Source organism: Ursus maritimus, unplaced genomic scaffold (assembly GCF_017311325.1).
Source record: "Ursus maritimus isolate PB19 unplaced genomic scaffold, ASM1731132v1 scaffold_17, whole genome shotgun sequence".
NCBI lineage: Eukaryota > Metazoa > Chordata > Mammalia > Carnivora > Ursidae > Ursus > Ursus maritimus.
Genome location: NW_024424119.1, coordinates 24,507,584 through 24,559,072, shown reverse-complemented (window position 1 = coordinate 24,559,072; position 51,489 = coordinate 24,507,584). Strand labels below are relative to the sequence as shown.

At 45.0% G+C, this 51,489-nt stretch overlaps 3 protein-coding genes across 4 annotated transcripts; 2 read left to right on the top strand and 1 right to left on the bottom strand.

Moving 5' to 3' along the window:
- The first annotated feature begins 2,221 nt into the window (after positions 1-2,221).
- On the top strand, positions 2,222-8,736 carry FANCG (FA complementation group G). 2 transcript variants are annotated; one of them, XM_040631555.1, is made up of 14 exons: positions 2,222-3,097; positions 3,306-3,396; positions 3,808-3,939; positions 4,068-4,372; positions 5,107-5,242; positions 5,418-5,548; positions 5,649-5,795; positions 5,922-6,073; positions 6,455-6,521; positions 6,782-7,071; positions 7,223-7,269; positions 7,466-7,621; positions 8,077-8,200; positions 8,350-8,736. In XM_040631555.1, the coding sequence occupies exons 1-14, from the start codon at positions 2,783-2,785 to the stop codon at positions 8,456-8,458; spliced, it is 2,202 nt and encodes a 733-aa protein (XP_040487489.1). In that variant the 5' UTR covers positions 2,222-2,782; the 3' UTR covers positions 8,459-8,736. The 2 variants fall into 2 exon arrangements, with proteins under 2 accessions (XP_040487489.1, XP_008693382.2); XM_008695160.2 differs by having other exon boundaries at positions 2,224-3,097; positions 4,170-4,372.
- A 2,016-nt stretch (positions 8,737-10,752) lies between these two features.
- On the top strand, positions 10,753-24,859 carry LOC103667114 (valosin containing protein). Its single transcript, XM_040631554.1, has 17 exons — positions 10,753-11,019; positions 14,396-14,507; positions 14,700-14,872; positions 15,988-16,130; positions 16,649-16,779; positions 17,691-17,822; positions 18,737-18,839; positions 19,484-19,617; positions 19,695-19,830; positions 20,183-20,295; positions 20,702-20,866; positions 20,953-21,075; positions 21,327-21,539; positions 21,729-22,037; positions 22,312-22,467; positions 23,889-24,043; positions 24,197-24,859. Exons 1-17 carry the CDS (start codon positions 11,003-11,005, stop codon positions 24,300-24,302), a joined length of 2,421 nt encoding a protein of 806 aa, XP_040487488.1. The 5' UTR covers positions 10,753-11,002; the 3' UTR covers positions 24,303-24,859.
- A 6,125-nt stretch (positions 24,860-30,984) lies between these two features.
- Positions 30,985-35,620, bottom strand: CUNH9orf131 (chromosome unknown C9orf131 homolog). The gene is made up of 3 exons (XM_008695219.2): positions 34,816-35,620; positions 33,788-34,458; positions 30,985-33,343 (listed from the first exon to the last, which is right to left on the bottom strand). The coding sequence occupies exons 1-3, from the start codon at positions 35,044-35,046 to the stop codon at positions 30,985-30,987; spliced, it is 3,261 nt and encodes a 1,086-aa protein (XP_008693441.1). The 5' UTR covers positions 35,047-35,620.
- Positions 35,621-51,489: the final 15,869 nt, after the last annotated feature.

The window sequence follows — 51,489 nt, the reverse complement described above, 5'->3', positions numbered from 1 at the left end:
CAGTTTGTTTTCCAAGGCTGCTGCACCACTTAATATTCTCAATTAGTGTCGGGTACAAATTTCTGCATATCCATGCCTTTATTTAAAATTACTTGTTTTTGATTCTAACCATCCTAGTGGGTGTGAAGTGGTATCTCATGGGTTTGGTTTGCATGTCCTTGATGACTAAAGATAACGAGCATTTTTCTTTTTTTTTTTTAAGATTTTATTTATTTATTTGACAGAGATAGAGACAGCCAGCGAGAGAGGGAACACAGCAGGGGGAGTGGGAGAGGAAGAAGCAGGCTCATAGCAGAGGAGCCTGATGTGGGGCTCGATCCCAGAACGCCGGGATCACGCCCTGAGCCGAAGGCAGACGCTTAACCGCTGTGCCACCCAGGCGCCCCTCCGAGCATTTTTCTTGTGCGTTTTGGAGAACTGTCCATTCAGAGCCTTTCTCTGTTTACTACTGGGGTTTTCTTCTAATTTTTTAGTTACAGGCATTATTTATACATTCTAGATATAAGTACCTTGTCAGGTATATGATTTGCAAATATTTTATTCATTCTGCGGGTTGTCTTTTCTTTTTTTTAAATTTATTTATTTATTTGAGAAAGCGTGTGTGCAAGTGGGGGGAGGGGTAGAGGGAGAGACATCATCTCCATCAGACACACTGAGCGTGGAACCCAAGGCAGGACTCAATCCCAGGACCCTGAGATCATGACCTGAGCTGAAACCAAGAGTTGGATGCTTAACTGACAAGCCACCCCCACCCCCACCCCTTTTTTTTTAAAGTAGGCTCCATACCCAAGGTGGGGCTTGAACTCTGGATGCTGAGGTCAAGGGACACATGCTCTACTGACTCAGCCAGCTGCCCTAGTCTTTTCATTTTCTTGATAGTGTTCTTTGTAGTACAAAATTTTAAAATTTTGATGAAGTCCAATTCATCCTATTTTTCTTTTGTTGCTTGTGCTTTTGGTGTTCATATGTAAGAAACCTTGTCTAATGCCACAATTTAGTTTTAGAAAATTTTCATCACTCCTGCAAAGTCCCTCTATTTTGTTTACAATTGATCCCCAATTTCACCGTAGGCCACTGATCTGTTTTCTGTTTTTCTAAATTTGTCTTTTCTGGACATTTCATACAAATGGGATCATCGAATATGTGGTCTTTTGGTCTGGCTTCTTTGACTTAGAATTTTTTGAGTTTCATTCATGTGGAAGCATGTATCAGTTTTTGCCTCTTTTTATTGCTGAGTCGTAGTCCATTGTATGGCTATGATCGGCTAATGGACACTTGGATTGTTTTTAGTTATTTTTAGCTATTATGAATATTTTTGGAGCTGCTATGAGCATTTGCATACCAATCTTGGTGTAGACATATGTTCTTGTTTTTCTTGAGAGGATTCCCTACGTGGAATTGCTGGGTCATACGGTAAGCTTATGATTTACTTTTTAAGAAATTGCCAAACTATTTTCCAAGGTAACTATAACATTTTACTTTCCCACTATGTATGAGCATTCTAGTTTTTTCACATCCTCACCAACATTTGGTATCATCTATGTTTTTGTTTATTTATTTTTTTTAAGTAGGCTCCACCTAATGTGGAGCTAGAGCTCACAACCCTGAGATCAAGAGTCGCACACCCTACGGACTGAGCCAGCCAGGCATCCCTGGCATTATCTGCATTTTTTAAGTTGTAGCCATTCTCTGTGTACATGTGTAATGATATCTCATGGTTTTATTATTTTTTTTAAGATTTTTTTAAAAAATATTTTATTTTTTTAAGTAATCTCTACACCCAACATGGGGCTTGAACTTATAACCCCAAGATCAAGAGTCGCACAGTCTACTAACTGAGCCAGCCAGGTTATCTCGTGGCTTTAATTTGCATTTCCCTGATGGCTAATGATCATTTTTTTATGTGTTGCTTAGCCATTCATGTATCTTTTTTCTGTAAAATGCCTATTCATATTTTCCTGTTAGTCTTTAAATGGCTTAAATTCTTTTCATTATTGAGCTTTGAGAGTTACATATCGTGGATACTGGTCTGTTGTGAGGTATATCAATCTGAAATAATTTCTCCATTTTTTACTTTAAATTTCCTTGATCTTGCCTTTGTAGCAAAAGAGTTTTTAATGTTAATGAAGTTCAACTTATCCACATTGAGTTTATTTTATCTATGGTAAGGGTCACTTTTGTTTTGTTTTTGCATATGGCTATCCCAATTCTCCTGGGTCCGTTTGTTGAAAGGGGCAGGTACCTTTGAGCAGTGCAGGCTGCACAAGCCCAGGGCCGTTCTGCCAGCAGTCAGACTGCATGGGGGTTGAGCAGAATGTGGTAGCGTGCTGGTGCTCCATGGGGAGCAAAGAAAGGATGGGCGGATTACCAAGGGCCTTGGCCTGGTCTCAGTTCCTTTTGGAGATAGTTTGTGCCAGGGCTGGGTTTTCTGTGGCGATCTGGGCCGTACTACCATTCCCAGCATGCACTGCGCGGGCCTGCCCTATGCGGAGGGGCAAAGCTAGACAGACCTGGAAGTGTGGCTGCGCGGGAAGGGCTGGGACACGGTTTCTGGTACCGAGATCGATTTCTCAAGGTTTTGGCCTGCGCGAGGGACTAGCAAGCCCAACCGTGAGAAATACCACCTCCCCACTCAGACACAGCCCCGTCCGCCGGTCCGCCGTAGCCTCCCTCTCGGAACTGGACCTGACTCGTTTCTTCCTCGAGTTTCCCGCGGGGACTAACCCTTGAAGACGACCAACCGCAGCCGAGAGTTTTGCCCGCCGGGCCAACCAGAGGCGAGATGGAAGAGGCGGGGTTGGGAGCCGCCACAGGGTCCAGGAGAGAATCCATTTCTCCTGTAAAGGGCGAGTCGCCCCTACTGGGGCCCCGAGGGGAGCAAAGGAGCTGCGGGGGGGTGCGGAAGCGCAGGGACCCTTCCCCGCTCGGATGGGGACCGCGGCGGGGCCGGGCTTACCCTGCAACAGCCCCCTCCAGGTGTCCGGGCCCAGCCTCGGCCACCATGTCTCACCAGACTCCTCTGGGCTCCTCAGTGCCACACGCCAGCTGCCTAGACCTGTGGAGGGAAAAGAATGATCAGCTAGTTCGACAGGCCAAGGTAACACGGTTGCTGGGACCCTCGCTTTGCAATCCCAAAATATCGGAAAGAGGGTTTCCGGTGGATTTACCGCAGCTGATGGGGAGGGATTGAGTTTGACTTCCCCCATCAGGAGCCAGAAATGACTGGAGAATGACATCTCTTGCCACTGTTGCAAGTGGAGAAATAAGGATTGATCCTCAGTGATACCTTATCCCACGTTTGTTAGGTGGCTCAGGACTCGCGTCTGTCTCTAAGGCGACAGCAGTTGGCCCAAGATGCACTGGAAGGGTTCAGGGGACTCCTCCATAGTCTGCGGGGTAAGCAGGATCCTCCTCAGGATGGTCAGTTACCTTCCTCCACACACAGCCAGAGACCAGTTCCTCTTCTGCATTTCTGGGGTTGAGAAAATTACTCACGGGGCAGGGGATCCTATTTAAGCCACGGACAGGACTGGAGTGGAATTCTCTTTGGTGCCGGTGAATCTTTATGCTACGCCACGCCACGCCCTCCCGCTGCCACGAGCAGCCGTGCCCCCCCCCCCCCATTTTGAAGAAGTGGTTTCGGAGATGGTCCAATCTGGAGAACTTTCTGCCCTTTCCAAACTGTGTGCAGATGGTGATTCTTTATTGAGGCCATTTTGGTGGGGGTGAGGGATCTTTGAGTTTGGATCTTATTTGGGGAATCTTTCTGGGGGGAGTGGTCTGTGAGATCTGCTTGTGTTGCTCCAGGACTCCCTGCCGCTGTTCCTGTTCTCCCGTTAGAATTGACTGTTACCTGCAATTTCATTACCCTGAGGGCAAGCCTGGCACAGGGTTTCACTGAGGACCAGGCACAGGATATCCAACAGGGTCTGGAGAGAGGTGAGGGCCAGAGATTGCTTTCCATTTCCCTGCCAGACTGTCTGGGTTTAAGTCCTTGCAAAGCGGATAAGGGGAGCAATAAAATTTGTCACCTCTGTGGAGAGAGTTGCCATTCTCTTATCCTCCAGGTGCTTCTCAGATCAGGAGCACTTTTGTGACCTTTGGGCTCCTGCAGAAAGAGAAAACCAGAGATGAGGTCCCAACGTCAGCTCTGTGTGTGTTCTCTACAGTGCTGGAGACCCAGGAGCAGCTGGGGCCCAGACTGGAATGTGGGCTCAGGGGGCTGTGGGACTCCATTCTCGGTTATTCCTCCCTTCTGCTGGAGCTACTCCCTGCCCTTCACCTCCTGGCTGGCCTGCAGGCTGCCCTCTGGCTCAGCACTGACAGTCTTGGGGACTTGACCTTCCTGCTGCAGACCTTGAATGGCAACCAGGTAATGTGGGAAGTAACCTGGACCTAAGGGTCTCTTCCTATCTCTCATCTGTCCCAGCTGCAGTAGCATCATTTTGTGCTAAAAAGGCTGATGGGTTGGTGGTCAGAAGACCTGGGTTATCTCCAGGACTCTTGGTGACCTTGCTCTGGTTGGTCCCTCATTGGGGGGTTGTTTTTGTTTTTGTTTTTTTAAGATTTATTTATTTATTTGTGAGAAAGAGAGAGGGAATGCGTGCATGGGGGGGAGGGGCGTAGGGAGAGGGAGAGAATCTCAAGGAGTCTCACGCACAGAGCTGGATGTGGGGCTCGACCTCACGACCCTGAGATCATAATCTGAGCCAAAATCAAGAATCTGTCACTTAACCAGCCCAGCCACCCTAGCACCCCTTGAGTGTTTTTTAAAATAGCTTAATGATCTTGGATAGGGTTAGGGCTGTTATTGACCTTGCTGAAGTCATCTCCCAGCTTCAGTCTTCTCATCAGTAACCCGCACATGGTCCTTGCCCTGTGTCCTCTGGGATTATACTGAATGAGGAGGCGCACTAGAATGGGTCATCAGTGCCCCCAAGTTTTTCTTCCTCCCTTTATCCTCGCCCCACAGCTATCTATATCTTAGAATTGAGGGAACAGGAATCAGGAGGACCCTTAATTTCAAGGTCCAGCCAGGACAGACTGAGATAGGAGAAGAAGAGATGGTTATTGGCTTGGAGCCTCTGATCACCCTTCTTTCCTCAGAGTGAGGCCTCCGAGAATCTGCTGCTGCTTCTGAAAACTTGGAGCCCCCCAGCTGAGGAGTCAGATGCTCCACTGACCCTGCAGGATGCCCGGGGCTTAAGGGATGTCCTTCTTACAGCTTCTGCCTATCGCCAAGGTCAGCTAACAATCTTACTTTTCACCTCCTCCCCACTCCCTTTCTTAGGGGCTCTTTTGGCTCATACTTTCCCTGTCATGTTCCATTCAGCTCAGTGGAGCTTCTCTGTACTCTTGTTCCCTATCATCCCCCTGTCCTATGGGCTTCTTTAAGTTTAAATCCTGATTGACCTCAGGCCTCCAGGAGCTGATCACAGGAAGCCTGCCCAGGGCACTGAGCAGCCTGCAAGAAGCAGCCTCAGGTCTGTGCCCACGGCCTGTGTTGGCCCAGGTGTACACGGCTCTGGGGACCTGTCTCCGTAAAATGGTAAAGACAGTCCTAGGGTGGGTTGGGGAAACCATGGGTGTTATAGACAGCTTTCTGCTTTGTGAGGGTAGCTGAGGCTTGTGTCCTCTCAACGCTGTAGGGCAATCCACAAAGAGCTCTGCTGTACTTGGTGGCAGCCCTCAAAGGGGGATCAACCTGGGGTCCCCCACTCCTGGAGGCCTCCAGGCTGTATCGGCAACTTGGGAACACAGCAGCAGAGCTGGAGAGTCTGGAGCTGTTGGTTGAGGTAAGGAACTGAAGATACAGAGATTGCTGAAGTGCTTGTGTTAGGGAGACTAATCAAATTGTAAATAGAAAGAAATAGGGCTCCCAAAGATTATAGATGTAGTTTTTTTCTTTTTGTCCCTTTTAGGCCTTGAATGTCACTCACAGTTCTGAAGCCCCCCAGCTTCTCATTGAAGTAGAGTTACTACTCCCCAGACCTCACCCGGCCTCACCCCTTCACTGTGGCACACAGAGCCAGGCCAAGTACTTGTTAGCAAGCCGATGCTTAGAGGTGGGAAGGTGAGGTTCTACTGCCTTGCTTATCTACGCTCCTCTTCCCATTTCTGATGCCTTCCCTGGGGTGTGACTCTGCTTCTGTTCTTGCAAGTCAGCTGTATGGACGAGTCAGTGGTAGGACATAGGTTTCCACTCCTCGACCTCCTGCCTTTTTGCTGGACCCGAACTTAAGACTCTTCACCCAGACACTAAGCTCTTGTACTTTAAAACTCTGAAATCTCCTCCCAGATCCATTCTGTAAGGAGGGTAGATCCATACTGAGCTAGGATTGGAGCCCCAATACTCCACTCTCCCCACTCCCCAGGGCCCTTCAGCATCCCTTTGTTAGTGATGGAGAACCCTGCTAAGGGCCTAAAGTGAAGCTCATGGGCTATGACTTCTCAGGGCAGAGGATGCTGCAGAGCATTACTTGGACCTGCTGGCTCTGATGCTGGATGGCTCAGAGCCGAAGGTGGGTATGTCTTCAAGATTCTCTATAATGGGGTGGGAGGGTTGGAGTTTCCTCTGGAGTAGAGCAGGACTGCTGTTTTCTCTTTTTTATTCTGCTATTCTGTCTGTCCAAGCTGGAAGACCAGACCAGGAAGGTTCCCAGAGCAAAGGGTCCAGGGTAGCAAGCAATGGGTGGTCTCTGTGTGGTACCAGAGCGCGGTGAAGAGGTTGGAGATGGTGGCTAATGTCTCTTTAAGACACTGCATCCTCCTCCCACCCCAGTTCTTCCCACCCCCGCCCCCCCCAGGCCCTTGTATACCCGAGGTGTTCTTAGAGGCAGCAGCAGCGCTGATCCAGGCAGGCCGAGCCCAGGATGCCTTGACTGTTTGTGAGGAGCTGCTCAGCCGCACGTCATCTCTGCTTCCCAAGATGCCCCAGCTGTGGGAAGATGCCAGAAAAGGAACCAAGGAGTCACCACACTGCCCATCCTGGGTCTCTGCCACCTACCTGCTTCAGGGTCAAGCCTGGGTGCAGCTGGGGGCCCAAAAAGAAGCAATTAGTGAATTTAGCCGGTGAGCCCAGGAAGCCAACCAGGATCCTAGGGGAAGTGTGGAGGGGTACTTTGCTGATTGGGACCTGAGTTGATAAGCTCCATTCTTACCGACTCACCCCAGAGTTTCTGAGATTGACTCCTCCTCACCCCTGTTCTGTGTCCCACTTTAGGTGCCTTGAGCTGCTGTTCCGGGCCACACCTAAGGACAAAGAACAAGGTGATCTAGACTCTCAGTTTTCCTCTTCCCTCCTGGAAGTGGGTGTGGTGAATGTGTTGCCTTTCCATGTGTCCTAGCCCACCAGGAGACTTAAAAAAAAAAAGGGACTTCAGACATAAGAAGAGAAAGAGGAATACTTGGGTTTTCGGTGAGTGTGTAGCAGGGACACACTTTTTGACTTTGGGGTGGTCCCCAGGGCCTGCGTCCAGTGGTAAGAAGGGATGTGTATCAGATGTGGCACTACAACAGCTTCGGGCAGCTGCCCTGATTAGTCGTGGACTGCAGTGGGTGGCCAGTGGCCAAGATACCAAAGCCCTACAGGACTTCCTCCTCAGTGTGCAAATGTGCCCAGGTATGTATATTTGCATGATACCAGCTATGCCCAGATGCACAAGGACAGAGAGGCCCATGGGGGAGGTACTTGGTGATCAGTGGAAGAGTGATGTTCCAGATAGAAGGGGATGAATGGGGTTGTACCATATATACCTAGGGATATACCCAGGTTTGAAGACATTTGCAAGTGTGTGTGAAGGCTCTCTGGAGTTCCTCAGTCTTCCCAATGTCCTCAGACAAAAAGACTATAACTGTGCTGGGAGTATGTTGGGGAGAAGCAGAGTTAGCTGAGCCCTTTGTCTTAGGCAGGCAGTACCCAGGGATAGGAATGGTTGGAAATGATCTACCTCCTGGTTCCATGTGTGACTGTAGAAAAGATACTTTCCTGCTCTAGTCCTCAGTTTCTCCTTTTATAAAATGATGCTTAAGGCTGTGTCAGGTTCTAAGCCTTTCTACTCTGGGGTGGGGCTGCAGGTCATCAGGATGCTTCCTTTCACCTGCTTCAGACTCTGAGGAGGATGGATCGGAGGGATGAGGCCACTGCTCTCTGGTGGAGGCTAGAGGCCCAAACTAAGTTGCCACAGGAGAATGCTGCATGGTAAGGCTGAGGCCTGTGGGCTTGCGGCTGAGGGCAGTTGGCATCCTGGAGTCCTTGAGTCTGTTGGGGGTGGTGATGAATGAAAGGGAATGGCTGCCCAACCTTCTGCCTGTCCTTCACCCTTAGATGTCACTCTTTTTGCTCTCCAGGTCTCTCCCCCTGTACCTAGAAACCTATTTGGGCTGGATTTGTTTCCCTGACCGTGAAACCCTTCTTGAGGAGTTTCAGACATCTCTGCCGGAGCCTTGTGATCTGTAGCTGCCACATTTTAAGGAGCCTGAGCTAGGGCTTCAGTGGCCCATTTCTCTGTGGGGAGGGCTTTCTGCTTTACCATTCTTGGGGAATGTGGGTGAAACTAATCATTCCTATATAAGTCTGGCATTGGAGAAGTTGGTAGTAGTCCTGCAAAATTTGGCCTAGTTACTGCCATTCTGGTTCCAGAGGAAACCCTGTTGCCACCAAAAAGGCATTAACTTTTCTTATGACACCTTTTTCCTGTTTTCCCTTTAATCGTGTTGAGTAAAATCTCATATTTATCTCTTGTTTGCCTACTACGTATACTTGAGTGGGAAGGCTCACAGCTGTCTGATTCAGTTGAGGGCTGGTTATCTAAGATGCCCTCTCCCAACATCATCTACCTTATGAGATTGAGTTCTGGGTAGAAGAAAGGGCCACAGGAATCCTTGCAGTGGCTTTGGTTCTTTCTGTTGCCTAAAAGCCAGAGTCTCAAAGCCCAGGATCCTGTGCAAGGTCACAGAATGAGTGGGGGTGGGTCTGGAAGGTGGTCTGGGCGGGCCTCTCAGGACAAGGGCAGGTATTTGATTCTTTTTTTTTTTTTTTTTGAAATGATTTTTTATTATATTATGTTAGTCACCATACAGTACATCCCCGGTTTCCGATGTAAGGCTCGATGATTCATTAGTTGTGTCTAACACCCAGTGCACCATGCAATACGTGCCCTCCTTACTACCCATCACCGGTCTATCCCATTCCCCCACCCTCCTCCCCTCTGAAGTCCTCAGTTTGTTTCTCATAGTCCATAGTCTCTCATGTTTCATTCCCCCTTCTGATTACCCCCCCTTTCTTTATCCCTTTCTTCCCCTACCGATCATCCTAGTTCTTATGTTCCATAGATGAGAGAAATCATATGATAGTTGTCTTTCTCTGCTTGACTTATTTCACTTAGCATTATCTCCTCCAGTGCTGTCCATGTTGTAGCAAATGTTGAGAACTCGTTCTTTCTGATAGCTGAGTAATATTCCATTGTATATATGGACCACAACTTCTTAATCCAGTCATCTGTTGAAGGGCATCTCGGCTCCTTCCACGATTTAGCTATTGTGGACATTGCTGCTATGAACATTGGGGTGCATATGGCCCTTCTCTTCACTACGTCTGTATCTTTGGGGTAAATACCCAGTAGTGCAATGGCTGGATCATAGGGTAGCTCAATTTTTAACTTTTTAAGGGACCTCCACACTGTTTTCCAGAGTGGCTGTACCAACTTGCATTCCCACCAACAATGTAGGAGGGATCCCCTTTCTCCACATCCTCTCCAACAATTGTGGTATTTGATTCTTAAAGGGGAGGGACAAGCAGACCTCTGAGTCTCTGAGTGACTCCTTACCCCAATCCCAAATTCTAGAAATTTGGGATTTGACTGTCTCAGTCAACCATGTCTGTGTGGATAGGGGGTGAAGGGTGAAATAATTTAGTCATTATCATTATAATGATACCAGAGCAGCTTATTAAATTTAATCAGGGCTAGCTGGAATTTGGGGCCCAAGGACTTCAAGTCTCAGCATGCAATTTTCTTGCTGCTTTGGGTTTTGTTGAATCTACTGTGTTCTGTGGTTGCCTTTAGATCCCTTTTTGGACTCGAGTGCCCTCCCTCCTCTAGCCATTAATATAAATACCCAGTGGTAAGAGGAAGCATGTACCTCCAAGCCCTGAGGAACTGGAAAGCCTATGGGATTAGGGTTACCAGAGGGTGCCACAACAATAGGGTGGAGTGGATTAAGAGCTGGGGTGCTAGTCAAAGGGTTCAGAATAGCGATGGCTGGAGCCAGCGTTTTGAAAGGAGCCAGGCGAGGGGTTAGGGTGGATCCTTGGGTTTGGGAAGAAAATGGGTGTGTAGGTTATCACTGCAACAGGACTAGACTAATACAAGGGTTCAATCCATTGTGCCAGGTTCTTCAGCAGGATAAGATCAGGAGCCAATGAACTGGAGCCAAGTGGGAGAGTCCGCCTCCCAGGGATTAAAGGCTCTTCTATCGCCGGTCGATCTGGCCCCATCCTTTTCGTTGATTGGTCGCGAATCCCGATCCGTCGAGGAAGCGTAGCGCCGCGGCCAATTGACGTGGCGTTACTAGGCGTGTTGCATCCTTGAGGCGGGAGCCAGGCCGCAAGCAAATTTTCTGATTGGCTCTAGTCCGCGGGTTGCTGGGGAGAGGCGCGGAGAGGCGGGCGGGAGTCCCCAGGGCAGGCGCTGATTGGCTGAGGTGAGAGCACCTCTCCTTCCGATGATTCGGCTCTTCTCGGTTCAGTCTCAGCGCAGCGTCTGCAGCCGTCGTTTGAGTCGGCGCTGCCGCTGCCCCCTCCCGGATCAGGAGCCAGTGTATACCGCCCGCCCACCACCTCGGTGCCGCTAGGAGGAAGCGAGAAGGAGGCCGCCTGCGGGTTTGTCGCCGCTGCTCGCCCCCTGTCCGGGAAAGCAGAGCCCCGGCCCAGTCGGTCGCCTGCCACCCCTCGTAGCCGTTACCCGCGGGCCGCCACAGCCGCCGGCCGGGAGAGGCGCGCGCCATGGCCTCTGGAGCTGAGTGAGTGTGTGCGCGCGCCCGCCCGCCCGCTGCGGGTGCGCGCACCTGGGGACTCGCCGCGCTGGGTAGGCCCCGCCGGGCCTGGCCGTGGGCGCGTCTAAGAGGTGGAGACGGAAGGAGGGAGAGAGGGAAGGGGGAAGAAGGAGGGGGATGAGGGGCCGCGGTCCGGTCTGGGCCTGGCTGCGCAGCCGCGCGCCCCCTAGGCCGGGCTTGCGTTGGGCCTGGGTCGGGGCCTGGGCCAGATCGTGCTGTGTCATGCAGGCCCGGCCGGCCTGATTGGCTTCCAGGGAACCGCTGTCGGGTTCTTGTGAGGTCTGCGGGCCCACATTGCCGGCGTGTAGCCCCAGGGCTTTGGGCGCCCACCTGCGATGAGGTGTACTATCCGCCGAAGGCCTTTGGTCCCCGGAGGGAGCAGGCCCCGCGGGCCCGACGCCCTATCTGGGCCCGGTGGGCGTGGACTTTGGGCCACGTGAAGGCCTTGGGAGCCGGGAGACAGGCGGAGGCCGGAGCGGGGAAGACTTGGCGAGCTCCGGGAAGCTCACGACCGCTTTTTTGGAGCTGGATGGGCCTGACCCTTGGTTGACATCCTTACGACCTGAGTAGTAAGGGGCTGTTAGGGAAAGGGCGGGCCCAGCGTTTCGTTTCTGGCCTTCTTCGTACTTTAGGTTGGTTGTTCGCATGGGAAAGCTTTAGTCAGTTTTTCTTAATGTTACGAAATGGGGGTGGGGAGTGGGAGCCTTTCTCTCTGTTTTGGGCTTTTGCTAAAGTTCGAATCTCAGTTGGTAATTTGCGGGCCTTCCTCGATTTCAGCCTTTGTGGTGAGAAGGTTGTAGTTGCTCTAACTCTGAACACACACACACACACACACACACACACGCTCCTTTCTCCAAACTGCTATGTTGAGAAATCTTGGGCCCTCCATCCCTCAGGAAAGCATCAGATAAAAGCTGACCACCTCTGCCCATCTGCCCTTTATATTTAGAATCAAGAGCATTAGATACTGGGGAAAAAAAAAAAGCCGTCCTGTGGAAACTCTTCTATGCAAATCACTTTCCTGACTTGAGAATTTTTTGAGGTGTTCCCTTTTTTTTTTTTTAAGTCTCTAAACCGAAATAAAGTATTACTTGGGTGTCTGTTTAAAAGGACCATTACTTATTAATACTTACTCTCTTAAGTTATTCAGTCATTTGTTTTCAAGACTAAAAATAAAAATTCAAAATTCTTGGAACCTGGCATCACAGATGGTTTCTAACCTCTAGGTCATCTTGATGACTCTTACCTGAACTCCCTTCAAGTCCCCTGTGGCCCATTGGAGTTCTGGAAAGGGCCTGGCTCATGCAGAAGACAATGGGGAATGTCCCCAAAGAGCCTCCAGGACTGCTGTTGGCCCACGATCAGGCTGAAGCTCTCTTTTAGAGGTTACTTCCTTTGATCTTAGTAGATAGATCCGGAAGTGAAGGTGTTTACCTTAAGAGAAGGGCATACTACTCATCTCCATTGCCAGGGTCAGGAATGGTAGGCAGCTAGGAAGTTTTCGTAGAATGCAGCTTTGGGATTAAAATACAAACTATGATGACTAGAGGCATCTGGCATTTTATTTTTCTCTAGCCCCAGTCCCATAGATTAAACAGGAAGGTGGGCAGTCCTTGGAGGGTATTATGATGTGTGGGAGAGAGGGAGAGTTGATGGGTTTAAATGGCCTTCAGTTGCTATATTGACCATGCTTGTTCTCCAGGGTGTTGATAAGCTCTGTAAGAGTCTGCCTGCTATGCAGCATTGTGCCCAGAATGCTACACTTTTAGGTTGAGGAGACAAGTTTAGGCTGAGGAAACTCCACTCTGGGAAATTAGCTTTAAGGTGATGATTAAAGATGCAGCCTACGTGAGAGGATCAGCAGAAAGCTTACAATTTTGTTAGATGAATGGGATTTGTATTTCTGTTGAGTATATCAGGACCAAAAGATGGAGAAACCCCACAACTCCCTAGCTGGTATTCTGGAGTATAGGAATCTTTTTTTCTTGTAAGTTGTGAAGATATATCCAACAAGAATATTGTTTTGTCTTGTTTTGTTGACTGATGTATTTCCAGATCATAGGATGGTGCCTGGCCTGTAATGTATACTTGCCAATTTGTTAAGTGAAGGAATAATTAATGGAAAAGATTCCTTTTTATTTCTTCATTTCCTCCATTGTCCGGTCTCCCTGTTTTGGTTAATGTTAGGCTTTTCTGAGCCTTAGTAAGAGAAGGTAGCTTTTCAGAGGGAGAGCCCACTGAGTCTAGTTACTGAAGGTTGAAGATGAGCTAGGTAAGAAGTTGGTGTAAGGTGAATGATTTTCTAGGATACGATTGAAACTATTTAGGGGTTTTAAACGGAGCGTAGACTCAGGCAGCCTTGGTTTGGGTGAGCGATTTGGATTTGCTCCATGTCTCAGCATTTCTTGGTTTTGACTTTTTGAACCAACACTGTGGTGGAATTACATGTCTTCGCAGAGATTTGTAAAGCTGTTTTTGAGCTTGAGCATCTTTTTGATGGTTTCAGATCTGTTAGTGTAGTTGTTTTGTTTTCCCCATATATCATGGTCTTTATGCTTGGCATTTCTGTGGTGTATAGAATGCTCTGGCATTCAGCTAGTTTAGCCAGTAAGGATGGTAGTGCCAATGATTTTGCTTCATTGTCCCCAGGCTTGCTTGGTGGGACTTGGGGGGCCTCGCTGAGCCCTACAGCAAGTTGTCTTGCTCACTTCATTCTCCAAGAACGTTAAGCAAAGAAAGAGCTTATGCTTTGTTCTGCAGTGCTAATCATTGTGACCATTAATACCATGTGCCAGACATTGTGTTGAGCATTTTTCATTCATTATCTCAGTTAAGACAATAATCCTCCAAGATAGGTAGGTATTATTGTATTCGCCTCTTTACGGATGAGGACATCAACATCCAGAGAGGTTAAGTAACTTGTCCAAGATCACAATTAAGCAGTGGCAGGGTTGGGATTCAGACCCAGCAGGTCTGACTGCAGAGCCCCTTCTCCTAATTGCTGTCTCATAATAAGACTGTTGTTATTTCTCTAATTGTTACTCAGCCTCTACTTCTGTTTAGTCTTCTCAGGTGATAGTTTCCTGACTCTGGGGCAAGATCACTTGGGGCCTGTACAGCTAGGATGCCAGTGCTCAGAATACCAAGAGCTGCTGGAATGGGAACTGTATGTGTTGAATGTTACTCTATATGACCTTGACTGAATATCCTTTATCTCACCTCTCTGGTGTAGGGACAGCTTCATTTATCCACTATTTCTTTCCTAAGTGTGAGTTTTTTAAAGACTGGTGGGGCCCCTGGGACTGGAGTATGTACTGGGACTAACTTCATTTTCTCTTTCTAGTTCGAAAGGTGATGACTTATCAACAGCCATTCTTAAACAGAAGAACCGTCCTAATCGGTTAATTGTCGATGAAGCCATCAATGAGGACAACAGTGTGGTGTCTTTGTCTCAGGTAAATTGGGTCTAAGGTCCAATCTTTCCTTAATGCTGTTAGCCTGAGGGCTTTTCCCAGGTTTCTTTCCTCATTTTTTTTTTTTTTTTCAGTAACCACAGGTAGAGTGGGGTTTACTGGGTATTCTAGCCTCCAGGGCTGCTGCTTACCCCCTGGCCCAGTGACCTAAAGGCCTTAACCTTCTTTTCTCAGCCCAAGATGGATGAGCTACAGTTGTTCCGAGGTGACACAGTGTTGCTGAAAGGAAAGAAGAGGCGGGAAGCTGTGTGCATTGTGCTTTCTGATGACACATGTTCCGATGAGAAGATTCGAATGAATAGAGTTGTTCGGAACAACCTTCGCGTACACCTAGGGGATGTCATCAGGTGTGTGGGGGGTTCTTGGCCCCTCAGGGATGGGAGGCCAGAGACAGCCTGAATTATAGACAGGACCCCAGTGAAGTTCTTGGCAGCTACACATAGCAGAAGCCTCCTAGGAATGGGAAGACTTAATACAGTAGGACTGTCTTTAGGTTTTGATTCTGCCTCCCTGGGACTTCAGAATTTACTTCTGCATGACCCTTGGAACAAGTTGGATTTCTATAACTTTAGTGATGCCTTTATTTATTTATTTATTTATTTAGCCAGAGGTATAATTTATCGCGTGCTAGACACTGGTTTAGGATGCCATTTGAGGGTGTTTGTCTACGAAATGATCTCACTGTTACATTGAAATAATGGCTTGTTTTGGGGCCAGAATGAGGTGGAAGTGTGGGCATAGAAGGTGGACTCCAAATAGGTTTTTTTTAAGGATTTGAGTTAATGTAGGAGAGGCATAGTTTGAGTCAGACCCCTGAATAGCTTCACTCTGAGTGATTTTGGACTTAACTTTAGGCAAGAGGCTTCCCCATCTGGGAGTCATCACTAGCCACTGCTATTCAGCCACTTGTCACCTGGCCAGGAACATCTCAGACTTCTGATTATGTTTCGTGGATTCTAGGTTTCATGTAGGCTTCTTCCTGGAGGTGCTTAGTCACTTTGTCAGGGTGCTCTGATCACCTGGCTGAGATGATTTTTTTTCAGTTCTATTTCTTTGATTCTGACACTTGTCTGACTAAGGCCTCCCTTTGTAATACTGTGTTACTGATACAGAATGGGTCATCTTTGGATATCTCTCACTGAAGACCCTTCCTCCTGTTTCTTTATTTTGGGGCTTTACGTGAGTGGGTCTTCCTTTTGGCTCACTGATAAAGAGTGAGCAGCCTCAATAGCTTCTTCTAATGGGTCCTGCTACTACCCCACCTGAGTATGACTTGTCTTAGTTCTGCTTGGCTGCTCCTTTGTCCTCACTCCCACACTACCCTCCTGCCTCTCTTCACCTAAAGCCATCCCTACCTTTTCTCTTTCACTCGCCATCAGCTCTCTGTGCCAGGCCCTTTCGGACGCCCAGTGCTTGGGGCTGCAGTGTGGTTGGTAATGTGGAGTCTGCTTGTCATCCTCAGCATCCAGCCGTGCCCTGATGTGAAGTACGGCAAACGTATTCATGTGCTACCCATCGATGACACGGTGGAAGGCATCACTGGCAATCTCTTCGAGGTATACCTTAAGCCATACTTCCTGGAAGCTTATCGACCCATCCGGAAAGGTGAGAGATAATTCTAGGGACTGAGGTTAAGGTTGGTTGTTTGTAGAGCTACTTGGGAGTAAACCTTGGAATGTCTTTATCTCATTCTCATGTATGTGTGCTTACACATATATTCTGCACACGTGCTCACGTGTACTCTCTCTCCCTCTTCCTGCCTCCCATTCCCTCTGTTTCCCTACTCCCACTACCTGCTTCAGTAGAGTAAGCTATCTTCTCTTTTGTCCCAGAAGGAGAACTTGGGCACTTTTGACTGTGTCACAATCCAAAATGGGCAAAACCTTATGGGCTTCAGGCCAGAGGCCAAAACCTGATGTACCAGAAGCCCTCCTGAATGGCAGAGGGACTCTTCACAGCTTAGCTTTCTCCTCTTGCCTGATGCTTAATAAAGTGGAGGTGGGAAGGGAAAAAGAGCAATATCTAGTGAATTTGGCATTTTAGACTCCAGGTACTGATGAGGAATTCTCACTTGCTCTGGTATTTGACCTCTCTGACTGCACTTGTGCTAATTGCTCTCACAGGAGACATTTTCCTTGTCCGGGGTGGAATGCGTGCTGTAGAGTTCAAAGTAGTAGAGACAGATCCCAGCCCTTACTGCATTGTTGCTCCAGACACAGTGATCCACTGTGAAGGGGAGCCTATCAAACGAGAGGTGAGTTCTCTCCTTCATACCAGTACCCAATTTCAAGATTACAAAGTGGGGCAGTCATGTGATAACTCCTAAAATTGGGTGGGTGCTCTATGGGGCCCCTGGGTGGCTTAATTGATTACGCGTCTGACTCTTGATTCTGACTCAGGTCATGATCTCAGGGTTGTGAGGTCGAGCATCACTTCGGGCTCTGTGCTAGGCATGGAGCCTGCTTAAGATTTCCTCTCTCCTTCTCTCTCTGCCCCTCCCCACCTCTCTAAAAAATAAAAATAAAATAAAGCTGGGTGTTCTTTGGAACTAAGCTCCTTTCCAGAGGTGGAAAAATCTCTCAACTATTCATTTTCAGACCTATGTGTTTCTTAGAAGTATGTGATATCAGTGATTTTTAAAATCTAGATTGTTGGGATGCATTCAGCTCTGGTCATGATCTCAGGGTTCTGGGATCAAGTTCCGCATCGGGCTCCTCGCTCAGCAGGGAGCCTGCTTCTCCCTCTGCCTGCCACTCCCCCTGCTTGTGCGTGCATGCAGGCATGCGCTCTCTCTCTCTGATAAATAAAATCTTAAAAAAAAAAAAAAAATCTAGATTGAAGGCAAAAGATCTTAAGTGGTTGGAATAATTTTTGTAGAAATGACGATGATGGCCTCCAGACTTCTTCCCGTTTCCCAGAGTTTCCAACGTTAGGTCTTAGGGGAGCCCTTCCCAGTAATAATACTAAGGACAGCGTGAAAGGGAAAGGCTGTGATAGAAATCTTTGCTTTGGGATTTTTAGAGTTGTTCTTTGAGTCAGGATCCCCTTAGAGGAAATCATAGAACAGATTTCTCTACACCAGATTGTAGAAGGGTTCGGAGAAACTCAATTTTTGCTGATATTAATATTCCTGCCTTCATTTTTTCTTTGTCTCCCCATATTCAGGATGAGGAAGAATCCTTGAATGAAGTAGGCTATGATGACATTGGTGGCTGCAGGAAACAGCTGGCTCAGATAAAGGAGATGGTAGAGCTACCCCTCAGACATCCTGCCCTCTTTAAGGCAATTGGTGTTAAGGTGAGCATCCTGGGCCCTGTGGGACATAATCTCGGCTGGTGATTAATGAAGACTCAGGTTCATTCTTTACTGCATATCTTTTTTTTTTTTTAATAGTCCTTTAAAAATGTAAAAACCATTCTTATCTCATGGACCCTATAAAAACAAATCTCATCGTAGTTCGCCAACTTGTCTATAATAGTACAGCCTGATAGAAGTAGAAGTTTCAGGAAATTTGCAATGTGAAGGGTCCTGAATCCAAAACATTTGAGAACTGCAGATCTACAATGTAACTTCCTAACTGTTTACATATCATGGGGCACACTGAAGATGAAATTACCCCTTTCACTAGTATGTACCATGCAAATAATTTTATCTTCTTTGTGGGCATTTCCCATGTGCAGCCTGTGGACGAGGCCACAGAAAAGACAGCTTCAAAGAGGAAAAGTTGTGGTTGGTGGTAAGGAAAAGCATTCCGATAGGATAATAAATCCTAGAGGGTTGTGATTACTGGAATGAGTGAGCCTCTGGCAATACTCTTTCTTAGATGGCTAAGCTAGTCCTGGCCTTTCTGTCCAAAGTCAAGCCCTTGGCCTAGTGGCCTCTTGCTTTTTTGTAGTCCCAGGATCTTCAGACTTAGCCACATTAGAGTTTCTTAGGGTGGTTTCTGTGCTCTTAGTCTTCTATGCAGTGTATAATCATAAATGTCAGTTTTCTGATCGTTATTTTCTCTGCTAATAAGAGGAGTGAGTATGGTCTGAAGTAAACTGTTTTCCTAGCAGTTAACGCTGAGAGCTTATTCTTAACTGATGTCAGGGTCAAGCTCTGATTCTCACCCTCTCTAGATAGAGCCACAGTCAGACCATCTTAGAGTGGGTGGGGTTGGGAGAAGGTAGGACTCTGAACCTAATCATATCCTCTGTATTGGTCCTCAGCCTCCTCGGGGAATCCTGCTCTATGGACCTCCTGGGACTGGGAAGACCCTAATTGCCCGAGCTGTGGCAAATGAGACTGGAGCTTTCTTCTTCTTGATCAATGGTAGGAGACTTGGTTCACCTCATGTTTGGCTGGACCTTACTCTGAGCTGAGCACGATCCAGTGTCATGAGCTGGAGAACTCATGGACATGTTTATTTGCACACATGCCCTTGTGTATATTTCATCATCTTTCTTCTGCTGGGGTACATTACGAACAGATAAGCAACACGGGGAAGGTATTGTACTCTGGTGCCCCCTGATCTGTCCCCCCTTGAGAAAGATTGTAGAAAGGCTGAAGACATTTAGGGGGAGCAAGTTAGAATGAGAGCTCAAATTTTGTCTGCTAATTTATTTGAGAGGGTTTAGGGGAAGACTGGTTGAGAGCAGCTGGCTCCTTGAAAATGATAGAGGTACAATTGGTGCGTTGCTTCTCCTGCTCTGACCAGAGGTCCCAGAGCATGTGCTGTCATCTTGCCATTTAGAGCTTGACTGTGAGATAGGTGTTGTGAGTTCCTTGGCTTCTCTCCAGCCTAGTTTGGTGGCTGTCCTGGGATAGTGTCTGATAGAGTCTGTGAGAAAGTAGGCAGAGGTTACCACATTTTCATACAGCACCTGTCTCTGGGCTGGGCAGATAAGAGTTCTGGTTTCTTTTGTGATTGAGGAAGGATATTGTATTGTCATTGTTTCTGTTCTGTATCCTTGCAGGTCCTGAGATCATGAGCAAGTTGGCTGGTGAGTCTGAGAGTAATCTTCGTAAAGCCTTTGAGGAGGCTGAGAAGAATGCTCCTGCTATCATCTTCATTGATGAGCTTGATGCCATCGCTCCCAAAAGAGAGAAAGTAGGAACTTACCCGAGGGGATAGTGGGGGTTGAAAGGTCCTCACTTCACTTCTGACCAGACATCCTGTCCTGACAGACCCACGGGGAGGTGGAACGGCGTATTGTATCACAGTTGTTGACCCTCATGGATGGCCTAAAGCAGAGAGCACATGTGATTGTCATGGCAGCAACAAACAGACCCAATAGCATTGACCCAGCCCTTCGGCGATTTGGTAAGGACCCCAAATTTCTTTCAGCCCTGTTCTTGCTCATAGGGAGACTATAGCTTAACTGAGCTTCTTTGATCCCATGCCTGTCCTTCATTTAAGTCACCTAATTTGAGGTTTTCTTGAAGCTCCTTGCAGTGATAGGGCCCAGGGGTCCTTTCCCTTATCCTATGTCCTGTCTAGGGTGACCAGCCATCCTGGTTTGCCTGAGACTGAGGGGTTTCCCGGGGCATGGAACTTTCAGTGCTAACACCAGGACAGTCCTGGACAGACAGAGGCGGTTGGTCACCTGAGACCTGTCCCTTCTTCCCTCTGGACCAGAAATGAGCCCTTTCTGTGTTCACACACTGTCCTGCAGGTCGCTTTGACAGGGAGGTAGATATTGGAATCCCTGATGCTACAGGACGCTTGGAAATTCTTCAGATCCATACCAAGAACATGAAGCTGGCAGACGATGTGGACCTGGAACAGGTGGAGTGATGTTGAAGGCTGGCCCTGAGTTAGGATATCTGTTTCCAGGCAGTTAAAGTGAACTGGCTAGGGACACAAGCTTAAGATGTAGAGACTGATTTTGATTCTTGGGCAGGGGAAAGGAAGTGATCTGAGTTTGAATCCAGGGAACTGGAGTTGGCATGTTTCTCTGTTGACACCACATTAGAGTAAACCAGAACTTTGGGGTCAGCTTTATTTCCAGGCCCCATGTCTAGGCTTAACTACTTAAAACCCAGCCAATGAAAGAACTGCTAGTATCTGTACTGGGAAATGGGAGGACCCAGAGATAGGAGTCATGGGAAGAGGCCAGGATTCTGTAGTTTCTGAGCCTCCTAAGGCAGCTAGGTCTTAGAGACAGAGTAGAAAGTAGATCTTTTCTCTGCAGGTCGCCAATGAGACTCATGGGCACGTGGGCGCCGACTTAGCAGCCCTGTGCTCGGAGGCTGCTCTTCAAGCTATCCGCAAGAAGATGGACCTCATTGACTTAGAGGATGAGACTATCGATGCTGAAGTCATGAACTCTCTCGCAGTTACTATGGATGACTTCCGGGTAAGGACCGCACCCTCATCTCAGGTACACACACATGCATTTTGACCTTTCCCTTGGCAAATCTCATCCCCAGTTTTTCTTTTTAGTGGGCCCTGAGCCAAAGCAATCCATCAGCACTGCGGGAAACTGTGGTGGAGGTACCACAGGTGACCTGGGAGGACATCGGGGGCCTGGAGGATGTCAAACGTGAGCTTCAGGAGCTCGTCCAGGTAGGGTAACTTGGTCCAGAGTAAGTCACTGCTTCAGTATGTTGTAGGTGGCTTGGGGTGTTGACAGTTGAGTACAAGAATTGTGAGAGCATAATTCATGAACCTGCTGTTCTCAGTTTGGAGGCATGAAGGACCCTGCCCCTAGAGAACCTGATTTTACACCATGGGATGTTTGGGAGGGATGCTGCTGTTTGGTTAGGTTTGTTTCAAACTATGGAGGTATGTCGAATCCTCTTTTCTTTTCTTCCTAGTACCCTGTGGAGCACCCAGACAAATTCCTCAAGTTTGGCATGACACCCTCCAAAGGAGTACTCTTCTATGGACCTCCTGGCTGTGGGAAAACCTTGCTGGCCAAAGCCATCGCTAATGAGTGCCAGGCCAACTTCATCTCTATCAAGGGTCCTGAGCTGCTCACCATGTGGTTTGGAGAGTCTGAAGCCAATGTCAGGGAAATCTTTGACAAGGTGAGCTACAAGCAGCTGAGCTACCTATTCACTTGTTTGGCAGCAAGGTAGCTGTTTTCTTGGGAGAATTGAAACCATCTTGTTCTGGCAGCTCAGCTGGAGCAGTGAAGGTCACTTTAATTTCCTTTCCTTCTCAGGTCTGAGAGACCCAGTTGTGTTAATGCTTGAGTCCATGTGTCCCTCCCATAGGCCCGCCAAGCTGCCCCCTGTGTACTGTTCTTTGATGAGCTGGATTCAATTGCCAAGGCCCGTGGTGGTAACATTGGAGATGGTGGCGGGGCTGCAGACAGAGTCATCAACCAGATCCTGACAGAAATGGATGGCATGTCTACAAAAAAGAATGTGTTTATTATCGGCGCTACCAATCGGCCTGACATCATTGATCCTGCTATCCTGCGACCTGGCCGCCTTGATCAGCTCATCTATATCCCACTTCCTGATGAGAAGTCCCGTGTTGCCATCCTCAAGGCCAACCTGCGCAAGTCCCCAGTTGCCAAGGCAGGTGCAAGGGCATTGGTGATATGGACTTCTATGAGTGCTCAGCTTAATGTGGCATTTGGTTCCCGGAAAAGATTCCACTGGGGATATCTGGGGTTAGGGTGGTAAAGGAAAGATGGACGATTTGAAGGTGTTAATATAATCCAGAATCAGGAGTAGAACAGTGGCGAAAGATGGCACAAACTGAAATTAGGAGTGTGTGGGTGGCTCAGAGATCAGTGTATTACAGGGAAGGAAAGGCTAAATGCTAAGGTAGCTCTATTGCTTCTTTTAGGATGTGGATTTGGAGTTCCTGGCTAAGATGACTAACGGCTTCTCTGGAGCTGACCTGACAGAGATTTGCCAACGCGCTTGCAAGCTGGCCATCCGTGAATCCATCGAGAGTGAAATTAGGCGGGAACGGGAGAGGCAGACCAACCCATCTGCCATGGTGAGTCTGCATCTTTTCCCCCATATGTGTCAGTTGTGGGGAGCCAGGGGCAATCTCTACCATGCTGTAGTATAAGGGTTTCGAAAGATACCTCATAGATGCCCTGTTAGTTGGGCATCAAAAAGAATACTGAGTATTAATCTCTTCAGTCTGGAATTTTAAAGGCTGAGAAGAGATGGGTAGTCTATATGCTCAGCCTGAAGGAGGCTCTGTTAGGGAAATCAAAGTATAATTGTAACATAAACAAATAGGGTTTAGAACCTAGGATCTATGGGCCTGTCCTTTGGTGGGACATGGACCTCCTGAAATTAAATGCAGAATTTGGGGACGCCTGGGTGGCTCAGTCATTAAGCGTCTGCCTTCGGCTCAGATCATGATCCTGGGATCGAGCCCCGCAGCGGGCTCCCTGCTCAGTGGGAAGCCTGCTTGTGTTCCCTCTCTCGCGGTCTTTCTCTCTCTGTCAAATAAATAAATAAAATCTTCAAAAAAAAATAAATAAATGCAGAATTTGGGCTGTGTATGTAAGCTTCATAAAGACAGAAGTCTGTATCATCTTGCATGTTTCCTAGTGTATCTTGGCACCATGTTAGAGACTTCATGAATGAATAAATAAATGAATGAAAGGCTTTATTTTTTGTAGGAGTTCTGAGATATTCCTTCTCTCCCCTGTGAAAGCTTTGTAACTATTGATATACTTAATCCTATGGAGCAGTTTCTTAAGTCACAGCAATCGGAGTGGCTTCTTAGTGGAAGAAAGAGAGTTTGAGTTGGGTTATGAAGGGAGACTATAAAGGCTAAGGAAATAAGCAGCCCAAATAACTGGCTCAAGAAATAGGATTGTGGGAATTGGGGGAAAACCTGAGTAGATTTAAGAGGGCATATGTTACTGGAAGTGAGGCCACTAGGTAAGGTGTAATCTGAATGTGGTAGGCACTGAAAGTTATTTACCTAATCTTTTTAAAATTTAGGTGGTTTGGGTTTTTGGTTTGTATTTTTTTTTTAGAAACTATTTTTAAAATTTAGCTTTTTTGAGATATAATTCACATGTAAAATTCACCCTTTTGATGTATACTGTCTCCATGCAACTTGACAAATGTATTTAAGTTCTGTAGCTATTAACCACAGTTTAGATAAATTTGTGTCATCCCAGAAAGTTCTCTAATGCCGCTTTAGTCAGCTTCTTTCCACTCTAAGCCCTTGGCAACCACTAATGTGATTTTGTCTGTACAGTTTGGCTTTTTCTAGAATGCACTGACTGGTTTTTAAATAGGGCAGTGACTCAGTTTTAGGAAGATTGGCCTTGTAACTTATTCAGGTTGGCTTAGAGAGAGGAGACAGTAAAAGGGGGGGGGGCAGGAGGGCCAGGGAAGGAATCCAGGCTGGACTTTAGCCCTGGTGGTCTGTGTTTACTAATCCTATAGGAGGTAGAAGAAGATGATCCAGTGCCTGAGATCCGCCGAGATCACTTTGAGGAAGCCATGCGCTTTGCCCGCCGTTCTGTCAGTGACAATGACATCCGGAAGTATGAGATGTTTGCTCAGACCCTTCAGCAGAGTCGGGGCTTTGGCAGCTTCAGGTAATCACGTTACAGTGGGCAGTACTTAAGTTGTTTTGGGTAACTGTACAACCAAGGTTGTGGGGAGTCCTAAGGAGTCTCACGGGTTAGTTGGAAAATTCTACACAGGCCCTATCCTAACTCTCTTTTTTGTCTCTGCTTTTGTGCATACAGATTCCCTTCAGGAAATCAGGGTGGAGCTGGCCCCAGTCAGGGCAGTGGAGGCGGCACAGGTGGCAGTGTGTACACGGAAGACAATGATGATGACTTGTATGGCTAAGTGGTGGTGGCCAGCATACAGCGAGCTGGCCTGGCTGGACCTTGTTCCCTGAGGGTGGGGGCGCTCGCCCAGGAGGGACCAGGGGTGTGCCCATGGCCTGCTCCATTCCTCAGTCTGAACAGTTCAGCTACAGTCAGACTCTGGACAGGGGGTTTCTGTTGCAAAAAAATACAAAACAAAAGAGATAAAATAAAAGCGATTTTCATTTGGGAGGCAGAGAGTGAATTACCAACAGGGAATTGGGCCTTGGGCCTACGCCATTTCTGTTGCATTTGGGGGCAGTGCAGGAGACGTGTGTGGGCGTGAACCAAGGCACCACCACCACTCCCCACAGTAAAGCATCTGCACTTCACTCAGTGCTACCCAAGCCCTCCCTTCTTCCCTCTACCCAACCTGGGCAGGAGGATGAAGGGCCACAGTTGCTGGGTGTTTATATAGAAAGTAGGTTGATTTTATTTTACATGCTTTTGAGTTAATGTTGGAAAACTAATCACAAGCAGTTTCTAAACCAAAAATGACATGTTGTAAAAGGACAATAAACGTTGGGTCAAAATGGAGCCTGAGTCCTGGCCCCTGTGCCTGCTTCTTTTCCTGGGAAGGGCCTTGTTCTACCCCTTACTGTCAAGGCACTCTTCAAATGTGAAAAATTAAAGTAAGATTGCACCCTCTTCCCCTTCTGATTGACAGCGGTATGAACTGCCACTTTGCCCCATGTCTGTATTATCACTGAATAGGACTGCTGGGGAGGGGGTGCAGCCTGCCTGATGGAGCTCTAGTTGTGTTTGATGTGGATGGTAAGGTTAAGGCTGCAGAGCTCTCTTTTCCTGACCAAGGACTGAATTGGGGTGCCCTCCAAAAATCTTAAGGGTTGTAAAAAGAGAATCTCTGTCTGAGGTCGATGTTCTTTACATGCATCTAAAAGTCCTAAACATTCATGCTCTGGTTAAGGATCACTTATAATTATGTCCCCCTTTATGTAATTTGTATTATAAAAAAATAGTTTTTTTCTAATATAAAATTCTAGTATTGGATGTGTTTTTTTCTAAACTTAACATCCTCCCCTGCTCACCTATTTTCAGATGATTGCTTGCATAGTTTTGTCCATGTTCAGGTATAGAATATCCTTTTTGTTCAGCAGGTACCAACATAATCGCTTAGTGCTTTGGGGATCAGTACTGTGATGCCTTAGCCAGGGAGGAGTAAGGTGCAGAGAAAATAATCCCCAGTCAAATTTTTATTGGTCTTCCTAGTACTTGTACCAGTCGCTGGTATGGATTAAAAAGATAGATAATCTACAGGGACACGAGATAATTATATTGACTGATGAAACTGGGGCATTTTGAATTCATGTGCTGTGAAATAGAGATTTTTGCACATTGGAGATTGGAGTTGACTCTCCCTCATCTTCCATGATACTTTCTCTACCACATTCTGTCTTTCATCCTCTTCTGGTTTTCCCACCATTTAGGTGTCCTGATGGCTAGCCTTCAGTCTTGTTTCCACTTTGAACATTGCCATTCTGTCATCCATATGGCTCATCCCTGTGGGTTGGCAACCTAACTTCACTGTGGGCCAAAGACAAGATCTTTTGGGGGAAAGACATTTGGTTGGTGCCTCTGCATCAAGCTATAGGAACAGGTTAGAAGACAAGTGGTATTTTCCTCCAAAATATGTAGACATACTGTTTGATACATGAGAAATTTGTGTTGGAATGATTGTTTTGCTTTTATATGTCACACAAAGTGTGTCTGTAGAAGACAGTTGAGCTCTATAGATCTTCAGGAAAAAACCAAGAAACAGACTTACAGTGAGAGGCCCGGTTCTAGTTCTGGCACTTGAGCTTATAGCAGTGTAGCTTTGAACAAGGCACTTAGTTCTTTTGGGGCATCTGATAGATGAAGTAGTTGATAGTGCTTTGTAAACTGTAGAAAACAGTGTGAGAAACTGTCAACACCTGCAGACACCTGCATACCTAAACCAAGAGGCAAGTCATATAGGCCATCCCATTTTTTCCCTTCCAGTGTTCCCAGAAAGAAATTGGATTTTTTAATTTTACTGTAGCTAATCACTTCTTCCATAGGATAGGCGCTACAATTTGGAGATGGATTTCTAACCAAGAATATGGCATGAAACAGATTATAGGGGATCAGCAGTATACCGCAGATGCAAAAGCAAAGATGGAACTATAAACCTAACATCTTAAGATGTATTTGTGTTTTTTTTTTTTAAGTGGCTCCACACCCAGCATGGAGCCCAACATAGGGCTTGAACTCATGACCCTGAGATCAAGACCTGAGCTGAGATCAAGAGTCAGACTTAACCGACTGAACTACCCAGGCACCCCAAGATATATTTGGATCCAAGATACTGATCCTACAAGTTGCCCTGAGAGTCTAGTCACACAATGCCCGTGAGAACACAGGTCTGCCAGTCAATAATTCAACTGAACTGAGGCAAATGTTAAATGGTTTGTTACTCTTTTCCACTGAGGGCTTAAAAAGATATGCATCGACTCATGAAATGTTCTTGTGTCAAGTAGAATTTTAGAATTGTGTTTGAGGCACCTGACTGGCTTACTTGGTGGAGCATGCAACTCTTGGCCTCAGGATTGTGAGTTCAAGTCCCATAGTGAGCATGGAACCTACCTAAAATTAACAAAAAAAGAATTGCACTGTCTTTGAGATTATTTGGGGGGGAGTGGGGGGGGGGGAGGTAGTTGGGAAGAGGGAAAATACCTTCAGTTCCACTCCTGGCCAGAAGGTGGTGAATTTTGGGCTAAGACCCTCTAAACAGATTTGGGCTAAAATAAAGTTTTGGAACAGAAGAGTGACAGAGGAGGTAGAGGTAGAAGCATGTACCTTCTGTTTTTCTCAACTGTATATATGGAGTAGAGGGAATATTATCTAATGAAAAGAGCACTGGATTGGGAATGTGGATTCAATCTCCTGGAACCTCAACTTCTTTTTGAGGGGCTTGATAGCCATACTATAAGTGCTGTCAAAAAGGTACACATTACGTTGCTGCAATGAATGGGAAACCATACCAAGACAGGAGAATCAGAAGGCTCTGGAGGTAGTCTGAGCTGGGCATTAAAGGAAGGTGGGAGACTTGACCTGTAGAAGTAGGGGAGAGCAGTTTAAGCAGAAGGCACAAAAGTCAGAAAATACAGAGCATGCTTAAGAAGCATCAGGTTGACTAGCAAGGGAGTGTATTTGGAGAGGTCAACCATGTCATGAAGAACTTTAAATTCTAGGAGTGAAGTTTGTTTTTTTTTTTAATTTTACTTTTAAGTACTCTCTACACCCAACACGGGGCTTGAACTTAAAACACCGAGGTCAAGAGTCGCATGCTCTACTTACTGAGCCAGCCAGGTGCCCCAAGTGAAATTTATTTTTTTAAATTTTATTTTTCCTGCTACTTTTTTTTTTTTAAAGATTTATTTGTTTTAGAGTATGTGTACGTGTGCACATGTGCAATGGGGGAGGGGCAGAGAGAGAGGGAGAATAACTCAAGCAGACTCCCTGCTGATTGCAGAGCATCGATCCCATGACCTTGAGATCATGACCTGAGCCAAAATTAAGAGTCAGACGCTTCCATCGACTGAGTCACCCAGGTGCCTCCCCAAGCGAAGTTTATTTTAAAGCTGTGGGTTTTCTGGGCAATTTAGGCAGGAAGTGATAGATTTCAGTGCTAGACAATTCACTCCCCCCCTTTTTTAACTGTGACCAAAAAAAAAAAATTCACCGAGCAATTTCCAAGTGTACATAATATTGTCAGCCATATGTGCATTGTGTATAGACAATTCACTTTATTTTTTTAAAGTAATCATGCCTAATGTGGGCCTCAAACTCTCCACCCAGAGGTCAAGAGTTACACCCACTACCAACTGAGCCAGCCCGGTGCCCTGACAATTCACGTTTTAAAAACCTTTTATTTTTGTAGAAGCATTAATGTATATTGTAGAATTTTAGAAAAATATAAGCAAATTTTATGGGGTACTGGGGTGGTGTAGTTGGTTGAGCGTCTGACTCGGGTTTCAGCTCAGGTTGTGATCTCAGGGTCATGAGATGGAGCCCTGCATCAGGCTCTGCGCTCAGTGCAGAGTCTGCTTAAGACTCTCCCTCTCCCTGTGTTCTCTCTCTCTCTACAATAAATAAATCTTTAAAAATACCTATGTAAGCACATTTTTTGAATTAATATTCCCAGAGATCATAATCATCATAATTTTAGTTCGTATCTTTCTGTGCATGTATGTACATGTGTGTTTATATATGTGGTATTGTTTTTTGTATGAGAATGATTTATAAGAGTCTTTTAATACTTTCTTTAAAATGTTCATGGAATCACATGCTTACATGTCATGGAATCATTGAATCATATTTCAAGAAAGGGTTTGGTAATTATACTTTGACAGAACAAGCAAATTTATGTAACAAATAGAATCTCAGATATATATCCTGAAACAAATATACTTTGTTATAATACTTAGTCTTCACTGTTAACAGTCTCTGCTGTTAATTAGAGCAATCCTTGTAAAAAAAATTTTGAAGTTAGGGATGGCATAGGACATTCATTTACAACAGATGAGGCATGCATACTATTCTGCTACAGGAAGAAGTTGGTCCCACTTGGCCAAGTGGCCTTTGTCCATTATACCCTTATGGTCTACATGAGGTATTTTTAAATCAAAATGAGATGATACTGCTTTATATCTTTTTTATGTCAATCTCTGTTTTCCTTTTAGTAAATTTCTATTAAATCTAATGCTCATACCATATTCAGCTTCCCAAGCGATCAGAATATGTCATTCACAATTTTTTATTTTTATTTCTTGTGTGTGTACGAAAGGAATTTAATCTCTTTTAAGGACCTTTATCAGTGGGTTTTGTTATTCACAGGTTTTGATCAAACCATTATCCAGTCTAGGACCACAGGTTACATCTGTTATGTTCCTTTATTCAAACTTTTATGACACTTGTTGAAGAGATTGGGTTAGTTAACCTCCAGAGAATTGTAGTCATGTGGAGGATGGATTAGAATAGGGCAACCAGTCTGGTGAGAAATGACTGAACTAAGACAGTGATGGTGGAGATGGAGAGGTAAAGATGGATTTGCAATACATTTCATAAGTAAAACTGACAGGACCACATTAGATTAGGAAGTGAGAGGAATGGAGGAGTCAGGGATGACAGGCTCTGACTTCAGTATTGGGATGGATGTGATACCCTTCAACAGGAATGGGCAATTGGAGAAAGTTAAAGGGAAAATGAGGTTTGGACAAGTTGAATATGAGATACCTAGTAGGCTATTGGATATGTGGATCTGAAGCCTAGATAGTGATGCTTTTAAAATGACCCATATTTTGAAATATGGCACTTAATGGGATGAGTTCAAGATATTTTTTTTAGTGGTATTGGTAAAAGTGGACTTATTTTAAGGTGGAGGTGTAGTTCTCACATCATACCATACTCAAAAAGTAACAATCTAAACAAATATATGAAACTGTAAAAGTGCCAGAAGAAAGTATTTTTTAAGCCAAAAGAAAAATGTTGGTCAATTTAATTACATAAAACTTTTAAAGTTTGGTACAGTAAAAGTCACCTTAAACAAAATTAGAAATTAAGCTATAGATAGGGAGAAAATATTTGCAGGCTACATAATAGGATAATATCTGTGGTAGGTAGGCCCTTCCAAGAGGTCCACATCCTAATTCCTGGAACCTGTGAATATATTATTTTACATGGCAAAGGAATTAGACTTTGCAGTTGAAATTAAGATTGCTGACCTTAAGATAGTTAGACTTAAAGATAGGAAGAGTATCTCAGATTATCCAGATGGATCCAATGTAATTACAGGTGTCCTTAAAAGGTGAAGAGGGAGGCAGAAGAGAGCAGAGTGATGTGGTAAGAACTTGCCTTGCCTTTGCTACCTTTGAAGATGGAGGAAGACAGTCAGTAGCCAAGGAATGTGGGAAGCCTCTAGAAGCTGGGAAAGACAAGGAATGAATTCTCAGTGCCTACAGAAACAAATGCAGCCCTGCCAACCTTGATTTCAGCTCCACGATTCATGTCAGACTTCTGACAAATCTATGTTGTTTTGTGGTAAATTTGTTAGGGCAACAGTAGAATAATGGGTAAAGGATATGAACAGGCAATTATAGAAGAAATCCACATGGCCACTAAACATGAAAAGGCACTTGTTTTTGTGGTCTTGCGGATGGATGAACTGACTCAGAAAGAGCACAGGGCTGAGAAGAAATGGTCAGAAGTGTAGAGAACTTGTGGATCAAGTGGGTGAAGAAAGGGACTATACCGAGGACCAAAAACAGCTGCCTAGACTCATACTGTGTTCATGTGAATGGATGTATTTTTCTTCTGTTCACTTGCTGTGAAGTTTTTCTCCAGGGTAGCATTGGACTCTGTTCTGTCCTTACAGCCTCCCCCTGTAGAATAGGGATGTGTGGACTCCATGCTGATCATCTGTGAAGGGTTTAAAAAGTTACACCTGCAAAGTCCTGAGCTCTCTACTTCTCTGATCCTGAGGGAATACAGCTATAGCAGGAATTAGTAGGGAACTGACATTTCCAATACCCCAGACTCCAAAGATGACATGAGAGGGATTTGTCTAGTTCACCTAGTTTATTAGGATTTCTCTGTCTCCCCACCCCACAACTGGTTTGGCTTTAAGTCTTGGGGTATTGGGTACCAGTACTACCAGCCTTTCCTCTTACTGGTTTTGGTTGGCAGGGGCCATGGGTACCCAGAAACTTGGCTAACATTCTTTGGAGACCCCTGGTAAGGGGAACCTGAGGTGTGGGGGAGGAGAAATGCTTTTCCATGTGGTCCCAAGGGCAGTGCTTAGAGCGTTGAGGGGTCATGATGTCGCCAGCTCCCAGCCCTGCCCCTTGCTGAATTTGGGGCCCTGCAGCCTTAGAGTGAAGCTGCTGAGGGAGAGCAGTGTGTCGAGAGCTCTGGTCTTCATGCTGAGGTCTTTGGGAAAGTCTGCTTAAATAAGGGGCTTCCACCGGTCTTCTGACCTTGGCTGGGTGGCTCTTCCCTATAACTGTGGATGACACCAATCTTGGATCCCCTCTTCTGTGGTCTCCTGCTTTGGGTTTCCTGGGGCTCTCTCTCTTTTTGGCTGAAGATAGGGCTGAAGCCTTGTTCTGTCTCTTGCCTGAGGCCAGAACCTCAGGGTTTGAGGGCTCGCTCAAGTCTGAGCAGTTCTCACCAGTCTCCATGTGAGCACACAGCCCCTGGGATGAGACCTGGGCTACCATCTTCACCTTCATTCTTTGCTCTCTCTGAGACCCTTGTTCAGCCCTCCCAGACCCTCGTGGCCAAGGCTGGGAAGAAGAGTGGGAGTGATAACAGTGGGAGATCTGTACAGGCTGAGCTACTGTGCTGTGAACTTTTGGGGGATGACAGCTTGAAGAGTGGGGGCACAAATTAGAGGGATGATTCTGCTGTGGGGGGCAGGAAGAGAGTCTCCAGGAGGCTGGAGTTGCGGAGCTCAGGGTAGGGGAGCTGCCAAATGATTGACTTGGGTCAGGGGATCTGGAAGCAGGGCTCTGCTGTAGTTTTTTCAGCCTAAGTTCCAACTCTCTACTCCAGTGCCAGGCCTGGATCCCGGAGTTGGGGGGCACCTCTGGGACAGCCTCTCCCTGGGAGGGTGGAATCTCTGCCTTAGCCCCTGGGAACAGTTCTCTCTTGGGTAGGTCAGGCTGGTTGGGCTCAATCTTCAGAGCTTTAGCTAAGGTGGCAGGCCAGGGTATTGGCCACAGGGGATCCACTGCTGGGAGACTGGAGCCCTGGGGGATCCCTCTTGGTTGCACATTCCTCCACACAAACTCAAGGTCAATATGTGGCTCTGGTAGAGGAGCAGAGAGAGAGCTGGGGGTTGGGGCTAGGGGCTCATTGGCCCGGCACTTGTCTCTCCATTCCACTGCTTCCCCCTTAGGCTTATAGGTACATTGGTCTCCAGGAGACTCACTTATGTGAGACTTTGACTTAGAATTTGGAGATGGGCTAGGGCCCCACAGTTGGGACCCAGAAACACAACAGGTTTCTTTCTGCTTGTTGTTCCCCCCAATAGGTTCAGTGTCAGACAAGGCTCCCAAGGATCTGGCTCCGTGTGGGTCTTGGTGTAAGCTGCAAGCTGGGAGCTCAGAAGCCCAGGAGTTCTTTCTTATTTTTATGTCCCCACATCTAGTCTCAGAATCAAACAGGACCCCCATGGGGCTAGCTCTGAGGGGCTCCAGTGTAAGAGCTGGGGGTGGGCTTAGGGCCAGAGATGGGGGCTCAGAAGCCCAGGAATTCCTGGAATGCTTAACGTCCCTCCATGCAGCTTCTGATCTAGTGAGGCCTCCCATAGGATTGATTCTGTGGATTTCTAGAGCGGAAGCTAGAGATGGGCTGTGGGCAGGGGCTGGGGACTCAGAGGTCCAGAGGTGTTCTCTCTGCCCCTCCAAAGCTTTGGACTCAGGCAAGATTCTCTGGGAACTCATTTCTAGGGACACCCGCAGAGATGAGGGAAGCCTGGGAGAAGAAATTGGGTCTGCAGAGACCCAAAGATTTCCTCTACTCTGCCTGCCCTTCCATGGAGTCTCAGATCTTGGTGGGACACATTCAGGGCTGGTTCCATAGAGCCCTGGGTTGAGGTCCAGGGCTGGGGGCTTAAAGGCCCACAGGTTTCCTGAATTTTCTCTGTGTCCCCACTGGGGCTTATACCTAGATGGATCTCCCAGAGATCTTCCTCCCTGGAGTTCTTGCAGGGGACCTAGGGGAGGGCAAGAGTGTGGCATTGGAGACCTAGAGGTCTGAGGGCTCTCTCTGTGACTCATGGTTTCCCAGAAGTCCTTCGGTGCAGAAAGTCCTCCTTCAGGGATGATTTTCTGGCGTTCTGACAGAGCATCTGGGTGTTGGCAGGGAGCTGGCATTGGAGTCTCAAAGGCTTGAGAACTCTCTTTATGTCCTGTTGTTCTCCACTGAGTTTTATATCCAGGTGAAACTCCCAGGGGGCTACTTCCTGGTATCTCTGTCATGGGGTCTTCAGATCGGCAAGGGACCAGGATTGAAGGCTCAGAGATTTGAGGATACTCTCTTTGCCTTGTGGTTTTCCAGAGGGCCTTAGATCCAGGCAGGCCTTCTATAGGGCTGACTTCCTGGAGTTCTGAAAGGGAGGCCAGGTTTGGGCTGGGAGCTGGCATTACAGGCTCAGAGGTCTTGGGGTCCTCATTTTGCCCCATAGTCCTCCATGGGGCCTCAGACCTTGTCAGGACTCCCAGAAGGCTAGAAGGATACAGCAGAGAGGCAGAGAGAGAATCTAGAATGCGTTGTTGGAGGCTGGGGTCCTGTGGCACATCCCACCAGACCTCAGATAAGGGGGAGAGCTTGGAGGGTCTGGAGAGCCGTTCAGGCTGTAGGTGCAGAGCTCGATTCTCAGAGACCCAAGAGACCTCTTTCTGCTGCATAAGCCACTGTATATGTGCTTTAGCACTAGATAGGACTCCCTTGTGGTCCATGGGAAAGGACTTAAGATGGAAGGGTAGGGATGGGATGGAAGGGGAAGATGGAGGAGGAAGTTGCTGAGGATCAAGGTCCATTCCTTCCAGATCTTCTGTAGTATGGATTTCATGGGTAGGAGGCTGGGTTGGGGAGCAATACTGGGGAAGCAGCAGATTGGACCTAGGCAGGAAGGCAAGCTTGTTGAAGAAGACAAAAGGACCAACAGACAACTTCAGGGGAGACGGGCCACCTGAGCTCAGGAAGATGGCCTCCAAAGACTCACTGTGCAGAGAAGGAAGACCCCAGAAGAGCTGGCTTTTTCTCTGATGTAGATAGCTTCCTGATTCTGTTTTGTGCCTCACAGGCAGGTTGGTCAGGATCTGAAAGGTGGGGAAGGATCTGGAAGGGCTTGGGGTCTGTGTATGTACTTGCTTTGGTGTCCCTGTGGCTTTGTGGAGGTCCTCAGAACCACAGGATGGTTGAGATGGAGCTGTGGTGGCTTGCTCTCCAATGGGAGCTTCTTTGGGAAGAGAACATGGCTTCAGTGGATCCAGAGATGTCTCCTCTTCTTCCTCTTCCTCTTCTTCTTCCTCTGACTTGTGCTTCCACAGGTGATCAAGGAAAGCCACATGGTACAGAAGTGGCAGGCCCTGGGGAGTGGAGAAAGATACTTCAGGCATGAAATCTTTTAGAGACACAAAGTATGTCATGAAGCCCTCAGTCTCTGTTCCACATCCAGAGGGAAGTTACTCACCTGGCCCCACATCTGTGGTCAGTAGTCACTTACCCATCTGAGCCATTACCCAGCCCATATTTGGAGATCAGCATTCCCTACCATAACTACATCTAGGGTCAGTAATCACCCACCTGTCTTCAAATCTGTATCAGTGGTCACTCATCCAGCCTCACATTTAAGACTTATAGTCATTCCATGTCAATGATTTTTTACCTGAACTCATATGTGGTATCAAGAGTCATTCACCCAGCTGCACAACCATGTCACCCACCTTGCCTTGCATCATGTCCCCAGAGTACCAGGGTTGAAGCTGTCGCCACCTCCCAAACTGCCACCACCTCCGGATCTGCCAAACCATGAACAAGAATAGTGTCACCAGATTCCCTGGACTCTGGAGGCAGCTGCTGCCACAGTGTCTGCAGGCCAGGGCATGGGTCAACTGGCCCCAGAGTAGCTCCATGTCCCCTTCAGCCCCAAGCAGGCCTTGTATCAGCCATTCCATTTTCCTCAGCCTAGTGGCAGTTTACCTGGAGGTCATCACTGCATCACAGAACAAAGAACTCCCATCCCCCACATGCCTAACAGCCTTTTCCCTGAATTTAAAGCCAAAACATTGCCTCTACCAGGCAACTAATACTTTGTAACAGTGAAACCTTAGTGATCCCTTTTGTCTCAATTGCCAAAGCCAGAATTATGCTTCAGGCATTGTCATTAAGGACATGGACTCTAGCATCAAACTGCTTTATTCAAATCCTAGTTCTGCCACTTCCGATCTGTGAAATCTCAAACTACTTAATCTTCTAGTGCCTCAGTTTTCTCACCTGTAAAGTGGGGATGATATTACCACATAGAGTTGTTTTGAAGATTAAATGAACAAATTCATATGATTAGGATAGTACATAGTATATGCTATATTAAAAAATTATTTATTTTGGGGCACCTGAGTGGCTCAGTTGATTGAGTGTCTGACTCTTCCTTTCAGCTCAGGTAATGATATGGGGGCCAGGAATTGAGCCCCGCATGGAGCTCTGCACTCATCTGGGAGTCTGCTGGTCTCCCTCTCCCTCTGCCCCTCTCCCTGTGCCCGTGCGTGCTCGCTCGCTCTCTCTCTCTCTCAAATAAATCTTAAAAAAATTATTTCTTTTAAGCTTCCTTATTTTAAGCCTTGTTCCATCTTTAATGTATGGAGTCTGTTCCCACCCTCCCCCCTTTTAAAATCTCATGTCAGTTATGAACTGTCTTATTTGACTTTTGGCTGCTTATGATCTTTTTGGCAAGCATTTATGTTAAGGATGACAAATCAAATGTGCTTGACCATTTTTCTTCATTTGCCCCTCTGTCCTAAAACCACCACTCTGTTCCTCATTGACTCTTTCTTTCAGGGCCAAACTTTAATTTCCACCTTCCCAGAACAATTTAATGCCTCTCTTCTCACCCCACCCCTATCAAAGGCCAGCTTAATCTGATAGAAAGAGCACTGAGCTGAAACTAAGACTTGAGTTCTTCAACTCTGTCACTGATAAGCTAGGTGACTTCGGGCAAGAAAGGTTTCTCCCTTAGGTTTCATGAGTTGGACTAGATTTATTTATTCATCCACTCATTCAACATATATTTATTGAGTGCCTACTATGGATCAGGTATTGTGCTCAGTCTTGAGATGATAGGAATAAGACAGTCTCTGCACTAAAGTAGGTCCCATTTCAGTGGGGGAAAACAGTCAAGTAATAGACAATTAAAATAGAAATATGCATGGGGTACTATAGGGTCAGAGGAGGATATCTAACTAGCCTGGGGAAGGGGGTTGCTTGCCAGGGGCTGCTTCCCAGATGATATGATTAATGCTTGGTTTGAGGAGCCAAGAAAATGAAAGTATAGGGAGCAAGAGAAGGACAATTCAAGCAGGAGGAACAGCCTGTGTAAAGGTGTGAGGGCAGAGAAAGCATGTACCATCAGGGAAATTGAAGGTATTTCAATGTACAGGGGTTGGGGAAGCGGTAAAAGATGGACCTAGAAAGAGAAGATCACCAAGGCCCCTCAACATCAGTCTAAGAAACTGAAATTTATCCTGAAGCTGATGGGAAATTATTGAAGAGTTTTGAGCAGGAAAGTGACAAGATCAAGTTTGTGTTTTGGAAAGAACACTGGCTCTAGTGAGGGCAAAGAGACTGAGGTGAGTGATTAATTAGGGAACTCTTGCTTTAGTTTAGTTTAGATGAGGCCTAAACCAAGGCAGTGATGGTAAGAATGGAGAATAATGAATTCAAGTAGAATTCCAAAGATATACTTGATTAGATGTCATTACCAATGGCATGAGGTGGAGGAGAGTGGGAGTTGAGAATGACTCTAAGGTTCCTAACTCAGGAAAATGGGTGTGTATATTAGTGACATTTTAAAAAAATATTTTATTTATTTATTTGTCAGAAAGAGAGAGCCAGCGAGAGCACAAGCAGGGGGAGTGGCAGAGGGAGAGGGAGAAGCAGGCTCCCCACTGAGCAGGGAGCCCAACGTGGGTCTCGATCCCCCAGGACCCTGGGATCATGACCTGAGCCGAAGGAAGATGCTTAACCAACTGAGCCACCCAGGCGCCCCTATTAGTGCCATTTTACTGAGATAGAGAACACAGACCTGGGAACCAATTTAGGGTTGGGGGAGGGTAATGGTCTCCATTTAGACTTCTGAATGTGAGGTTTCTGTGACAAGGAAAAACTGGGCAGGAGACAATTAGATACATTGGATCTGAAGCTTGGAAGAGCAGTCTATGGTGGAGATGTAAAAATTGACAGCTAGCAGCATATATGTAGCAGCTGAAACCATAAAAGGGCTTACAAATGATGTACTGATATATAACATTTGGCTCAATGTGGCCAGCATTAAAAACTGTAGTAGCCAACACTGTAAAACTAGTAGATTGTACATAATAATCAGTATTTCAAGTTTAAAATCTGGGAGCACTAGACTCTCATTTCCATAAAGTAAAGACCATTTAGAGCTAAGTAGCAGTGTCTCCCTTTGCAGTGTACATGTGCTCTTCAGTTCATCATGGTTCTCTCCATGTTCTCATCGTTAATGCCAAGGCTAAGGCTAGTTGCAGTTTATCATTGTGCCTGTGGTTTTGTTTTCTTATACGTGTCCATTTTTGCCCGTTTGTATTACCTGCCTGATATTTGAGTTTGCTACCTCTGGATGAAGAAGGTAAGTTGAGTCCTAATGCGAAACAGAGAAAGCAATGTTGAATACTTACATACTTACATTTATGTCAGGACAATTTACCAAGCTCTTAATTGTTGTCTCCTACTCCTTGCCAAAGGAGACATCCAGTAGGATAAAAAGGTAACTTTGCCCTCCTCTCTTCCAGGAATTCTAGGTTTCTTGTCTCATGGAATTGGTAATAGATTTTGTTTTCTAGTCCCAAACCAAAGTTTCAAGACAGGCAGTCTACAACCTTATCCAGGCTCTTGTGGGGAGGGGAATTTAATTTAGCTAGGTGTCCTTGAGAAGGAGAAGATGGAGGATGATTGAAAGAAGAATTCCTCAAGGATAGAAGTGTGTTCGGGAATTTGAGAAAAGAGACATAATAATGGTTTCCATGAGTGACAGGGTCTGTATAGAAGTCCACTGGGAAGCAGCAGAAGTTTTTCTTTCCTTTTTTCTTTTTTTTGCAACAGGACTTTTTTTTTTTTTTAAGATTTTATTTATTTGACAGAGAGACACAGTGAGAGAGGGAGCACAAGCAGGGGGAGTGGAAGAGGGAGAAGCAGGCTTCGCACCGAGCAGGGAGCCGGATGCCGGGCTCAACCTGGGATCATGACCTGAGCCGAAGGCAGACTCTTAACCACTGAGCCACCCAGGCGTCCCTGCAACAGGACTTCTAATGGGGACAGCTGATTTAATGCTTAGGGCACAAAACTATCCAGCACATATTCTTGGGAACTGCAGCAAAAATGGTGTGTGCATACCTAGCAGAGATGCTATGGAGCCACCTGCCTTTGAATGGACCATATGCGTTTATACAATGCACATCCCAGTGGCAACCATGATAGACTCAAAATCAGAGGTTATTTTCTAAGTGGTTTTTTCTTGGGGGGGGGAGGGTTGTTTTGTTGGTCAATGTATATCATGCTAAAGAGGAAAAAAGCCCCCCCACATCATGATTTAATATTGGATGTCTTCCAATACTATTAAATGAGATTTTTGAACCAGATTTAATTTAACTTAGAAGAATTAAGTAATATGATGTTTCTTGTTTCTCAGTGTTGTGGAACAAATTTATACTCTAACATTTATTACTCTTTAATACTCTATTAATCTTTACATCTCTTTTTTTTTAAAGATTTTATTTATTCATTTGAGAGAAAGAGGGTACAAGCAGGGGGAGAGGCAGAGGAAGGGGGGAAGCAGGCTCCCTACTGAGCAGGGAGCCAGATGTGGTGCTCCATTCCAGGACCTGGAGATGGTGACCTGAGCCAAAGACAGATGCTTAACCATCTGAGCCACCCAGGTGCTCCTACAACTCTTTTTTTTTTAATCTTTACACCTCTTTGAAGTACGTATTGTTATCTTTTTTCACATAAATGGAAACTGAGGCACAGAGAAGTTAATATGTATTAATATATATTAACTATATAATATTATATATAATATAATATGTATTATATTACTATATAATATATTACTATAATACTATATATATAGTGTGTGTATGTGTGTGTGTGTATATATATATACAGCTATTCCAGACAGCAGAGCCAGAGTTTGAGAACCCCCTTGCATTGCGAAGAATCATTTGGATATAAGTAACAGTAAATAAAATCCAACAGGTGTAAGCAAAATGGGAATATATTGACTCTAACTGAAGAGTCTAGGAATAGGACTGGCTGGCTTCAGGTGGTAGGGTTGATCCAGGAACTCATTTCAATGTCATCAGGATTCAGTTTCTATTTCTTGGCTCTCTTCTGTGCTAACTATATTCTCAGGTTTTGTGTCATAGCAGGTTCAAGTGAAGCTGAAAATGTGGTGGTATTCTGACAACTTTGTGCCTCTGGATTCCAGTTGGTCATGTATCCATCCCTGAACTATTCACTGAACTGCTCACAGGGAAAGAGAATGCTTCTTCTAACAGGTCAGAGTCGCACTCTACCTGCACACAGACTGAGACTGAAGAAGCAGGGATGTGGTAGTCCCTTCAAAGGAAACAGACATACCGTTTTCAGAAAAGTGTATGCGTGTCGGTATCAAAACAAAATAAAACAAAACAGATGTCCACTACAGCCTTCTCTAACTTCTCGATTCTGTTTTCTGGCTCAGCCATGCCATTACCCTTTTAGGATCTAAGGCTTAAGTTGAAGTGTGAATGCAGATCCTCTGAAGATTGGGGTAGGGGCTGGATGGAGCCCAGGGCAGCATCTTAAAGAGGGGGAAATCTATGGGAGACCCAAACATCTGTATGGATAGCCCATTTAATGACTCTCAATTCCTAGACTTTTTCATCTTAGAGTCCTTTACCTCGGCTCCAGTCTTGCTATGGCCATATCTGAAGCCTCATCATAGGGACTGTTATGCCCTCTGAAATAGTTTGGCATCCCACCCTCTGACTTCAACCTCTAGATTTGTCCTAAAGATGCCAATTCTTCAACCTTGTCAGAACATCCATTCCACTTTCTCCTTGTCCACCAACAACCTCTTGCCTTCATTTCCTCCCTCTCTATGATAGACTTCAAGGTCCATCACTTAATCACATCCCAAATGTTTCTCAGTTCTTCCTTTCATCACTTCTACCTGGCAAAATCCCAATTATGCCTCTGCCAAGACCTGCCCTTTAGGAAGTGGCTCAGCCCTATTGGATAAAATCATACGTGTTGGTGTCACTGTACATTCATAGTCTACAACTAATGGTCAGCTCCACTATCACTTGAAAAGCATTTATTCATGCATTCCATTAAGTGCCTACTATGTGCTAGGCACTAAGTACTTGGGATTCATCAGCATTCAAAACAGGCAAAACTCTCTGCTCATGGAGCTTACTTCATTTATTCCTTAAAAACTTTTCCGTCCTAGGGATGCCTGGGTGGCTCAGTTGGTTAAGCATCTGTCTTTGGCTCAGGTCATGACTCCAGGGTCATGGGATGAGTCCCGCATTGGGCTCCCTGCTCAGCAGGGAGTCGGCTTCTCCCTCTGTCTCTCCCCCTGGTTGTGCTGTTTCTCTCAAATGAATAAATAAAATCTTAAAAAAAAAAACAACCCCAAACCAAACTTTTCTATCCTACTTAAAGTCTATTCTTCTTCACTTTCTTAAACTTCTCTTGCCCCTGCTCCTAGCAGATGGGCCAGATCTCCACATTTCAAAGGAACCAGAAACCATCATATGGGAACTTTTCATGATTAAAAACTCTTGTGTTCAGTTTCCTTCCTTCCCGCTACAGTGAAAGGTGTCCCTCTGGGAGGCCTTCCTTCACCTTCCCAGGCTAGGATGGGTGCTTTTATCCTCCCCTCCCTCACCGGCACTTTCCACACCAGATTGTAACTTGTGCTTTAATTATCGGAGGGCAGAGACCTTGTCTACCGAGCCCACTGCTTTAACCCCAGCATCTACTTAGTAGTATTTGGTTCGAGTTCAGGATCTAGAATGAGCGATGGGCGGGATTTCTTGGAGAGGCCCCGCCTAGGGCCTCCTCCCGGGCTTCAAAACTCTTTCCTCAGGCTCCCTAGTGGCCACCTCTTGAGGCCTCACCTCCAGGCTGGACGCCTCCAGTCTGGTCAGCCTCCTTGGCTTGCGTGAGACGTGAGCTGGGCAGTTAAGCTCACAGCCGACATTCAGGCGGAACTTTTCCGACGCCGCAGGGCCCTTCCCGCCGCGGGACTACCCCACCTCCAGCGGTGAGGCTTCTGGGTGGGGGGGCTGCGCTGAGGACCCGCCGCGGGTCTGAGCGTCGCCGCATCGCCAGGCAGCAGGTTCTCCTTCGCTGCCCAACTCGCCAGTCGTTCTTCCTTTCCCTCCACCTCCTCTCCCTTCCCTTCTCCCCTTTTTCCCTGCGTCCCCGCCCTTTCTCTTTCCTCACCTTCTCCCCGCCTCCCGCATGTGGATGTCGCGGTAAGGGCCCCGCCAGCAGCCCAGCCCCGCTAGCCTGGCCGCATGGACACGGTCTTGTCCAGTGTCCCTGATAGACCCGGTGTCCTGAAAATGTCTGGACTGGTCAGAGGACCGTGGGACCTCGCGGAGCCACTCCTCCAGGAGGGGTCAGTTTCTCAAACTCTCGCTCCTTCACACTCATCCACAGGAGGGAGGGGGCTGGGCCCGGCCTGGGGGAAGTTGTTTCAGACACGAAGGGAGCTGTGAGGCGGCGCGAGGCGCCGGTGGGAATGGTGGGAGCGAGCCCAGCACAGGCCCATGAGGGCAGAGTGTCCAGGGGCTGAGGTGAGGCGGGCTCCTGAGGAGCAGAGGCGGACCCGGCATCGCATCTGTGGAGGCCCACCGTGGGGAGGCCTCTAGCAGACAGGCCAGGCCAAGGCTTCTCGAACATAGCAAGATCTGGGGCGCCTGGCTGGCTTGTCGTTAGAGCATGCGACTGTTGATGGGGTTGAGAGTTGGAGCCCCATGCTGGGCGCAGACGTTACTTAAATCAATTAAAAAAAAAAAAAAAAAAGAAGAAGAAGGAAAATCTGAGGCATCTGCTTCAAATCCCAGGTATTGGTACTTTACTACATTTATTGAGGGGCTACTATGTGTCAGGTCTTGGGTTTGATAGGAACTTTAACTACGGCCCACTAGAGGTAGGAAGAAATACTGCTGTGTGTTTTTTTTAACAATTTTTCTCATTGTGATAGTATTATATTCTGAATTTAGAAGATACGAAAAAAAGAAGGAAGAATCCCATAAACTTCCAATCTCAAAATAATTTCCATAGCGTTTTGACATACTTCTTTTCAGACTTTGCTATTCATATTTTTATATTGATTAAATAAATGTAGGTTTTTATTATAAGGTAAGAAAGCAGTTAATATTTTAGTGTAAACCTTTTCTACACACTGTAAACTCTTCCTAACCATCATTTTTAGTGACTATGTTATTCTCTAAAGTAGGTTCTTTTAGGTAGTCAGTAGTCACTCATGTGGTTAGTTATTTCAGCACTGACTTCTATGGGCTTCAGTCTAATAAATTCCAGTTGCTTGCTAAACATCCCCAAGCTCAGTTTCCCACAGGTACCCCAGGTCTATGATCTTCATAACTTAGATCATTTTCTCCTTCTGTCCCAATCTGCTCTTCCTGTTGTGTTCCCCAAAGCAATTAGTATCACCTAATCACCCAGGCAAGAAACAGGAGCCATTCTATACTGCTCCCCCTTTATTTTTTCCAACTTTTGCTGATTTTATCTGCTGTTTCTTAAATGTCTCTCTTCCCCATTCTCACTGTCACCCTGTTAGTTCAGGCTCTCATCATTTCTCTCACAGACTGTGCAGTTGCCTCCTAGCTGATCTCCATTCCTCCAGCTTTGTCCAACTTAAATCCTCTCCCCTCACTACTCCCAAAGCAATCTACCTAAAATAAAAATGAGCACGGTACTACCCTCTTTAAAATTCTTCAGTGAGGCCACATTTCCTACACGGTATAGAGAACCCTCCACTTACATATCTCTCTGTACTTCTTTAGTTTATCTTGCCATTAACTGCTTACATTTGTTGTTCTAATAATAGAGGAATGTTTGTAGTTTCCCCTGAGCCCCCTGTGCTCTTCATTGCTTTCATATCTTTGCCTATCACGATCCTGATTTCTCTGTCTGGAATGCCCTCACCACTTTTTTTCTACCTGGCCAATTTTTAAATGTGCTTCTGTCCTAATTCAGGCATTATCTCCTTGGGTAACCTACCCTGAAGGTTCACGTTGGGCTAAATGTCCCTTCCTTCTGCTCTACATAGAGATTTGTCTTTTCAGTTAAAACATCCTTAAAACACTTTAAATCTATTTACTTTGTGTACTTATAATTTCAGTATCTGCAGTCTGAGCATGTCTTATTTTTCTGTTTGTAGTTTTTCTGGACTTTGGCTTATGGAGGTCTGATTCCTTGTATATTTGATATGCATATTATAAGCAGATCATATTTGGTTAAATTTTAGCTTTGTGAATCTTCAAGAGCCTGGATTGGGATGATTTGTTTTGGTTTCTCCCGGGTGTTAGGGGACAGTACCAGCCGGGAACTACTTCTGTTTCTTGTATTGGGATTTCTCAGTCTGTGAGTACGGTATAAATTCAAATCCCAGGATTGCATGAGACTAGGACTATGATTATAAATTATTAGGAAAAATTATTAACATTAATGTTGTTATTCTTTCTACTCAGTTTTGCTAACTTTGTCTATTTCTCAAATCAGTCTTTCCTTCCCATTCTTAGTGTCACCAGAGACAGATTGATGTTCTTGTTGGTTCTTGTTGCCAGCATGTAGATTTTTCTGTTCACATCTTCAAGATATAGCTCTTTTGGGTGCTTGGCTTTATGTGCTGTTGTTAGATTCAGCTCCCTTACTTTGTTAAATCTAAACACTATTCTTCAGTGGGGCTGATAACCAGTAAAGCTTTAGGTTTCTTGTTTGGGCATATTTTTAGGCACCCCTGGTGTCAGTGTTGGCTTTCCATCTAATTTTGGCTCTAGAATTTTTTCTTCCCTTCTTCTTTCCTCTCCTCCCCTTCCTCCCTTCCTTCTTTCTTTCCTTCCTCTCTCTTTTTTAAGATTTTATTTTATTATTTTACTCTCTACACCCAACATGGGGCTCGAATTTACAGCTCCGAGATCAAGAGTCGCATGCTCCATGGTCTGAGCCAACCAGGTGCCTCCTCCTCTCTCTTTTATTTGTCTTTTTCTTTTCCTGTCTTTTTCTTCTTTTCCTCCTCCTCCTTCCTCCTCCTCCTCCTTTTTTTTTTTTTTTGTTTATTGAAAGCTTCCCTTACCTTCTTATGAGCTCAGCAATGCATTTTAAAAGTGTATTTGCTCTAATTTATCCAGCATTTGGGTGTTTTGCAGTGTGGGAGGACATTTCATAATATCTAGCCTAGCTAAATGTCAGAAATGGAAATCTTATAGACTTCATTTTTTTAATTGGATTATTTCAGGCTTACTTGGAGATTTTTAAAAATTAAATTATCTAACATATAGTACATCATTAGTTTCTGATGTAGAGTTCAGTAATTCATCAGTTTTGTAAAGCACCTGGTGCTCATCACATCACATGCTGTCCTTAATGCCCATCCTCCAATTACCCCATCCCCCAATTACCCCATCCCCCCATCCACCTTCCCTCCAGCAACCCTCAGTTTGTTTCCTGTAGTTTAGAGTTTCTCATGGTTTGTCTCCCTCTCTGATGACTTCCCATTCAGTTTTCCCTCCCTTCGCCTGTGATCCTCTGCACTGTTTCTTATATTCCGCATACGGGTGAAACCACAGGATAATTGTCTTTCTCTGCTTGACTTATTTCACTTAGCATAATACCCTCCAGTTCCATCCACGTGGATATAAATGGTATTACTTGGAGATTTTTACAATGGAATCTCTCTCAAACTCTTGTTTGCTTTTTTCTTGATTATTTTAAAAATTAGGTTTTTTTTTAAAAAAATCAGAGTCATATATGCCTATTATTTTAAAAGTCAGTAGTTTAAATTTTTTTGGTTTTTGTTTGTTTTGAGAGAGCTGAAGTGGTAGGCGGGTAGAGGCAGAGGGAGAAAGAGAGATTAAGTTTCTTCTCAGGCTACAAGCCTAGTGCAGAGCCTGACTCAGGGCTCAGTCTTAACGACCCTGAGATCATGACCTGAGCCAAAATCAAGAGTTGGATGCTTAACCGACCGAGACACCCATACGTCCCAGTAGTTTAAGTCTTTTAAGAGAAAGCAGGCTCTTTTCTCCCACTTTCTTCTACCCCAAGTCTTACTTACCAGAGGCAACCACTTTGAGTTCTTTTGTTGACCTCCTTATTTTTAAATAATATACTTTTACCACTGTTTCTTGATTTATTAATTTTAGACATCATATTGATTTATAACTATGGAAGATGAAGATTAGACTCTCACAACCATCCCCATTTTCCTTCCTCCATATTCTTACATTATAATTTTTTGGTTAAATCAATGTTTGTATTAAATAGGCTATATAAATATTGCTTACTGTTGTGTCAAACATACTCTAGTTATGTTTCCTGTTTTATACAATTTTTTCCTTTTTCCAGAACTCAATTTTCTCATTACCTGTTTTTGTATATACCCATAGTCTGTCAAGTCTGCCTACATGGTCAAAAACCATCAAATATCATTTGCAATTCCTTGCCCCATGCCCCACGCTCACTTTCTGGGTCTGTTGAAGTTGGTGGGGTGAATTGGCTCACTTTCCCTGTCCTCTTCTGTAAGTGCTTAAGTTGGTAAGTACTTCTGCTCTGCTAAGTTAGCTACCACTCCTCCATGTGATTTCTGTCTGCCAGAAGCTTGCTGATGCCTCATATATATCCCCCGCCTCATTCGTGTCATCCTTGATAGTTAATTTTCTTTTTCCTTTGCTTTTAATGGAATTTTGGGTGAGAGAGAAAATAAACAAGTACATTTGATCCACCATGTTGAACTGGAAACCCAGAACTTAAGTCACATTGTGGTTTTGATTTGCATTTCCCATTTCCCTCATGACTAATGAAGTTGAACATCTTTTCATGTGCTTATTGGTTATTTGTATATCTTCTTTGAAGAAATGTTTATTCAATCCTTTTCTCATTTTTAAAAATTTGGGTTGCTTTCTCGTTGTTGTTATTGAGCTGTTTATATGTTCTGGATATCAATCTCTTATCAGATACATGGTTTGCAAATATTCTCTCCCATTTTATAGGTCATCTTTTCACTTTTTTAAAAAGATTTTATTTATTTATCTGACAGAGAGAAAGAGAGAGAGAGAGTGCACACAGGCAGAGCAGCAGGCAGAGGGAGAGGGAGAAGCAGGCTCCCAGCTGAGCAGAGAGCCCAACATGGGGCTCTATCTCAGGACCCAGGGATCATGACCCAAACCAAAGGCAGATGCTTAACTGACTAAGCCACCCTGGTGTCCCTCTTTTCACTTTTCTTGATAGTTCCTTTTGATAGTGCATAGAAGTTCTTAATTTTTATGAAGTCCAATTTATCTATTTTTTTTTTCTTTTGTTGCCTATACTTTTGGTGTCATATCTGTGAGGTTATTCCCAAATCCCATGTCATGAATTTTTTCTCCAGTGTTTTCTCCCCAGATCTTTATAGTTTTAGCTCTTAAATTTAGGTCTTTGATCCATTTTAAGTTAATTTTTGTATATGGTGTAATATAAAGGTCCAGTTTTCTCAGTACTTTTTGTTGAAAAGATTGTCCTTACCCCCATTGAATGGCTTGGAACCCTTTTCAAAAATCAATTAACCATTGCAACAGCATGGATGGATTTAGAGGGTATAATCCTAAGTGAAATAAGTCAGTCAGAGAAAGACAAATACTATATGATTTCACTCATATGTGGAATTTAAGAAACAAAACAAATGAACAAAGAAAAAAGAGCCAAAAAAACAGACTCTTAAATATAGAGAACAAAATGGTGGTTTCCAGAGAGGAGGTGGATGGGCAGATGGGTGAAATAAGTTAGGGAGATTAAAAGTGTATTTAATCTTTTTTAAAAAAGATTTGTTTATTTGAGAGAGTGTGGATGCATGTGTGTGTGTACAAGTTATGGGAGGGACAGAGGGGGAGACTCCTCAAGCAGACTCCCTGCTGAGCTTGGCTACTGACAAAGGGCTGGATCTAACAACCCATGAGATCATGACCTGAGCTGAAACCAAGAGTCCGACCCTCAACCAACTAAGCCACCCAGGTGCTCCAAGAGTACATTTAATCTTGATGAGCACTGAGAAATGTATAGAATTGTTGAATTATGTTTTACACCTGAAGCTAATGTAACACTGTATATTAATTATATATGAATAAAAAAATCTATGAACCATATATGTGAAGGTTTATTTTTAGGCTCTTTATTCTATTGCTCTACATGTCTGTTCTTTTGCTAGTACCATACTGTTTTGATTATTGCAATTTTGTGCTAAGTTTTGAAGTAAAGGAAGTGTGAGTCGTCCAACTTTATTCTTCTTTTACAAAATTGTTTTGGCTATTCAGGTTTCTGTGCAATTCCATATGGTTTGAGAATGGCTTTTACATTTGTGCAAAAAGTGCTGTTGGACTTTTGATAGGTATTGTGTTCAATATGTAGATCACTTGGGTAATGTTGACTTCTTAACAATGTTAAGTCTTCCTGTCGATGAACATGGGATGTCTTTCCATTTACTTAGCTCTTCTTTAATTTCTTTCAGCAATGTTTCTTTCAGCAATGTCTTCAGCTCCCTGGTTAGATATATTCCTGAGTATTTGGTACTTTTATATACTATCATAAATGGAAGTGCTTTCTTAATTTCCTTTTTGGATTGTTCATTTGTGGTGCATAGAGAAACATAACTAATTTTTGTGTGTTGATTTTTTTTATTATGTTATGTTAGTCACCATACAGTACATCATTAGTTTTTGATGTAGTGTTCCATGATTCATTGTTTGTGTGTAACACCCAGTGCTCCATGCAATTCATGCCCTCCTTAATACCCATCACTGGCTTATCCCAATCCCCCAACCCCTTCCCCTCTGAAGCCCTCAGTTTGTTTCCCAGAGTCCAGAGTCTCTCATGGTTCATTCCCCCTTCTGTTTACCCCCCCTTCATTCTTCCTTCCTTCTCCTGCCAATCTCCCTGCTATTTCTTATATCCCATAAATGAGCGAAACCGTATGATAATCGTATTTCTCTGCTTGACTTATTTCACTTAGCATAATCTCCTCCAGTCCCGTTCATGTTGCTGCAAATGTTGGGTAATCGTTCTTTCTGAAGCCTGAGTAATATTCCATTGTATATATGGACCACATCTTCTTAATCCATTCGTCTGTTGAAGGGCATCTCGGCTCCTTCCACACTTTAGCTATTGTGGACAATGCTGCTATGAACATTGGGGTGCATATGGCCCTTCTCTTCACTACGTCTGTATCTTTGGGGTAAATACCCAGTAGTGCAATTGCTGGGTCATAGGGTAGCTCTATTTTTAACTTTTTGAGGGACCTCCACACTGTTTTCCAAAGTGGCTGTACCAACTTGCATTCTCACCAACAGTGTAAGAGGGATCCCCTTTCTCCACATCCTCTCCAACACTGTATTTTTGCCTTCTTCCATTTTGCCATTCTAACTGGTGTAAGGTGGTATCTTAGTGTGGTTTTGCACTTGAATTTCCCTGATGGCTAATGATTTCAGAACTTTTTTCATGTGTCTGTTAGCCATTTGTATGTCTTCAGGAAAAGTGTCTGTTCATATCTTCTGGCCGATTTATTGATTATTTTTCTCATGTACTGAAGTCTTGAGAAGTCTTTGTAGATCTTGATACCAGCCTTGCTTACTGTAGCTTCATTTGCAAATATCTTCTCCCATTCTGTGGGTTGCCTCTTTGTTTGATGACTGTTTCCCTTGACGTGCAGAAACTTTTTATCTTGATGAGTCCCACAAGTTCATTTTTCTTTTGTTTCTCTTGCCTTTGGGGATGTGTCATGAAAAAGGTTGCTTTGGCCGATGTCGTAGAGGTTGTTGCCTATGTTCTCCTCTAGGGTTTTGATGGATTCCTGTCTCACATCGAGGTCTTTCATCCATTTAGATTTGATCGCTGTGTATGGTGTGAGAGTGGTCAAGTTTCATTCTTTTGCATGTAGCTGTCCAATTTTCCCAGCACCATTTATTGAAGAGACTTTTTTCCACTGGATGTTTTTTCCTGCTTTGTCAAAGATTAGTTGACCATAGAGCCGAGGGTCCATTTCTGGAGTCTCTCTTCTGTTCCATTGGTCTATGTGTCTGTTTTTGTGCCAGTACCATGCTGTCTTGGTGATCACAGCTTTGTAGTATAGCTTGAAATCAGGCAATGTGATGCCCCCAGCTTTGTTTTTCCTTTTCAACATTTCCTTGGCGATTCGGGGTCTTTTCTGGTTCCACACAAATTTAAGGGTTGTTTTGTTCTAGCTCTTTGAAAAATGTCATTGGTATTTTGATCGGGATGGCATTGAACGTGTAGATTGCTCTGGGTAGCTGTGTGTTGATCTTGTACTCTGTAAGTTGAATTCATTTATTTGCTCTACTAGCTCTCTTGTGGATTCTTTGGGATTTTCTATATATATAGGATCATATGATCTGTGAATAGAGATAGTTTCATTTTTTTTTTAAAGATTTTATTTAGAGAGACAGCCAGCGAGAAAGGGAACACAAGCAGGGGGAGTGGAAGAGGATGAAGCAGGCTCCCAGCAGAGCAGGGAGCCCGACATGGGGCTTGATCCCAGGACTCGGGGATCATGCCCTGAGCGAAAGGCAGACGCTTAACAACTGAGCCACCCAGGCGCCCCATCACCTTTTTTTTTTTTTCCAATTTGGATGCTTCTATTTCTTTTTGTTATCTAATAACTTTGGCTGGAACTTGCAGTACAATGTTGAATAGCAGTAGTTAAAGTGGGCATCCTTGCCTTGTTCACTATCTTAGGGGGAATACTTTCAGTCTTTCACTGTGGAGTATGATACTAGCTGTAGGTTTTCATAAATACCCATTATTATGTTGAGGAATTTTCCCTATATTCCTTGTTTTCTGAGTTTTTATCATGAAAAGGTTGGATTTTATCAAATGCTTTTTCTGTATCAATTGAGATGATCATGTGTTTCCCCCCTTTATTCTACTAGTATCATGTATTACCTTGATTGTTTCTCTTATGTTGAACTACCCTTACATTCTAGGAACAAATTCCACTTAATTTTGAGGAATAATAATTCTTTTAATGTGCTGTTGAGTTCAATTTGCTAATATTTTGTTGAGGATTTTTGCGTCTACATTCATAAGGGATGTTGGGCTTTCATTTTCTTTTCTAATCTAATTTTATTATTTAAATTTATTTAGAATTAAACTTATATTTAGAATTTCTAATTTTATTATTTCTAATCTAACTTTTCTTTATCTGGCTTTAGTAACAGGGTAATTCTGACTTCATAGGATGAGTTGGAAAGTATTCCCTTTTCAGTTTTTGGGAAGAGTTTAAGAACGATTGATATTGGTATTAGTTCTTCTTTAAATGTTTGGTAGAATTCACTGGTGAAACCTTCAGGTCAAGGACTTTTCTTTGTTGGAAGGTTTTTGTTTGTTAATGTTATTTTTTTGTTATTTATTTATTGACATCTAATTAACATACAGTGTTATATTAGTTTCAGGTGTACAATATAATGATCCAACAATTCTGTTCATTTCTCAGTGTTCATTAAGATAAGTGTATCCTTAATTCCCATCACCTATTTCACCCATCCTCCCCACCCCACTCCCCTCTGGCAACCACCAGTTCATTCTCTATATTTAAGAGTGTTTTTAAATCTCCTTTCTCATTGTTTGTTTATTTGTTTTGTTTCTTAAATTCCACATATAAGGGGCACCTGGGTGGTATAGTTGGTTAAATTTCCAATTCCTGGTTTCAGCTCAGGTCATGATCTCGGGGTTGTGGGATTGAGCCCCACGTTGGGCTGTGCGCTCAGTGCAGAGTCTGCTTGAGTTTCTCTCTCCCTCTCTCTCTGCCCCTCACTCCCAGTGTTTGCTCTCTCTCTCTCAAATAATAAATTATTTTATTTTAAGAATTCCACATATAAGTTTTGTTTTTCTCTGACCAACTTATTTCACTTAGCATTATATCCTCTAGGTCCATCCATGTTGTTGCAAATGTTCTTTGGCTGAGTAATATTCTATTATATATATACATACCACATCTTCTTTATCCAGTCATCTGTGGATGGACACTTGGGTCACTTCCATATCTTGGCTATTGTAAATAATGCTTCAGTAAACATAGGGATGCATATATCTTTTTGAATTAG

Bases quoted from the DNA above. Each gene is read 5' to 3' on its own strand.
- FANCG (XM_040631555.1), top strand. From the start codon at position 2,783: ATGGAAGAGGCGGGGTTGGGAGCCGCCACAGGGTCCAGGAGAGAATCC. The intron at 7,072-7,222 runs GTGAGCCCAGGA...GTCCCACTTTAG, and splicing joins GCAATTAGTGAATTTAGCCG to GTGCCTTGAGCTGCTGTTCC. The intron at 7,270-7,465 runs GTGATCTAGACT...GGTGGTCCCCAG, and splicing joins ACCTAAGGACAAAGAACAAG to GGCCTGCGTCCAGTGGTAAG.
- LOC103667114 (XM_040631554.1), top strand. The intron at 19,831-20,182 runs GTAAGGACCCCA...ACTGTCCTGCAG, and splicing joins CCCAGCCCTTCGGCGATTTG to GTCGCTTTGACAGGGAGGTA. The intron at 22,038-22,311 runs GCAGGTGCAAGG...TGCTTCTTTTAG, and splicing joins GCAAGTCCCCAGTTGCCAAG to GATGTGGATTTGGAGTTCCT.
- CUNH9orf131 (XM_008695219.2), bottom strand. From the start codon at position 35,046: ATGGAATGGCTGATACAAGGCCTGCTTGGGGCTGAAGGGGACATGGAG. The intron at 34,459-34,815 runs GTGGGTGACATG...TCCACTCCCCAG, and splicing joins GGGACATGATGCAAGGCAAG to GGCCTGCCACTTCTGTACCA. The intron at 33,344-33,787 runs TATACAGTGGCT...TGAAGACCCCAT, and splicing joins CTATCTAGTGCTAAAGCACA to GACAGAGATACCAGGAAGTA.